Below are 72,089 nucleotides of genomic sequence, written 5' to 3'. Positions count from 1 at the left end.
TTTTTTGAGGAACATCACCTATCAAAATGAAAATAACGAAACGAGAATCCATTTATGTTGAGGATGTTAAATTTTCTGTCACGGTTGTTTCGTGGACTCCGAACACATCCTTAAACAATAAACACTTACTCATCTATTTTGAGTTTTTTAATTTTATAAGTCAATCGAAGTTTAATTTCGATCAAAAAGGTAAGGTTTAACCTAATCCAAAGAAAGGCTTTATAGATGCAGTCTTTGGCCCTTAGTAGTGTTTTAGTATTGAATCAAATCGTGTACTGCGAAGGGTTTACAAACTCTAGTTTAAATTGATATCGAGAGTTTTCATATGAAAATGTAAAACATTTGCAGATAAAAAAGTTAGGAAAAGAATGACCATTTATACATGTTGGGATTGCTTAATCAGACAATACATAAAATAAATGTTTTCCATCAAAATTCCAACGATCACTGCTAAAGCGATGTGGTCGGTCTATTTATCTGGTCTGACACATTGAATTGACAGGAATATATGTCAGAAATGCTTGCTTTTCACAAAGTTGTCGTGATTAATCCATTAACCGTGGAGCATGAATTTATAAACGAGTCTCTTTAATTAATAAGTTACGAAATAATACGTTAAAGGGTGAGATATTCGTTGAGTTGTGAGTACAGTGCCCCAAGTGATAAGGTTTGGGTGTGCGGAAGTCCAGCAAGCTGTACAATGAATGAATTAGGCGTCTTTTCATTCGGGATCTGATCGGCCCTCAGCAACGAGGCTTTCAACGCAAGAAACAAGAGGAGAGATCTTGAGCCAAGCACCATCAACAGATCATGTTGTCCCAAACCTTCTTTGTTCGATTTAATAACAGACGACATCGTCTTTACAAATGGGTCCTTTTTCACTCCGGGCTTTTATGTACGTCCGTTGGCAGTTGTAGCGCCATTCACATCGCTGAATAAAGAGATGGGTATATCAGTTGCACACGCTAAAGCCATTCCACAATGCTACTCACCCTATTTCTATAATAAGCCCGACGTCCATCATTTCGTCCACTGAACAATTTTCCAATTTTCAACGATACGGCCGCCAGGCTTTATTTTTCGCGCTAATTACCTATTCTGGTACTAATATAGATATATATGAACACAACACGGCCTTGGCAAGCGACAACACTGCCGCTACCGGCTGTCCAGCTCTATTCCTTTTATTTCTTACGACCAGCTTATTAACCAAAGACTTTGTTCATCGTAGCGATATAAAATCTTTTGAATTTCCGCTTTTGATAATTATCTTTAGAGACCTTCTGGGCAGAGAAGCAAGAAAACGGTCAAGCTCATATCAAAGCGGATTATGCTGTTTTGTGTAATCGCCTACACTACTTTGGTGTCTTTACAAGAAATGACTACATTATCAAACGTTGGCGGGATTTCTTCGAACAAACTTAATTCATCAAAGCTTTTCCCACACACTTTTGCACAATTTGTGGTAAAATCTGTTGACTTGTTTTAAGAAATATACTATATCAAAGCTTCACTAAATATTTCTCCATCTTATGGACAGTCCCAAGGAACAGATATTGGAGTAGGAAATTGTTTTCTCGCTTACTAATTTCACTGTTCCCTCTATTCGACCAGATATATAAAGATATGCACACTTTGTTCTTGACACTTACAAAGCGGACAACTTCAGATTTGAACACGTCTGTGTCCGTGTTAGTAGAATTTATGACCTATTTAATAACGACATTTTTAAAACAAGTAAATTTATAATAGACACGATTTTCACTTCTAAGATGTGAATGACAGCCTATTTTAACTAGCTGACATTTGGAGGAAGTTGCTTCATCCGTGGTATAGTTGTTATTCAGGGCGTTACATTCAGCCACGATGGTCATGTCTGGACTTTGACTTCAATCTGTGTGAGTGTCATAAACACTGTCTGTTTGTCTATCTGTACTTCTGAATCCTTTCCAAGAAAGTCTCTCTCTCTCTCTCTCTCTCTCTCTCTCTCTCTCTCTCTCTCTCTCTCTCTCTCTCTCTCTCTCTCTCTCTCTCTCTCTCTCTCTCTCTGACACTGTTTATGTCTGTCTGTCTGTCTGTCTGTTCTCTCTTCATCTCTCTATTTCTCTATTTACCAAACAATCCATCTATCTCACCATCTCCATCCACCCATCCATCCATCCATCTATCTGTCTATCTTCTATCTATCTATCTATCTATCTATCTATCTATCTATCTATCTATCTATCTATCTATCTATCTATCTATCTATCTATCTATCTATCTATCTATCTATCCATCCATCCATCCATCCATCCATCTATCTATCTATCTATCTATCTATCTATCTATCTATCTATCTATCTATCTATCTATCTATCTATCTATCTATCTATCTATCTATCTATCTATCTATCTATCTATCTATCTATCCGTCCATCCATCCATCCATCCATCCATCCATCCATCCATCCACCCATCCATCTCTATCTATCTATCTATCTATCTATGTAGCCGTACGTACATCCACCAACTAGCTAGCTTGCTGTTTGGCTGTCGTTATCTGTATGGCTGTCGACCCACTCACGCCTTCTTACCTTACCGATTAATCATGTACTTCATTGACTGACAAGGAATTAACGTTATCTATTGTTACTTGTTAGCCTTTGTGTATGTCTTCCGGTCAGTCCATCCAAAATGCATGTATCCGTCTTTTCGATCTGTCTCCGTGGTCGGGTCCAAATGAGAAATTGCTCTCACTAAATTTACAAGTCGTTCCTGAGAGCAACATCATTTGTTCCTGAAACCAAGTTTCCTTTCCTACTCTGGAACTAGATAAAACAGCGATCTCGGCATAGGCTCCGAGTCGCCAAAATTAGAATTATGCAATTTTCCAGATGTGGCATTCTAATTGATTAAACCATAGCTCAGCAAGCGGTTGCTCCCCTTGCTGGAGTATCATGGTAATTCATCGCTTTGAAGCTAGCTTAATAACTAGATCCCTAAAGAGTGTTTGCATATTTCTGCTCAAAACAAATTTTCTTAGCTGTGTTCTTAATTAGGCGCATTTAAAAGTGTAGTTCCGATCATTGTTATGAGTTCATGGGGCGTATTTGGTGTGTTTGCCGATTAGAGTAAGGGTTCTATTAATCTCCTTTGATAAAGAAAGAACACGTCCATGAATTTCACTTCTGTCAGTGGTTCACACTAGGTGGTCGGCGCATTCGTAAATAACTAGCGGTTGTATATATTTTGTTTCATTAGTTGTAATTAAAAGCCTAATTATTTCACGGCACAGGAACTATGGCAGATAATCTCATACTGTCTAAATTGACAGCTACGCCATCGTGTTTCTCCAGTCTCCATTACTTTTGCACGTCTTCAATACTCATTATTGACCACCTTGCTGCGATCGCAAAAAAAGTTACTTTGTATTTAACATAAATCAGTCGCGCCACAGCGACTGTTCGTAGGAACAAGAATTAAAGACTTAACATCGAGTGAATTTTAACACCTGCGCGTTGCGTTGCGGGGGTTGAATGCTGTCGAATATATCTGTGGTCACTGGCCTGCAACAGTTTTATCCGTTTTAACGACAGAACTATTATTATCGACCTATAAGAAAATAAAGTATGAGTTTACAAATTGATAGTTGTCAAAATTTCATATTTATGATAGCTTTTTTTACGCGCAAAACATACACGTTCGGATACTTTCCCATAAAATATTGCAAAGTTATATGGCTGGACAAATTGATGACCGCCAAAAGCTTCATAACATGATGGCGCCTGACCCAATTTGGAAAATAATTGTTTTCCGTTCAATAAAGTGTAATTCTTCAGAGAGTGACAATTGTCCGTTGTTACAACATAATAAAATGTGTAAACGAAACAGGTCATTATTCGGTTTTGTTCTCTTATTTTCTGATACGTTTGTGGTCACATTGTGTTTTCTGATGTAATTCAAATATTTGCAGAATGGGTCCGTTCCTCTCTCTGACAACAGTACGCTGACGGACCTGACTCTATCATTGACCTTTCCACTGGCCAGGAGATATATATCCGAGTGGTGTTCAAAAACGATGTGTCATAGACGCATATATCACTCCGAGCGCCGATTTTCAGCGGAACAGCCAACCAATTCCCCATATCGTAATGACAATAGCAGCATGCCCCAGCCAATGAAAACTTTTCCTTGGAAAATTTGATCGTTTATTCAAAGGTCTGTTCAAACTGCCTGATACGTTCACGAGTCCATCGTCACTGATTTATAATTTTAACACTTATTTTTCGTTGTTCAATTCGAATGAGTCAAATCTATTCCAACAAATATAAGAATGACATGATTGCTTTCAAACAAATCATTGCATCCATCCTGATGTTATTAATCCTGATGTTAGTCATTCTGGTACCCATTTGAAGTAAATTCAAAACTTGAACACATTAAATTACAGGTTCCATTTGCGCACAATCGAGATGGCACAAAAACATCAAGATATGGCGATGCAATTGTAAGTGACGTGGCTGTGAGTAATTCGACTGCCTGATAATTTTCAACAATAGGGCAAAAGTTAAAATAATAAAATCGACCATGTCTTCTTGATTAGTGTAATAAAAATGTCCATTTATCTACATGCATTCTACTTTAGACCAGTAGGCCTAATCTGTCCCTTCCTTATCTGTCTGTATCTGTTTGCTAATCTGTTCACAGACCTGTTGCTAATTTATCTGTATAACCGTCCCGTGACAAACATACCATTCGCTTTCACATTTTTAAATGAACTCGCTAGCTTCCATATATTTGCGATGTTATTGTACACGTAAAACTCTCTCCTCATCGCCTTTTCCAGTCTCCATAAATATGTTGAGCTAGACAAGTATTTGATAAACTTTATGTTCAATGCTACCACCAGCCAATGTTGACTTGAATGAAGGATGTAAACCCTGGTCATTCCCCTTGACGTTTTGTTAAAAGATCTCCTTCACGTCTGGCAGGTCCAGTTGCACCCTTGTATCTATTGTATTTTACGGCCTTGCACGCATATCTCCATCACCCATCGACGTGAATCACTTAATCCTTTCAAAACAACATACTTTATTCCTCCGTTTCACGGACATCCCGAGATGCTTAAAGCCATTCTAGTTGAATATGCCTCAATTTGGAAAGAGGTGCCCAGGGATCGTCCGACTGGAAAACCAAAGTTCAATAAAATGAAATCAGACATACGGAGCGCTAAATGCGTTGGACATTCACACAAAAGCCCGCCAAAATGCTAGTCTGTGGATAATTAGTCTGGATGCATTTAAAGATTAAGCGTTTTGTGAGATATTCATGAGACCAATGTATTCTTTTAATGTTGATTATTTTTAATTGATGAACGACGTTGCCAATTTTCAAGCCCTAGGCAGAGTTATCAACACCCCGCTTGGCTTCGGCGGAGGGAAAAGTGAGTGGCGGGCTTGATTAGCATTCGGTTCATTATAGTTTCACCATGAGATGATATGTTGTACCCGCTGAGGCGCCATTGTTACGGCGAAATGTTTAGAGGCTTCACCGTGCGCTGACGACTGGTTCCTGCAAGCCACTCATATTGTGTGTTAGGTCGCTACAAAGTCCATGTCCCATACGCTTGTTGACTGTAAACAATGCAATCGTGTATACGGTTGAGTGCTTCCTATGCAAAGACTGGTCCGGCACGACGTTGTATGTATGTCAGGCTTTTAATGCTCTTCTGAGAGAGAGAGAGAGAGAGAGAGAGAGAGAGAGAGAGAGAGAGAGAGAGAGAGAGAGAGGGGGGGGGGGTTGGTCACATACATTTTAACACCAGTCCTATGAATAATCAACATTTCGATCAAATTTTTAGTTTTCGTTTATCAGTTTGACCTTCCTATCAACAATAGTCGAAATACAAGAGGATTACTCAAGTGGCGTGGCATACCAGTAACTCATATGGGAATTGAACAGATTGGCTCTCGGGAGATAAACTTGTACAGAGACAAAGGGGAACGCTTACAGGGGAGAACCATAGTAATTTTTACAAAATTGAAGGTAGAACCACCAGTTTCTGACCCACGCAACGACCCCCTCCGTCCGAAAATACGTACCAAAATAAGTCCGTCATTTTAATGTTCTCCTATACATAATATTATTTGTTATCGATCTGTGTTGTTGTTTTTTTTAAAAGAAACACGAAGCAGTGAAGTGTGATAAAAGTTTTCATACAAATTGTTAGTCTGCTTTGAGTTTTAATTTGCCGGTGAGTAACTGCAGATCGTACAGGCTGATTTTCTTCTTTTATCTTTTAAACTAATGAACCATTCAATTTCTAAGCTACTTTTAAATTCAACATTGAAATCATAAACGGTATTCGTATAGATGCGAATTGATTCCCAAATTCCTCAGAAGGGTGTTTACTCTAGCATGGAACCTCCCCCCTTGGTTTGGGACACTATGCTACGCCGATCCAACCAAGCTTTGCGCACCGGATTAATCGCTGATTCTTGCCTCTTGTTCTAATACTAGTATTATCACCTCAGTACTTGTGTTGTCAATCGTTGCTACGTGCATACTTTACGAGAAGAGTTGATATAAATGTTCAACGAAAATGCAAACTATTTTTATTGTAGAATTCATCCAAGTATAGCAGTCTCTCTCTGCTGAGTCTCTCAATGATAATGGGAAAAAATTCTAAATTTCTATACTAAGCCTCGTAGTCTGCGTCATAATGATGTAAGCAACATATTATTGTTGTCATCGTAAATGAGGGAGGGGTGAAGCAATCGTAACGTTAGTGATAAAGAAATAAGATCACATCCATCCACACACACACCTTGTTTTCTCGTAACATCTCCTGATGAACGACAAAACATTCGCTTTTGGAACAACACCTGCAATTGGAAATGTATTGCACAGAGAATTCAACTCCCCGCTGTTCAGAGATTTCAGAGGTGTGTTTTGTATGCTTTATTATGGTTTGTATGCGTTCAGTGCTTAGCAAACGGAATATTTCCTGAATGCTGTACACGCCATGGCGATGGTCTCTACTGTAATGTCGTACTTAAAGTTTATTTTTGCGAAATTAAAGATTGCTTCTAATAATCATCTCACATTTCTCCTTGTCCATTCTTGTTTGTATTACAAGTGATTGACCTAAACATGTGGTGATCCTTTTGTTGTCACTGTTTGTTTACGCTGTATCTCTTCAATTGACCTATGCATGCTCTCTTTCTCATTGTCTGTTCGTATCTCTGTATCTCTGTCTGTACTCTGACATACATGTTATTACATACATACATACATACATACATACATACATACATACATACATACATACATACATACATACATACATACATACATACATACATACATACTGTAACTTAATACTTTTGTCGGGTAATGCAGTATTAGACTAATTTGTTACTGTTCTACTGAGTATAACAATTGCAGCAGTACATGTTGTCTGTCAGCGTGTATACCAATCCGCATTAGGGTTGCAGGTATGACATCATCGTGTTGTGGAAATATTTCTGAATTGTTTACAACAAGACAGTAGGTAAAATGTTTTCGGTTTTTAAAGATGAAGGAGAAGATGTGCTGCCTTAAACAACGAACAAGAATGCTATAGTAAAAATTTTTTCGAAAAATACGGGTACTCGAATAAGACACACCACAGGACGGCTATTTAAAAGGGGTACCTGTCCATGACAAGCCGCAAAATCATCGACAGATGGGTGAATCCAATCCTGGACAAAACCGCAGGAGTTGCCGCTATTTCCAGATTGTTGTTCCACAATTCCATATTATCTGACCCCAATACTGTACAATGACGCTTTCAAATCCATTACAATTTCAACCATATTTTATGATATCAAATTTTCGAGGTTTGTCTTATAATTTATATATTTCATAACTTGTCGACATTTCTTTTACATTTTCCGAAAGTTTCCATATATTAAACACGTGCATTTACAATGTGAGTCAATGTGTTAATCGAAAGTAAAAGATTACAAATAAAAATTACATTATTTTTTTAAATAACTACGATTCATCTACATCTTCTTTTCTTTCTGGTGTTCAATTCGCTAATATGTCTGCTGTTCTTTGTATCCGATATCTCTACCTATAGGTGGCTGTAATGTTTCCACCCCGAGGCGGTCGCTCCACAGAGGATTTCCAGCTCTTTTTCCCGCGGCCACGCCGACTAAGTGCCGCACACACGCGCGGAACACGCAATAATGAATTTGAACGCATTTATATTATAAGCTTATATCGGCGACAACAATAGAATAGCAAATACTAAACTGAGATTGCAAACTGGTATCTGAAGAGGAGCGACCTTTTCGCATCTTCCACGCTTCCTCTTCCAAAATGTGTAAATTTTCCGCGTCCGAAGCTTACTCAGACTTCTATACACATGAAATATGTTTTGCTCCGTACTATGGTCACACTTTCGCTCTTACTATCTACGTTTACTTCGAGCAAGAGGGAACATGATGTCAAAACTGCTTCTGTCTGACAACAAGGAACGCCAATGGTACTACATATTATCTCTGATGCAGGGGTCACCGTGAGAAGTAGTTCAAATTTATCTGGGAACAATATTTGTGACATCATACGTTAATGTAAACAGTGAAGGCGAAAAAAGACTCTGCTTTGGTTGGTCTATTTTCTATTGTTGTGATATTTTTGTAATTTTTTTTCTTTGTTGTGTAATTCATTTCCGCACGCCATTTATATTACGTCCGGTGTTGATGACTTTCGCCGACGTGTTAATGTATGTCAACATACTGTGCTCACTTGTATCCAATGTCGCGTTCTCATCGCAGAATTGAAGACTAAAGCTCAGAGATACTCCCTAGAGGTTGAACAGAATTTTTCACTGTGTTAGCAGTGATTACACTGGTCAACTGGTGTCAGTCTCGGATCCGTGTGAGTGACTGTGCCCATCTAATAGGCCACGTTCTCATAAGTTAGTTTCAATACACCCTATAGAATTGACAACAATACGGTAGTTAGCTTTGCCAATACAGCAACGGGGATTATGCTTCATTTATTTCATACCACAGTCGCTTACTCGCTAAGCTGAATCCTCATGTCGTCTGCTTTTGCAAAATGGCAATTTGGAAGTGTTTTATCCACGGACAGGCTTCCACTGGTGATGCGGTGCTTCACTATGGAATAAGCCCGCACGCACGGCAACCAGCTTGATTTGAGCTGCGTTTATGGGTTGACGCTCACATGACGCAACAGTTTCAGAGAGCCATGTCCTCTTCAAAGAGTGTGGGATGCGTGGACCAGTACGTAATTGTCTATTAATTGATGATCGGCCTTCTTCTCTTGCGCATCGCATCTTCGACACTTGTACTGCATACTATCATCTGTCAGTGGCACTTAGCACGTACAATTCTAAATCCTACGGAAAATCCGGAAATTCGGGTTTGATAAACTGGGAAGTTTGACAACGTTTAAACTTTATGTAAAGTATTCATACTTTGCAGGGTGAATCATCATTCTCAAATAATGTCAGGCTTTTGTCAAAGACGAAAACACGCGGAGTAAAGCATTAAAATATGTTTTATCATAATATAAACAACATATGCTTGCTAAATGAGCCCTGATGCTTGGAGATTAGCCTTGAATGTGAGCTTGTCTTGTGTACAAGATATAATGTGTAGTTTAGGACATATTAGGGCACAATCTACTAATATGTGAAGATGTATTAAGACAAAGAATCCCCTAATTAGCATGAATGCATAAGTAAAATGTACTTTCTCCGAGTCGCATGAAAAGTAAAACTTCCAGAAGGTGGTAATGGATCTTAAAGTGTTTTTGATCGGTTTTTCTTGTCCGAAGGCAGGAAAAGAGTTACTTCCTAACTGAGGTCAAAACCAGTAAATATCAAACAATTTGCAATTCTGCGTCTCACACAGTGGAAATGTAATTGATAAGGTGCACTTTTACTGTATCTTATTCCTGTGTTCACACATATCAATATATAGGGTGATTTCGAGCAATCGAGCGTTACCGACAATATGGTCTTTTTCCGAGATCAATGTTAAGTGTGTAAGTTTGTCTCACTTGACTGCTGTCAGCTAACTACTGTCTCCGGACCATTTCGTCAATTGAAGCACACCGATCAGCAAGCCTCAGCAAAATGTGATTCAATGAGCGTAAATGAAGGTGCCGGGAAAAATAGCATTTTTTCATTTTAAAAACTAATTGCGTCAGATTGCGATCATATCGTTTCAATTTGCTTGTTATCTTTTTAATGTACTTGTTTTCTTCTATTCAGTATGGACACCTATTTTGAGGAGGCAGTTTATTTGGACAACGATAATGGCAAAAATGCTTCATATCGTTCTCCTTATCTAGCTTTGCCATCACTTGTCCGCTTGGCTCATCGGCGTAACACACTTGGTGAGAAACAAGCTCGACTAAACGTTGTAATAAGTTAAAAGCATGTCTTCTTTGATAAATTGGGGTAATTTTCCCATGAAATTACAACTTTTCCCAAATCAAACACAGATTGACGATGCTTCGGTAACTCTTAATTGATTTGGTGCGCATGCGCGGCCAACACCTGTTAGCCTACAAAAGCGCGCGCTTTTGAAACTGCGGAAAGTTTCGCGAGCTGTGTATTCGCTTAGCTGGTACGTTCTTGCGAAATTTCCCCAACTTTTTCAACATATGGTGTCCCACCACGCCTTTCGGGCACGTGGCCTTTAATGCATCGACACGTGGGGATAAAATTCGACTCTCAGCTTGCTTTTGAGTGGAAACAACTCCATAGAACTCGCTCATAATAACCTAAGCAAGCAAAAATCGCCCGCTTTCTTGTGTGAAGCTTTTTCTACCAATCAAGTAAACGAGGCTTCAATTAGGTTGGGCAACTATGTTAAACAAAGACCATTAGCCCAGTAACAGCACCAAAGACAATACGGCACTCTCCTATTTGCTGCAAATACTGCACCATGAAAAAAGGTATAAGGAGCAAAACAAACGACTTCCCTTCCGCAATGCATGCTATTAAGAAGGAAGGCTGCGAGGAACGAGACAGGCTTATGCATCGCATCTGTCGCTACAAGGTTTTCCCGCCACCTAGCCAAAGGATACAGCGTAAAGACAAAGACAGCAAAACAGAGAACCCCCGCAATCCTTAGAAAAGAATATTTTTGAGAAAAAAATCTGTCAGCTTCTTTTGGTTAAAGTTTCTTTCGGTGTAACTGTGCCGACAGATTGAGATGTGTTGATGAAGCTCTCGTCCGTTGTCGCTTCTCTGTCAGAAACCTTGACAAGTGTTTTCCCTCTCGCGAGAGCAGATACCTAAAGTTGACGAATCGTCTTGATTGTTGACTTGGAAGAACAGTGCTTGTGAACGACTTCTGCAAAGTAGCTTTGGCTCTTCCTTCAAGCAATTTTGAAACAACTCGGACTTGAATATTTGTTGAAGTTGATCTCTCCCTGTACCAAGGCGACCAAAAGAGCGCACACTTGGTCCGTGTGGCAGCGACAGGCAATCGCCATAAATCCTTCCGCGTTTGACAGACTTCGCCGCCCAGCTCATTACCTGTGTCGAGGTTCAGAATTATGTCAGCAACCTACACCCTGCCTGTTCAATCGGCCGCGACCACCGCGCCCACTGCGTATCCACATCTAAACCCTGGGTACCCAATTCCACGGTCGTACACCACCATGGCCAATATTGGACCTCCGCCGACTTTACGAAACGTCCAAGGACCAGGTGAGTAACGCATACTTGACGCGAAAATCACAAACCCCAAATTCAACGCAAATATTGATTAATACTTTATTTTTTGGTATATGTACCTTGTTATTGGTGATATTGTCATCTATATATCATACCATGGCTAACTTATTATCGGTTGCATCATATTACCAAAAGACAATAGCAAAGACGGTAACGTCTGAGGTACAAAGCGAATTTCCGCCAAAATATAATCGACAGAAATTCTCGTCTGCCATACTTTTCGAATTGAAGTCAAACAGAACTTTGGTGGATCAAATGGCCATTCATTTACGTATCATTCTTTCTCACTAATGAAAAACAATGAAAACCGTTTGTTTGCAAGTGCAGTCTCGTCTACTCTTTCGTGACAAGTTTATCTGGTACAATGTTGCGAGATTCTTGAAGAGCGAGGCATACGCCCTTTGATCTTGAAACATCTTGTGTATCTGGTAATATCAAAATGAAACCCTTAGTACTCACATTGACATCGCTTTCTGGCTTACAGGTTACGTAGACATGTATGTTTATCAATGATAACATTTTATCTCAACCTTACTGTACAGAGTGTTGCTGTTTTTATCAACATGTTACTACAATGCCTTGCGTTGATACTTTGTGTTGAAAACGACTCTATACTTTCTCATTGACATCTTATCGAGGCATTGTCTTTAGAGTTCTATATTCGACCTCTATGTTAGTGTTTACGTCTTGATCTAAAATGGACGACAACTTGTCTTCATTCACGCTGTTCTATATTTCAATTGGCGGCGTTGTTATCAAACCAATAAGTCATGAGCAGTGAGGGGGAATTCATAGCGCTCAATTAATACGAGTCTTCGCTGGTCAACATTGATAAAATTGACCGACATCCCGTACTAACTCGTATATAAAGCGCTAATGTCTAAATAAAGTTACATCATTATGACAAGTTTTGTACTAATTGTAGTCGGACTAAGGATATGAATAATAAATTTTCACTCGCAAATTCTCCCTTTTCTCTGACATCGTATATGTGGGTATTTTTTCAATAATCTCCATGTCCGGAAAGACAATGACGTAAACGTAAACGTAAACCACCAGATTAAAATGACACCAAAGAAAACTAAAATGAATTCTGCAAGCAAAGCCTTTGTATATGTTATCCGGGATGGCCATGTATATACGAACTAAAACACATAACAGAAAGAAATGCAGCATCTGTTGGGTAAGCAGAGAGAGAGAGAGAGAGAGAGAGAGAGAGAGAGAGAGAGAGAGAGAGAGAGAGAGAGAGAGAGAGAGAGAGAGAGAGAGAGAGAGAGACAGACAGACAGACAGACAGACAGACAGACAGACAGACAGACAGACAGACAGACAGATAGAGGTGGGGGATTCCTGCTGTTGTACTTTATTTTATTGTGTATGTTAATTTTTTGTAGTAAATGATCCAATCACTCATTAACAAGTTAAATATCGCCTGAGAGACATTAACTCCAGGCCAATATAGTACAGTTTAGTTGTTTACTTATGCTAATTCTCTTTATACGCTGTGGACATTGTCAGTGATTTGGTGGCCCATGGGACATACAACTTCTCTCCGTGCCATTTCATCCCAATAACATGTCTTTTAGTCTCAAAACACGGAGCAAACGTTTGCCGTTATTGTCCTTAATTGGATAGATATATTAACCCAGTGTAAATGTTTGTTTGGAAAGCGATCTTTAAACACAAAAGTGTGTTGCATTGGGAAATGTAATCAATTCTGTTCGCCATTTTCCGTCTTCGTGACTTTGTGACCACGGCAACCTTAACGATAAGATTATATATATATATATATATATATATATATATATATATATATATATATATATATATATATATATATATATATATATATACACATACATACATAATTCAGTCTCTACATTTTCCATTCCCACGGCCCCACTCTCTCCTCTGAACCTATTTGTAATGTCTCTGTCAATTGGTCACATTTAGTGAAGAGAATATCTCGATCAATTTATTCGCTCCTAATTTACCGGTCAACAACCAAAGACGACGTGTAAAATAATGTGACATGCTCCCTGGTCAGCAAGACGCGCATTGATTGTGATCGTGATTTCATTGTAACTGTGTTCTTATCGATCTAACCCATTAATGAACTCGTCACATTAATGTAAAGATTCCTGTTTAATTTTCCTTACGCGCGGTATGAAATTCATGTGCAAGCTACCCCGAATTAGACGAAGGTGAGTATATGGAAGTTGTAAAATTGAATAAATCGATAGAAATTGTAAGAGGTGTAATAAGGAGATGAAACATTAAAATAGTGAAATCTAGAACAAAGCGTTTTCTTAAACAATTTGTAAGAGACGTTCGAATATCACACCCGAGAATGTGCATTAACGTAGAGAATGGACACTGATCGCGTGTTCTCATTTTCCTAAGTACTAACGAAGACATGTTTTAACGAAGTCGAAAGAAAGATGTTATAAATTTGAAAAGAAAACATTGCAATTTACTTTTGAGGAACTGAGCATACGAGGACTATAAGATATGAAACATAAGTATGCAGCTGACTCACCCACCTTAGTGGAGCAGCAAGTCAACGTTCAGATCACCATATAAACTTACGGTACGAGTCTGAGAGCAATACAGCGACAAATAACAAAACTATTCATTATTGGAGTGAATAGTCAAATGAAAGGAAATTGAAATATGGAATATAGATCAGGTTTCGATCTTAACCAATCTGAAAGTGTAATTAGACAATAAATTGCACTATTATACTCCTTAAAATGAAGCACACTAGATTACTGGATAAGCAAGATTTCTGCTGCACGGCAAAATTAAAGAATGCATTAAATAAGGCAGTACGTGCGTCATCTTTTACAAAGCCGTTGAAATGTTTTCGTTTGTTTACATTTGTTTTTTCTGTCGACTAATATTCAATTCATTTGATTGGTCGTCACGTGATTTTATCTCACTCGAAAATGAACTTAAAGCTAACAGAGTGTTGATTTTAGTTCGAGTAAGACCATTTGTCTTCACAAAAATTGCATGCTGTTCTTACAAAGTTGTGACAGGCAGGGATTCTGGGATAGAGATGGTGAAATCAGCGAACACTGAGACACGGAAGAACGCCAGACTATCTAATTTACAGTGAATATAATAAGATACCGTTTGCATAAAATGACGTTGTTATCCGGTGTTTAGCGCATGAATCTGAAATCTGCAATTAATTGATAATTGTATGTTTAGATTTTATTTTGAAAATCCAAACTTGATCATCTTTTACATAGAATTTCGAAATATTATTTGAAATGCCTGGCTGAAATTCAAATTTAGTTTGTCGTTTGAAATTCAGAACCTTGTTATTCACACTGTCGGTTGAAGTGGTTGGCCCATTTTTAGGAATATCGGCAACTTACTTTGTTCATTTAAGTTCGATCTTGTCACAGTGAAAGGAATCGGCAAGGAATGAAATGACTTTAAGACGTTAGTTAAGGTAGAACGCGCCTCGGGGACAGATATTCGGACTCTCAAATTTCTACAATTCTTTTCTGATCTGCCACTTTTGGGGGCTCATTTTAAAGCTCTTGGAGAAAGAAAAACTTTCACCGGCTTAGTTTTTCGAAAATCCAAAATTTAATTTTCGCCCATACAGGCATAGCGGCAATTTTGAATTTCAAATATCGCAAAATGTTGGGTAATGTGTTTCGCTACTTAAAAACTTTGCACGGTGACCCCGATTTTTATTGTTTATTTGGTAAGAGTATGGACGAAATTTTCATTCAGGAAAGTTTGAGCAAAAGTTTAAGTCTTCCCTTTTCGAGGCGCATACATCCTTAATGTCAATGCCTCTATGGATGATATGACAGAAGGGTTAAATTTATTCAATTCTATCTGTGGTACGTAGTGTATGTACCTTGCATGTTAAAGTACAATGCGATGAGATTTGAGGCACGAACCCTTCAAATCAAAACTGGCATACATTATTCATAAAAATCATTACTTTTAATAAAAATTGAATGGTCAGAGGTGGAGCATTTGATTTTCTTCTGGACTTGTCCATGTGGTTGAAATCTCTGATTTCACAAAAGAATATTTTGTCTCAGTCAGAATCACAGTGAATCGCCTTGGGTGCAGCTTGCAGTATTGTGTATTTCAAAGTCGTCTTTTAGTAATTACTGATTGGCAGGTCAGTCGATTCAACACTCGAATCCCAAAGTGCGACTTCCACTATCAAAGTGTGAAGCCCAATCTTTAATACCTTTAGTACCCTTTAGGTAGGTCACCATCACTGATTACTGATTGTCAACTTTCTTCAGTGGAAGGGTCGGGAGCAAGTCAACGCAACAAATAAGATACCTGAAGTTTTTCTCTATGTAAAGTCATATTTTAATGCACAGTGTAGTTTTTGATCCGAGTTTTTTACAGCTACTAAACGAAGAGAAAGCCTTTAGGCCGAAGGGCATACCTACATGTGAGTTGTACATTGCATTTCCTTGATTACAATGCTCTAGTCGCCCATCTCCAACGCTAAAACATTAATTAGCGTATTTTGAAGAGTGGTACCCACCCTTAAGGGATTGCATGTGTCAATGACCAGCCTTAGTAACGAGTAAATATTGTCTCTATAAGTTGCAAAGATAACCTTAGGGAAGCATATAATAACGTGGTGGTGAACGTGACTGATCCATCACCATACATACATCACAGACATACAGATCTTATTGTAGCGATCGATCAAGCAATCACTATATCTATGGTTAAGCTATAACGAAATAACTACTGTAAAACTGAGTACACGTCTTTCTGAACACAAGTGCAGGAAGATGTTTTTAGGCGAACAAGTTGATATGACAATACCAGAACACAGCAAAGCGCTCCGTATTTACAGAACACATCTGATAAAGGTTACAGATTTTGTCAGAAATCGTTTGAACCTCGATCACCTCGAAGGAAAAGAGTTTTTTGCCCAAAATAAAGCAACAGAAAAGAAGAAGCAATTCTATTTTATATCGAATTCAAACTGAAGTATTTTAAAGACATTTTTCATTCCATCCTCCAAAAACAGGCTGAAATTTGAACAAAACTTGTAGTCTTTCAATTTCGAGGGGCATACTAAATTAAATGAGAAATCTAATTTCCGTCATGTTATGGAATCAATATTGGACGTGTTCTGTCACTTTGTTCAGCCTGCGTCAGTTGTAATTTTGATGTGTTTCATATAGTTTTGTTCTGTTTGTGAAAACACTATTTGACATCGAAAAAACATTATATCTAAATGTTTAATGTTAAACTTGTCGACAAAACGTGAACAATATGTAATAATCCAAGTCATTGTTTACAATCAGAGTTTGGTCCGGACTAGAATTCATTTGCCAAAAGCTTATATTGTACACAGAGCGCGGTGTTGGAAATATTTTGTATTCCAACAAATTTTGGGAAGGAGTAGAACAAAATGGAATTGTTTAATGGAACAAAAATAATGAAAATCTTATTGAAAGTAATAGTTATTGTCCCTTCAAATGAATTAGCACTTTTCATAATTACTTTACAAAATGCTACTAGTGTACATTTTTGATTAAAATAACCATCTTTCCTGGTTTTCTCAAGGCTTTCAATACGGCTACAGATCACGTTCATTGACATTTCGGACATGGGCGTCGAACCTGTCATTGAGTAATGCCAATTGTGAAGTTTATTATTGCATATTTACAAGGCTTTACTATAAAACCCAGTGTGACAAATCGTTGCAGATGTCAAATTTGTTAAGCCAAATGTTCAGGAAATCTTACTTTTACTAAAAATGTCACTTGTAGCTAGCTCTCTGACTCTCTCTGTCTCTCTCTCTCTGTCCCTCTCTCGCTCTCTCTGTCCCTCTCTCTCTCTCTCTCTCTCTCTCTCTCTCTCTCTCTCTCTCTCTCTCTCGTGAAGATTTAAACATTATTGTGATAATGTATAGTTAATCGAGTTGTAAGGTAAGCCCCTATATCAGCAGAAGTGGCGGTTACACTGGAGAAGGCTGTTTTGTCTTCTTGTAATGACGAAGCAAAGAAAAATCACTTCCTCAATTTTTAAAGCTTCTTTTACGATGATCACACTATTTAGAAATTACGAGGAAAAAAATCAAAGTTCAAGTACAGACACTTTAGTGTGACACTTTTCCAAACGTAAGATTACACTTAGTGTGTTTAAAACACATACTAAGCGACAATTCCACGCTGATACACTGATGCAAAAAATATTTGAAAGGAAATTAAAGGCTATCGTTTGAGAAGAAATCAAGTCCATGGAATCAAAGCGAAAGTTGTGCATTTGAAGAAATGATGATTTAAACCATCCCGCGCTTTCAAAGAGTTCCAATAAATACTTTGAACATTTTCCGCTTCTCTTATTCGATTCGCGTTAAAGTATTATTTCCAAGTTTCATTGTCACGGTGTTATTGACCTTTCTGCTTAAAAGTATCGAGGCCCAGTAAGAAAGTTTATGGATTAATTATTCAACTGACGAATTATTGTCAATTTAACTATGCTTTCCGACCGTACTTTGTTTCTTACGTGCACCACGGTTTCAAACATCGTGACATTCGTCGATATTACTGTGCATTAGAATATAAAAAACACTATCTTTCCTAGAACAACAAATTTTTGGGTATTTGATTGATGTATTGGTACTCTTTTACAGCATGTTTCTAAATGAGGCTCATTTTAAATGTGGACGGTCACTGTGTAAAAAAAGATGTGCACAAACTGTGACGAAACATTGATTACTGAAACATAGAAAGATGAGACCCCAAAATATCTGTCGAAGCCCTGGTTTATAACGTCATTTGACAATATCCGGCAATCAGCATAACAAATAAAAAAGAATAATAAAATAAATTAAATACAAGTAAAAGTTAGTGCAGTCATAGTTTTAGCCTGTTAGCCACCCTACCTTTGCCATCATCATTGGCTGCTGTTCTATCCTCGGCGCGTCATCCAAGTATAGGTTTGCTGATCATTTAGCGCATTTAAATTTTGTTTCACGTCTAAACTGTTATTAACCCATACCTGGGTTTATCCTATGGTACTACCTTGGACGTGAATGACCCAAACCTATACACTAATGAATACAGATACCTTTTACAGATTTCTATCATGCCTTTCCTTGGCCATGCTGAAATGTTGGCCATATCACAGACAAATATAGACAGATTTGTAACGGGTATTGTTCAAGGCGTGAAGCGGTTACGTAACCCTTCCATGTTCGCCTCGCCTCAGGTTGCTCTCGCCTCTCTTTTCCGACCATGCATCCTTCGGTAATTTTCGGATTTTCGCAAATTGTTAAGCGAAAGTATGTTCGGCAAAGTTTGTGCTGTTGTTGTCGTGTGGTGCTTAGCGGAATTGGCGTACTGACGAAAACGGGAGTGTTTTGAGCTTCAGGAAAGTGAGTTTTACCGTTTTAAAAATTCCTCTCATATTTTCATGAATATATAATGAGTGTGTTTGAACCAGATGTCTTTTCGATACTGTCTGGTTTTACTCAATGGTTTACGGTCAGTCATACCGTCTTTCAGACGTTCATCAAGGAAGGACATGTTTATGAAACTGCTGGCGTGTTATGTTTTGATTGGCGTGAAGCAGTGTTTCTGCCCTGAGAGCTCACAAAGTAACTATGGTTGCTACACGACTGGCAGCACGATGCCATCTCGTCGTATTTTTCGCATAATCTCGTGCAATTATCAACCACAAACAAAGTCTCCAAAAAGTTTAACACCTTTGAAGCTCGTTTTAATATGAAAAGGCAATAGTTTACCGAGACGACCATGGAACAAAAGGCATGCCACGTTACAAGTCTGTCAATATTTGTCTGTGGCCATATTAAAAATGAAATGAGCCATGACCATGTCGTGGTTCCATTCTTGACGTTGACCTTGAGAAGACGGCATAAGTAAGACCATGGTTAAATTTCCAAGTTCATAAATGCAGAAAAGTTGACGCAAGTGTGTATAGCTTATTCCCGGTCAGGTTTGCTGTTCCTCTCGCAAGCATTTCCAATTCGAATTACGTCTTAAATACATCCTGATTGCCGGTCACCCCAAAACAAATCTCCTACCAGTACAAGTCTGGCAAATTATTACAGGGACACTTCAATAACTCTCCATTTTGGGTTTGGGATGTCTGAGTGTCATACGCCCACAAATATTTTTCAAAGTTAAGTAATAACATTTCATCATCACACTTGCAGCAAAACCTGGAACCGAGAGCTATCTCATATCATCAAAGTCACGCAGCCTATTATTCTGACAGGCAGTTTCTGTCAAATTGGCAAACTTTAATATCAGGGGAATTTGGAAGTCGATCTTCAAGAAAAGATTGGAAGATTCTTAACGAGAAAAAAGAACGTGTTTTACACATGACGTATTTGGATTAACAGTACCGTATTCATTGTAGTCGAATGGTCCTTTTATTTGAGCGTAAAATCTCGTTTGATATATAGAATCTTGAGTTTAAGTAACTACACAGATTTGTTAGTGTAATTTTTTGCTCATATTATTACCAGTGATTGGCGTTGACGTCATTGCCTACGTGGCGCTGTACGGATAAATGCTGACGTTAACCCGCAATCTGAAATAAGAAAAATGAAAGAAAAAGTCCTGTGTATGCGTGGACACTGTTATGTGCAACGACTTTGTAATGTAAATTCCTGCGCCGCTATTCGATGATTTCGGTACGGAAAAGCCATTGCAATGGTGATTAATATTGCCAACGTGAAATTAATTTCCAGATAAACTTCATAGTACAAGACGATTAGCATTGTAGAGTGCTGAAAAACGACCGTCAATATTGACACTCATTGACATTTTCAAAGTTTTTTAATACCTTGGGGTGAAAAACAAATATTCAGCCGGTCTAATAATTGGTAATATTTTTTAAAATTTATTTTCATTTTGGGTGTGTAAAATTCGTTCAATCATACTTTATTGTAATACATGTTTTTTGTTCTTACATTTCCATCTAAGAGCCAACCCAACCTTACCTTTAGTAAACATTAGACAAGAGTACACAAGGATATGGTTACAGCTTTTTATGTTTTGGAACTGAGACAATAAGTGTAAAATTAATTAAGACTCCAGCCAACGGACCATTCTTTCTCATAAAATTCATTTATTCCTTCGAACTATATTTGATCAATTGTATGATCATGCAAATATCCCGTACGTGATAAATCAATCCGTATTTCGTTTTCTTAACCGCTATGATCCTTTGCCATATTCAGTCTAGCTATCTCACACCACTTCAAGTCATTTACTCTCTCTGTTTGGATGCACCGAAAAGAATATTAAGGTCTGGAGTGGATAATAGATTTTCGCTAAAACCTGAGGGTTTCTTCAGTTAGTGCTTGGCATGTATGCGTGTTTTCGCCTGCTTTTGCTTTCGTGGCAGGTGTAGTTACCCATGTTTCGAGCCACAGCCAGCAGATCTCATCAACAAAATGAATTTCAAGTGGGTCTTATGCCAAGCTTGTTGTGAGCGCACATCAATCTTGTCGCTTTTAGAAAACTAACGTATCAATAGGCAGCATTAATAAATTTGAATTCCCGTTCTTTTTATTAGAGCCGAAAATATGTATCACAGTTGAACGAAAAATGCATACGCTTTTCAATTTGAAAAATCTATTGGCGATATTAATTTTCCGACACTCGCTCACAAAGTGTTAAGAATTGCGTGCCTTCTTCCTGTGAGGCTGTTACAATAACTTTTACATCTAAAATTCGGTGCAACATTAATGCAGTTTAATGTTCTCTCACTAGCTTCTATCGCACGCTAATATTTTGTGTTCAATGAATGCCATTCCGAAATGGGATTTTTAAAGTAATGCCTAAAAGATATTCACTACAAAAGATGTTGATAGCTTCCAGCGTTTCTCTGCGAAACGCTTTCCTTAGCATTGATGAGGTTGGTTATATTTTGTTCAAATTCACATTCATATATTTTCTGATGGTAGCGAACAAAACTTGTTCCAAAGTGGTCTCTCAAGCCTTTAGGTTCGCTTTTAACTACCGACTCTAAAGTAATTACACTAAGTTTTTCTAAGTTTCTCCCTCATATGCTATCGACTTTTACTCAGCATCATAGCGAGACGTGAATTGCTGGCGATGAATTATACTCCGCTTAATATTCAGTTTGGCTGAAAGACAAGATCAACATCAATTTCAAAGATCTACAAGAGATACTGTGGCAACACGACAATTCCTCTTTAAACTTCCTAAGGTCGTTTTGCGCAATACAGAATGCAAAGTTTTACCAGCCATCGCTGAATAGATAGCAGCCTCTATGCTTAACCTTATACACTACCGGTATAATTACTTTGAAGACAAATATTTCCGATCACTTGCCATCTCATAACTAGAGGTCCAAGAGATAAAGATTATGAAGTTAGTTTGGTGTTTTTCGTCACATCAGAAACAGTTACCTATAGTCATCCCCCGTTTAACGTAGACTCAATGTCAGCTTTACAATGACAGAGATTAACAAAACATACTTCCTGGAAGTGTGTCAATAGTGCAATATGAAGGAAGTAATGAGTGTATTAGTGAAGTTTTGCACCTTTCATGATTTCATATCGTGTTGTCATGGTAACATACACTTGAAGCCTCGCCTCGAGGTGATTTCATTCGAGATATTTCTGTGAAACTTCAACTCTCGGCAAAAAGTGGATGAAAAGACCACGGCATTGGCGTTTATATTCCCTGTGGCCAAAACGGAAATCGGATATGAAGGTCAGAACGCCATCAACTTTTGAATCCGATGCTAGTGCAGCCTTCATTCTGTGTTTTAAATTGAAAGCAGACCATACGAGATTGAGTAGCATCAATACCAATGGATGATAATTCCAAGTGGGTGAAGTTTGAATGTAGCTTTGTGACAACGACGAAAGTAGAGATTTAGACGGAAATTAAAGAGTAACAGAACGAAATCAAACATGAGCAGGTGACAGGTACACTGTACATATTTTCTTTGATATATTCTCTTCCTTTATAATGAAAATAAATAAATAAATAATAAAATAAATAAATAAATAGATATTTATATATTGCAATATTACTAAATCATAATATATCTATCTATCTATCTATCTACTATCTATCTATCTATCTATCTATCTATTAATATATATATATATATATATATATATATAATATATATATATATATATATATATATATATATATATATATACATATATTACAATATTATCAAATCGCATGAATATCACACTTGCAGTCCATGCATGGCTCTCCGCCTATTCACTCCTATATTTTTTGCATTTGTTCACTCATTAACTGTCTAAGGAGATCTTAAAAAGAATGCTCAGTCTGTAGCTGCACGGGAAGCGAATATAAAATTTGATTTTAAACTGCGACAAGACCAATTCGCCTTTAAAAATGACAATATTCTTCGCCATAATACTACATTATACTCATCTGCTGTGTTGCTAATCTGTCATAACAGCCAATCAGGAAAGCTCTATTAAGATGGAAATTGCGTTTAGTGCGATTATGTGATTAAGATGAAGAGAGTGGTCCCCCTTGGTGAGGGCGCTATTGATTATAAAAGGGGATTGGATGCTCCCCGTTTGACAAGACATAGCGGTTTGAGTATTACGCAGCAACAGTAATTAGTTTCGATTACCGAGAATTAATCGATCGTCCCCAGTGTCTGTTCAGACGCCGAAAGGAAGCGGAGGAGAAAATGCACGTTGAAAACGAAAGAAGGAACCAAAGCACAAGTAAGCAGTAGTTTTCAAACTCACTTTCAATTGGTCTATGAGACAAAATGGCAAATCAGGCGTAATTCAGAAATTTGCATTTCATGTGTCTTCGACACCATCGTTTGCAAAATTGTAACATTTTTGTTAAAAATTTAGGTGAAATCAATTGAATGCCTGTTGATATTAGTGTAAGCCGGTCGCTTTGTCGGCCTCATATGTACCCTGCAAAGCTAGGTCAACCAAAATGTAGTACTTATGATATTTACTGTGATGGTTGTCCGTGTGCAACTTTTCAAATCAAAACGATTTGTATATTCTGAGAGTTCAAAAATTAACGAAATTTTATTTATATTATTTTTTGTCCGTATTGTGACAAATCGGATCAGCCCGTGGCGCCCTTAGAACATTATACCCTGTCTCTTGCCACTTTTGTCAAATTCATGATTGCATGTCAAAAGTGCCGGTAATTTTCATTGACGAAAAACATATGTGATTGCTCGAAGTCACAAAGAAACCATAACACATTATGGAGTGCGAGGAAGTGAATATTGTCGTCATTGACTTTTCAGTCAGTCTCATAATGCACTGTTTGACTACCTTCCGCTTGTATTTTTTTTTTTTTTTTTGCAAATTCGTAGTGTAAATAACGCCTGGTAAGAATCTGAAGCAGTAATAGTGACATATTGACCCGCTGGAGTTACATTTATTTGTAATTTAAAGGGGCATAATTCTTGACGTAATACACCTATTATTATATGTGTGCATCTATCTCATTTACGGTTTGCAAGCCTTTGTTTCCCGTTTAAATTTAACTAAGTTAAAAAATTGCTTTCTCTTTAATCTGAATAATATAGACCTACAATCATACTTGTATATATATATATATATATATATATATATATATATATATATATATATATATATATGTCTAAAAATTGATCCATGAGATTAAAATTCTAAAATAGGCATTTCTTAAGCCTGTCCTAAGTTTTAAGAATAAAAGTATTATCGTTATAAGAAAATGCTACCAAGGGGTTATACTTACAGAGCCATGCAGCTACCCAAGGGCGTGTGTTCATCATCATATTCAAAACTGCAGTGTCGATGGAACACGAAAATATCAACACCTCTGTAATCATCACGTCGCCTAAAAGAAATTCAAATCTAGGACAAATACATAGCTTTAAATATAAATGTTTTTTGTGAAATCCCTGTAATCTGAATACATTTATCGGTGCGGGTATATTTCAGCTGTATTATTTCTCATCACAAAATAGTTTCCCTGTGTATTTCTGTCAGTATTTCATCTTCCAGGTTCTGGCCATGTGTTCGAGAAAACACGCAGCCTAATGTACACCTTCAGTTTCCCCATCAAATATTTCAATCGCAGTGAAAATGTCTCCGAATGCGTCGTGAGATTAACAAAATTCATTTAATTAGCAGACAAATGTGAATTTTCAAGATGAGTTCTATACAGACTCAAAGGCATCTTCACTCTGGAAGAAAATCACCAACGAAAATGTAATTACTTTCGCGGTAATGTTACTTTTACGGTCTGAAACGGGACAAATCGTCGAATCGAGTGTCAGCGTGTACGTATAGTGAATTTGCTTGATTAAGGTGAAATGTACACTCACTTCTATGAATCGGAACAATATGTCATTGAAATTAGACATACCGTTGTGAAATAGACATAATGGGTCCCATCACTTATTTTGCCGTTGCATATGTCCATTTAATTTCACCGAGGTCTTTCACTTCTTACACAGCAGAACATGACGCTTCGAGGCAGTCGTGATGAATTTTATCAAGCCTTCATACTTCCAACAAAATAACTACTTTCAGTACAACATGCTCGGATCTGTGTAGAGCGTTATAAACGCGAAAAAAAAATTGAGATTGATCTTGAAGGTTTGCCAACGGTAGCGAGTTCCGTACATATACCCTGATGATTTTGATCTCATTTTCAATAAATAATACTGATGCAGAGAGACATACTGTTGAAAGTCATGGTGTTTGATACAAAACCAGCTTCGTGCGTATCGAATAAAAGTGTGAAAAAATTGAAACAACTGAATGCGTTTATACTGTTTACAGCAATAAGTACAAGCCAGAATACCTTTAAAATTGACTAAATTCTGGCATCAAAAATAAACTTGAATATGAAGAATCGGGAATACAATTTCTGTGCACATCAAAATAAACTCGGTCAATTTTAAAGGCAAGCATTATTTCCTTGTCATTTACGATGTAATTAATAATTTCCAATCGAGGCAATGTTAAAATGTTTTTTTTCAATCAGAAATTAAAAACCTTATTAAACGAAACACCGACTAAAAAGCTTGCAGTTTCTTTTCAATTTGCATTATGTTGTTTATATTCTTAAATTTTAGATGTCTTTCCCATTCACGAAAAAATAGTAAGCAACAGATATCAGATGCACAGAAATAACAATTCGTTATTTATGTTACTCAACAATTCTCAGTTTTTCAATTCAGTATATTTTTGTGAGACTAGTGAGCGCATTTTTCGCTATGCCTCTGACAAGGAGTTTTATCGACCATACAAACACCGGCAGTTCACCGGGTGCACAAACTGGTTCTTTGGAGCCAATTCTGACCTTATTTTGGAAAGCGGAAACGAGAATATCTGTCGACTGTCTCATGAACAGAGCAAATGTCTGACAAAGTCTGATTTAACATCGGCACAACAAATGTAGAAATCGGCGTTTATATAGGACATATTTACATTTCCAAATTTGGGTTTCAACCATTTTGAAGGGATGTAGCAATCACATGATTGTTAATCAATTTAAGAATTGTTTTCAAATTGTTTTGCCGTTTACATGCTAAACACACACCTATGTCATGTGCCACACATCTCTTTCTGTAGACAGACCATATACATATGCAAAACAATAATTTTATAAAAATTTATGTTTTACCTGTGAAATCGCAATAGGCTTAAAGTGGCTTTCTTCACAATTACTGTTGGAGTTATAACGCTAATATGTTAGTGAACAAATAAAACATAATGTTAATGAATTTTTCGTTTATTTTTCCTTTAATATGCATTTTTACTCTAAATCCGACTTTTCAATCCCGGTCAGGTCGAATGAAATTTCAGGCAAGATGTCATTGTTATTATCGATCAGTTTATTCTAATTGATTTATTGGCTGTTCAAACCTCTAATAACATGAGGTCTGACAATAAACTTGTGAATGCTGTGAGTTTCAAAATATATGACCATTTACTGTTTCACAACCAAAAGAAGAAAAAGTAAATTGGAACACACTTCAGTAGTATCCCTTCAGCGAAGCGACCTACAGATATATTCGAAGAAAATACAAACAGTTTGCTTGGCTACAGGTATGTGAACGTAATCTATGGGGTTCCATAGCCGTTGATTCCTTCAACAATACTGTAAATCGGCCGCGTTGTACTTTCTTCCTCACTGGGGCATATGAATCGCCAACTGTGAGGGTACATGCACTGACATATTGTAATCTTAACTCGTTCGGGACTTCAGTCGTTTATAATTACATTTTAACGTGTATAGAGTATTTACTAGTATATCTCACAAGAATTGTGAAAGGTGTTCTCCGGCCAAGGAACGAGCGATGCGAGCCTTTGTCGAAAGTGTATTTATGAAGAGAAAACAAACGGAAATTCAAGGAAATATTACGAACAATTCAAAATGGCCTGGTTTTTCCGGTTTTCAAAAAAATCATGATCTGGTTTGTTTATCTAATGGAGTGACAATAATGCACATAAAAGCTTGGATCGCGCACGGCTTAAGAAAACATACAAGCACTTCAGAACACAATCTGTAGATTATCGTTTGATATGGGAATAATGGCATCTCACTAGGGCATTATCAAGATCACCAACGCTAGAGTTGTCTGCTGTGCACTGATTTGCACAATAAAAACGATTCTGTCAAATACGAACAATCTTTCAAACACTTCCACGGCGAGGACAACAGCTGCCATGTTCTGACACACTGTGCAGTTGCCTGGATACGGGATATGATCGCTGAGATTCACACGAAAACCGTTGTACCAGTAAATTGCATGTAGACACTGCATAGAAAAGATAACGGCGTGGACTAAGCAACATGGCCACTTGAATGAGCTAAAAACAAACGATGTAGTTAAATCTAAGTAAAACACACTTATTGATTTACTGTTCTTTGTTGATTTTTATATGTAAGTTGGTAGGTTCACGTGTTTGTCACGGTAGCAAGTAGTATGCTTAGAGTTTAATTCTTTTGACTATATCATTTAACGTAACAGTTCAATGTTATATTTTATGTTTAATCGATTGCTATGTTTCAAAGTACATAATCGTGACTTTGAATGAAGAAAAAACACAGTACGTAGCCATCAAATGTCTGTGAAATTTACTTCCTCCGAGAAATCAGATATTTCTCAGCATATGTTTTGCCTGCCGGGATGTATTTCTTTAAGAGAGATACGCAACATTGAGAATATTTACTGAGTGTTCTCCCCCCAAAATTGCATCTTCATTTTGATTAATCGACGAAATTCTGTTTATTTCCATTCCAATAACTCTAAGTAAAATGGACGCATATGAAAGGACTATTGTTATCGGTACCGCCAATTTGCCGGAACTCGTCAGGCAATGGTCGGAAGAACGATCGAGGAAATTAATAATCATTTCTCCCTTTTTGTTATTTTTGGTTGACTTTTTATCAAAAGAGTGTACTTCCGAAATGACAGATATGTATGTGTCACTCAGAAGAGACACATTATCAATACGATTTGAGTAGGAAAATGTTCAAGTATGCAGTTCCAATGGGAATCAAAGCATATGTTTCGAATCATAACTAAGTTTACTTAATTTCAAGGGAGAGCATAAATATATACGGAAATTAAGGTTAATGGTATATTACAACATCCATACGACCCCAAGGGAAGGGAACTACAACGCTCTGAATGTGCGCACACATGCGCAAATGTTACAGTGAATTAAGTCTATATTTCACCATTTCGGGTTGAACTATGTAAGGTCTGACTCTGAACTCACATTCGATTTTTCCAAACTGCTTTTTTACCTTTTTCGGAGACAAGTCGCATTTACCCGCCGTTGCATGAACACCGTACATGCGTTCGCATTTTGTTGCCTTTCCAGGAGTTAAAACAGTCTTTTTGTTTCCTCACATGCACAAACCGTAACGAGCTCTCAATAAGTGAATAATACATCTAGTTGACCACAATTTTAAATATCCATAAATTACAAGGCATTGAGAGGTGAACAACTTGACGTCACTGTCGCCTTCTACATGCTGTCAAATTCTGTCAAATTTGACGTCGATGGGGCTAATGATCGTGTGTCAACATCACCATTTTAACTCTACAAGATTTCCATTTATTGGGACCCAAATTTGAGACTGTCGATTTTCAAACGCTGAATATAACAGGACAGGTCTCAGTAATCTTTAGAAGAGTGGTCAAACACATATATACTGCTGGTTATTCAGGACTAAATACACATATTTTATGATTTTTATAAGCACTGACTATGATTGCCAAGACTTCATTCGTTATCTCTCGGCGTTATGCAAATCTAATAAATGACAAAACATTAAATCAAAGAAACTTTGTGACGGGCAAAAGCACCTATGTACTAGCAGTTTGTCTGCCTTGTGTGGACGGGCAAATTATTTTCGTATGTACAGTGCAAATGGCTTCATTTAACCAAACAGATGGTCCTGTCAACTCGTTTAAAAAGGGTTTGAATGCTGCCTTCAGAGAAAATATTGTCTGTGAATGAGTGTTGGGAACACGGTGAAAAAGCACAATAGGGTACCCTGCTGCGATGAACATAACTGGCTGATAATTTGAGCTTTGTCGTCGGCCTTTCCTCCGTTATTTATGATTTCCTGTGAGAGCCGCTCAGCCCTACTTTGGGTTTTACTTACTGTTCATAAAGTCGTTGTGAAAAGTGTGAATGACAAGGGTCTAACTATAGCAATGACGTCGTACTACCACCCTGTCTCCGCTTGCCTTCGTGCACGGTGCGTGATTTCTCCCTGTGTCTGGTGACACAATGACTTTTGTATATGCTAATGCGTAAAGTCAACTCAGTGTGGCATGCAAGACAAACAGGACTCTTTATTCAACAACAAATCGCCCCCAATCGATAAACGTCGCCCCTCCAGAAAACGGATAATTATTTCAGTCACGCTTGATTAGGATCGTACTTGATAAAGTTCGTTTCGTTTCCAAAATCATAAAATTTGAAGTGCATGGCTTTGTCACCCTTTGTTCAAGAGCATGCCTGTTTATCGCAATCAAATTGTGTAGATCCGCGAAAACACAATACTAGTACTGTTTGACAAATTGTAAAATTTTACAGAAGGAAATATTTGTCGAGTGAAAGTTCAAAAACGAGTCGGTGATTAAAGCCGCTAAATTCTCAAAGGTAACTTTACAGTGTTTTAAAAAAAACAGATGATATGTTACGTTTCTTGATAGACATTTCATCTATTACTAAATAAATCAGTATAATTTTAAAGACAACAAACATAGACAGAAATAGCACTTAATTCAATATAGCAACACCTGGCAAATAAAACAGGTGATCATTTTAAGGAATAGGAAGTTCATAACATTGCAGGTAGCAGAATGAACAAATGGACAGACATCCAGACAAGCTAGACCGGGGAGGGGGGCAGATGAATTCAGACAGAGAGCCATGTTGCAGTGTGGAAAGCATAACACCTTTGGTTGAACGCATTTGAATACATACGGGCTAAATGAATGTGCATCCATCCATCCATCCATCCATCCATCCATCCATCTAATATTCAATCGACTGGTATCTGCTAGGTTAACTTTTACGGGATGCGCTTGCGGGTTCCCATATAAATTCTAAACCCCAAAAGAATATTTTGCAGAACACTCACCAATTTGCCGTCTTGATTATACATGCAATTATACCATCATTGTGAACAAATCGCAATGTATTGCGTTTAATGTACAACGGTTGTAATATCCTACATAACGTGTAAATAATAGATAGATAGATAGATAGATAGATAGATAGATAGATAGATAGATAGATAGATAGATAGATAGATAGATAGCGATACATGATTATATCAATATAACATATTCTGTAATTCATTGATTGAAATTTCATCGACTAAATAATCGTTTGATTGATTAAATGACTGTATGTCTGTCTGTTTCTTTTTTTCATTCGATAAAATACGGATAGACAATTCGTAAGACAGCCTTAGTTGCTTGCTTGCTTGACGGGTAGGTTGATAAGTCACATTAAGTCAGTCAATATTTCACTTATGAAGATTACATTACTACATTTTGTTTCCATAATATTATTATTTATTGGTTGTTTGGTTCTTAATGTGATAAGTCTCTTTATCATTCGTCCGTGATCTTTTATTTGTAACATTGGATCACTAATATGATAGCATTGTCTTCTTATCTCTGCCACAATTCACATGATGTAAAACCTCAAAATAAATGCGCCCAGAATACACTACCTAATATTTTTGTCAGTATTTTGCTATCAAGATATTTCAGAAATACACTTTACGTGATATAACTGTTTGTCTGTATCGTTTGCGAAGTCGTCCAAGTCCAACACGGTGATTCGTTCAGTTAAATCAGTTCGTATATTTCAGCGGTGTCAACATGCCCATATCGACAACACATGTTCCATTCAGTGAAATCGACAATACGATTGAATACCGAAAGGGTTGGATGCAATTTACTTAATGGCTTGTTTCGTGTATGCTGCAATCGACAACAAATAGACTTACATAAAAATTCACTTTAACACGTGACGATCGCCTGTGATTATGCAAATAGCAAGACCATGTAATTGTCGTTCAATGTAACCTCGGCCGCTCACAGTGGAGTCTCAAGTTCATTCGAGTTCGCTGTCCGTCAAACTAATCGCTGTTAGAGGAAATTGCAGTGAACGTGGTCGAGGATTCGTCCTGGTCACTAAACCTTACTAGATATTGGTCGTATAAAACACGATTTTTGCTTTTTTCTAGTTTTTTTTTTTGTGGTTTGTTACGATGAATGTATAATTGCTCATGATCTGCATAATTGTTCGCGCCGTGTCTGAGCCGAAATGTAAACTGATGTATAACAGTAAAATAAATCAGGGTACACATCAACATCATTGAATCTATCACAAATCCAACAAATGCTATCTCGATATTTAGACGAAATAAAATGTTTGTCAGGAATTTAATGTCTACTTTAATCACGGTAAAATATTTTCCTAGTGATTTGTATTCTGGAGTAACAACAAAGTGTTTTTTTATCTTGTAAATTTGGTATATTTTAAAGATATTGAACGGCGAAAGTAAATTCACCGATTTTTCCCTGCTTTTAGGCTATGAATTACGCTATAAATTATAATTAAGCCAATAAGTTTCAATCTCGTCACAGTGAAAGCGGAAATAGTGCTATTGGTTGAACACAATCCTTTTCGTTGATTAACTCTTTCTATAAATGGTGAAGGGTGTTTTTAATCACTACCTTACCATCTTTCGTTTTGATTCATGCCACGAATAATTTGTAAGATACCAATTCTAATTTGAATTTTGGACCGCCACGATTGAAGCCAGCTAAAATTAACACAAACATCACAGGTAAGGGCAAACTGGTCCGTGAGTACCTGCGTGCTGATCGCTGAACGCTGATTATTGCCAGCGAAGCGTGGCGAATCGGTTATGAACGGTTTATTGTTACGCGAACGAATGAGATCGAGTGGTATCAGTCTATGGGCTCATCGGAAAGCAGATTAGTCGTTGGCGAGGTGCGCGATACAGTAAACGATTGGGCGGGCCTTTCACATCTTTTACTGGTGTTCATAAAAGACGGGTAAATTGCGACGGTACATAATACACCAACGAGTGTGCCCTGCGGCGAGTATTTGCACCCCGTTCGCGTTCAAACAAAAAACTCTACAGCGTGTTCGCAGATCAATTTGATGTAAATTTCCAAGTGTATGTGGAAAGACTTCACCCCATGTTCATTATGCCTGTTTTTACGCTTTTTCCCCCTTTTATTTTTCTTGTTCTTATTTTGATCCCGATATCCCTCGAGCTCAATAAACCTCATTACCATAAAAGGATCAACAGAACCTTACAAACTATTTTTCCTCGCACACACTTTTCAACGAAAGTGACTATAAGCTTAGAAATCGAACCGGCGCTTCAAAAGCTATTTATACACAATACGCCCTTGTCAACGCGTGACTTTAACAGGGTGGCTTATTTCATAGTAGCCTTCGCATTCATTTCCTAACAATATCCACCGACAAGAAACATACACTGCAGGTGAAATGAAAGAAATTTCCCTAATACCAAGCAAAATATCATAAATTAGCATGGAAATGTTCCCAATTGCTTTTTCTGAATATTTCTACTCTTTGTCGCATATAACTTTTATACCTCATAACTAGACTTAATCAACATTAGAAATGTTCCAGTAAGTGATTTCTACTGATAAAAAGATTTCACAACTACGGACGAAATTGACACAATCACTTTTCTGCAGATTCTTTACTGCTTTGTGAAATGTACAAATTTTACGTTAATCAACCTGCGTTGATTTCAACATGGTGGTCGACAGACACCCCCATTAGTCAAATTAAAAAGGCGTTGTCAGCGAATCATCATACTGATTTGTATTTCATACTTCCGATTTCGTTTATTAAATACACAAAATGTTAGGCATGTGTGCTTCTCGTCGAACTCTAAACTATTTCCATTACTTGAGTTTTTATCAAAACTGTATGCTCTGACTAAATCTATGTCATACATGAAACGCTCTGTAAAAACCCAAATGGACATATTCGGATTGTAAAGTATTTATTTTAAGAATGCGTACGTTTTAGATAACTGTTTCCCTTTATAAGATTAATTTTCATATTCGCTAAGCCAGCCGTATCACTGTCACTAAAAGTATTTCATTTTGATAAATATCAAAACAAAGTCACACTTTTTAAAATGATCCACTCTTCTACATGTCAATTTCAATGTTGTTCACTAAAGATACAATTTTATATATTTTATTCACGAAATATATTTGAAATCGATCAACAAAGCCCATATTTCAACTGGTGTTGCGATAAACGCGAGTCAACTTTTAACCTCAGGCCAGAAAAATGCAATGTTTCGGAAATTAATTTGATGTGTCATACGAAAAATCACCGAAACAAGTAGTGCTCACGAAAGAAGAATGCACGGAATATTTTGTCCTGCCGTTTAAAGCATTTTGCTATTGAACGTTTTGACTATCGGTATATTTACTGCTTTATGCTGCGCTGTAACTTCAATACACATTGTGTACATTGGATTTTTCGTAAAGAGTGTCTTCAAAGTCCCCTTAGAGTAAATCGGGACTGCCGTTGTCGCTGCGTATTTAGCTCAAGGGGCTGAAACACAAACAAAGGGAAACTTCTGGAGGAGTCAAAATTTGATCAAGATATTTGGTCAGTGTGTGTATTGGTGCGACTCCACGACTTAAATTCAAGTAAGGCGGCGCATTTTGCCTTTGATGTATAAATGCACACGTATATAGCGAGCGATAGAATTCTCTGAATATGGACTGAAGACATATGCTTTCATTAAGTACATGTTTCTCACAGCGATAAAACTCATTTCAACAAACGAGTCTACTGTATCTTCGCTCTTTTTAATCAAATATCTGTCGAGTTTATCACTTTTGATTAGCCCAAAAAATACCGCTTCCCGTGACCTTTTCTCAACAATTGAAGAGCTTTTACCGAAGGCGCCTCGTGATAGTGTCGTATTACTTTTTGGTTTAGTCAACTTTTATTTATCCTGTTAATAATTTTTTTTTCAGAAGTGAGCGAATCAAACCATGTGTTCGTTTTTTGGACATTTAATCAATTTTCCTGCCGACAATCTGCTTTGTTGCCATGCGTCTGAACACATGTGTCTCTCTAAAATTTCTATTTCAGAGTAACACGACTCCGACGCAAATTAGTTATATCTGTTTTCGTCTTTCGCTTGCTTTAGCTCTGGCTCACATCTGAGCTCGACGCTGACAAGACCGTTAGTCTATTAACCTCGCCGACCTTCCATCTAATAACGGTAAATATTATTTCAATAAGGGAATTTTTGCCTCTTAATCAAGTTGAAATTAGACATATTTTAGAACGAAGGAACGTTTATGGCAAAAATAAATTGGAAAAAAATCTTCTTTACTTCGCACATTTCGTCAGAAATTACAGTCGCCGCAATTATGTTCAAATAAAGGGTAACTTGTGTGAGGGCGATACCGATTAACAGAGCCTGATTTTACGTGATGACGTGAATGTGAAGATATTAGTCAAGAATTGATTCTATCTTATTTGATTTAGCTGGAAAGTTTGACCACCCTATATGGTATTGGGAGCGTCCATGCATTTTTAACTGCAAAGCTCTGACCATTTGATCGACTCACATTATCATGCTGTTTCGAACAAACCTTGGATAACGTATTTTTTCATCGTCAAAGAACGAACTTAGTGACAAACACTCATCAATATCTGTTCGATGAGATGTAATCAAAAGATCAGGGAGTAACTATCGAAAAACTAAAGATGTTTTATTATATGATGCTTATTTATCTTTTAATAGAAAGATCAACAGCATCTTGACAATTTGCTAATCATTCACAAGGGGTATTCTTTCAAAAATAACCGATTTGAAACCGAAGAGTTAATAACCGGAAAGCTGAAAAAATGGCGGATCCGCATGAGTATTGTCATCTATGAACTAGGAACAAGTATCAAATCATAACTGCAGAACATTTCAGACGTTTCGAAACAATGTTAGAGGAAAGATAAAATCGGAAGTAATTTATCAAAAATCGAGTAGGACAAACCAGTGACACAAGAATGTTCTCCTTTACGAAGAGTTTTACAGACCCCATGGAGTGATATTGGGAAGATATAGTATAATTACAAGAAATCTCTATATTTACTTGCAAATTTCGGCAGTAAAAGGAGACTGGGCTTCAATAAAATCAGAAGAAAATTCTAGTCCCGACTTAAAATTCAGTTTCAAACATAATCACTGCTGAACTTATTATATCAACAGTTTTAGTCAGAAAATTGAATACTTGACACCCAAATGTTCTTTTTTCCAAAAGTGAATTCCGAGTATACCAAGTATGACAATGCGTCGTTGTGATTGGACGAGAGCTCACGGCGGTTATGGTAAAATAGTATTATACCAATGCTCAACGGGCCCCTCAACAAGCATAGAAGGTTAATGCCGAAACAAAGAGCGTTTAGTACATAGCAGGAATATTCGGCATTAGAACTGAACAAACGTTTGAATACATGGAGATGATTACAGCGTAGTGTAAACGTTTAGAAAATTTACTTTTAGAAGTGTTTAAGACAGCATATGAAGCTTCGCCATACCGGTGCTGTCACTTTTTGTCGTCTGCGTCACTGACGTTCTATAGGGGAATACGAGTGCTACGTATCCCTGTCGTCAACGATGCTCGGTCGTCGGTGCTGAACTTCCGGTTGACGACGGTCGCCCAATTTTTTATTCTATTTTCTCCTTTTTGGGCGCAAAACCGATGGAGAAAAAAGATTTTGTAAATATCAGAAAGAGCAGGTGGTATATACATTCGATTTGGGTACAATTCTGTGCCTAAAATTACATATAAGGCAAGGTGTTTCGTAACTGTAATATTTGTTCTTCTTCGTAGAAAAATAATGAAACTCTTTTGACGTCATAAATCTGCCAGCCAACATGACAGTATCACATTTCCTGATGTAAATATCGTAGATATTTTAAATCCCTGATTTTTTCATAGATACCTTAAAGTCGAGTCGGTACCAATTTCCATTTCATTTACAAAAATACCATCCAATCTTCGGGGGCGGAGATGTTTTGGATATCCATGCCAAAATGTCACTATTTCAATCCTTGGTGATGGATTTGGTCTATTAAATTCGGGCATTTACAAATATATTTGCGGGGGCCAGATTTGATTTGCAATTCTAAAATAGTTTAGTTTCAAAATCTAATTTGTGTCAAAAATGCTATATGGTCACATATCAGTAAGCATTATTATATGTAACGTTTAATTTCAAACCATTTTAACCGAAAATGGTGAAAACAGATACAGCTAATCAGCTTTGGCGACAATGTGTGGATGAAAAACTGAGAAGAGAGACAGTGAAATGTGATAGATTCAATTCGCTGTGATAAATTGGACGAGATACGTTTTTGAAACATTGATTCTGTATTGGAAGCAAAGAAATTGTTGATGTCAAGACAAGTTTCAATTGCATCTATTCGATCGATTTTGCCGTCTGATTTGGGATGTAAAACCAAATAGTTACCTTTCCGTCCACAGAGACAATAATGCGAATTATAGTACTAGTCTCTGACACGTTTCAAGAACCTCATGGTAATGCTTACTCAATTAACTTGATCACAATGATCAACAGTGTGAGTGACAACCTTTTAATCGACAAGGAGAGTATGTAGAAAGACATGTCAACACTACTAAAACCATAGTTTTGCACATTTGGTATTATCTTTTAAAGTAAAGAATGCAGAACAGTTGCTTGTCGGAGATGGTTTTCAGTTCTCGTAATCAGTGCTAGGATTAACACTGTAACATTTTCAAATATACAACCCTTTGTGAAACAATTATGATAGTTATGCATACAATTTTGCAGCACAGATTACAAGACATCATTTGTCATATATACCCTAATAACGCTACAGACAGACGTCGACAGACTGACAGAAAGACAGACAGACAGACAGACAGACAGACAGACAGACAGATAGATAGATAGATAGATAGATAGATAGATAGATAGATAGATAGATAGATAGATATTAGATAGATAGACAGATAGATAGATAGATAGATAGATAGATAGATAGATAGATAGATAGATAGATAGATATTACACTATTAATTAGCGACCGATAGATAGAATGATATTTATTTATTTATTTATTTATTTATTATTTACACTTTTAATGAGCGACCGATTTACTGAAAATAAATAATATTTTTCGGTGTTCACGAATCTTACAGTACACAAAAGCTCTCAAAACTTAAAGTACACGAAATAAATACCAAGTAAATTGAAGTAAACCATGGAAAAAAAACAATAAAGAGATATTAATACATGTAAGATTCTGCCAAGATACACATATTTCTGAGAGTGACTTTTTGCCCTATTAAATATACCGACAAGAAAAAACATTATAACGGAATATTTTGTTCTGCTCTAATAGAAATTTAAAGCGCATTTCGTTTCTTGCAGATTTCATTTCTTTGAGTAACAAGATACAAACTTTTATTGCTCCGAGCGATAATGAAATCTTCGCATACATTTGACTGACAACATGGTTGATAAAAATTCTGTTGAAAGGCTGAACATGTCTGATAAGTGTTAACATGGCTTTGGGAACAAATACATTACTGAGATAGTAAGGGGCCTCATTTGTAGCGCATAAGTACACATGACTGCTAAGAAGTAGAAATTCTCTGTATAATTGATATAACACTAGATCGAGTAAATAGGCCTGCTGATGGGAAATCAAAAAATAAACACGTAATGCTCTCTTTTGCAAGGTATAAACTTTATCAATGTTATTATCAGTCGTGTTATCCCATACTGTACAGCAACAATCTAAGGCACTTCGTATCAAACCATGACACAATACGATTACCCATTGGATAAGGTGACGAAGTCTACGAATTAAAAAAGTTATTTTACTCAATGAACTTATCAACATGCATGTTCTTGGACTAAGTCTCATCAAGAGTAACGCCCAAAATGGAACCATACTGTGAACGGAAAATATTTGTACCAACAATATAAATAGAAAAAGGATCACAATTTTGTAAGGGTTCGTTACCAAAAGACTTTTAGGTTTAGATGCATTCATACGCATTCAATTTGTAGTGACCCAATTCGAAATTGGAAATGTCGTTGTTCATTGCTACATTTAGATCCTCGATACTTTTACCCCTTACAAGCAACCTTTGATCGCCTGCATACATACGTAAAGATAGAAAGACAGACAGACAGACAGACAGACACACAGACGGACGGACGGGTGGATAGATAGATAGATAGATAGATAGATAGATAGATAGATAGATAGATAGATAGATAGATAGATAGATAGATAGATAGATAGATAGATAGATAGATAGATAGATAGATAGATAGATAGATATAGATAGATAGACAGATAGACAGACAGATAGATAGATAGATAGATAGATAGATAGATAGATAGATAGATAGATAGATAGATAGATAGATAGATAGATAGATAGATAGATAGATATAGATAGATAGACAGATAGACAGACAGCACATAGATAGATAGATAGATAGATAGATAGATAGATAGATAGATAGATAGATAGATAGATAGATAGATAGATAGATAGAGATTGATTGATTGATTTGTTAATTGATAGACAGATCGACAGGTAGACAGAGATGATGAATATGTGTTAAGAAATATTTATCACGTGTACGGCATTAAAATTAATAAAGAAGCAAGGAACAACATGCAGGTGAAATACATTTCTTGTGAAGATTTGAAATACGTCATTATTCTTGAAATGTGGAAAGATATTTTGCTAAGTAATACGTCATTTTTTGTGAATTTGACATTTATTTTCTTCATTTTATTTTCTTAATAGCATCAATTGGTACCTCACTTGCTAACAGTCATCCACTAGTTGCACCAACGGCTCACCTTCCCACGCTGGGTGATGAAATACTGATGGACGAATTCATGTTCAATCGCAGACGACAGGTAATCTTATTTATTCGACATATCTGGCGTTATCAGTCATTATTCATGCTTTCATCATCGTCATCATCTCCTTAGTAATCGTCTTCGTCACAGTCATTATCATTGTCAGTTGTCGTCGACGGTACTTGATCGGTCACACAACTGCCGTCATGACAATTTTATTTTCGGAGCCTTATGGGTATTCTTCATGTTTCTGTCGGCATATTCGGCGCTTCAGAAAGTTTTCTTCCCAGAAACTGTTAAACTTCCCATTAGGTCCGCTGCGTATAACAATAAAACATATTCCCTGAATTTCACTTTGCACAATAACAGATCTCAGTCCCTGGAACGCTACTGTAAATGGAACATTTAGTAGTGTTTCCAAGTAAAATGTTGATGGCTCTCATACCTTGGGCAAGTCAGCTTCAAGTGAGTTTTGGAAGTGTGTTCTGTGCGCTGCAGTTGAAAAGTCTCCGGTGAAATTAATTTTCGCTGCTGACATCGATGTTAAAACGCGTGAATATCAACCAATTCAAAAGCATACTATAAGTAGAGTTTCAGGTTAAATGATCACTGCTTCAACATTCGCGATATTTGTCCTTTCCTAAATTACGGCTTAGATGATAACGGCAAACTGTAATAGTGTGTATTTTTACCTAAAAAACAAAATGGTGTTCTGTTTGATCGTACGCCTTGTAATAGATGCTTTTGAACCGAAATACAATTGTATATTTCAGTCGATGAGTCTGTTTCAACATCTTGTACAGTTCGTGAAATGAACATCTTTCACTGTGAATGCAGATTCATTTCAGGGGTTGCGTTACAGTGTCGGCTGCACACCCTCCAACGCCGTCACGAGCATCTCAGCAGTAGCTCGGAAACTTTGAAATTCTATCAAACAATCTCATTCATTTCACGGCAGTCGTGTTGAAAGTTAACCCAAAATGTCGACGTTTGTATGTGTACCCTACCGCCTTTCTAATGATTTCAATAGGTCAGACAGCGCTGTCGCTTTCAATACGCCATCGGCGCTTGTTATATATTTGATCCTTGAAATCTGAAACAATTTCAACGCGAAGAAGAGAGTGCTTCTTTTCACTGGAGCGAGTTTTCTGTGTTCACATCAAGGTCTCCCGTTAACTGGTTTTCCTTGTCTCTTTCTTGTTTGTCTAGAGGCGCAACCGAACTACTTTCACACCACAACAACTGAGCGAATTGGAGAACTTATTTCAAAAAACGCATTACCCAGACATCTTCGTTCGAGAAGACCTTGCTATGAGGATTAATTTGTCAGAAGCTAGAGTACAGGTATTGCTTTTTTCATAACTATTCACTAGAAAGGTCGGTTCTTTTCTTTCCATGCTTTTTATGAATGGGCAATTACAACCCGTAAGGTTGCACAGAAAGTGTTGATAGAATAGTTTTCCTATCGGCTCACCTCTGCACATAACAGTCCAAAATCATTTCATCGACCCTATGACCATAGGCTAGGTCTTTTATCACACTATCTGCACGTTCCCTAGAATAGTTGTTTCTTTCTCTGCCATGTTACTATTTCTAAGTCACTCACTATTACCTGCATTTTAATGTTACTCACTTTATGTTGTTACTGTGTCGGTTTGCTTGTCCACATAATATGCTTATTTCTTACTTTCCTTGTCCTTGATGTTTTGATACTGCTCCGCCACCATCCACCTCCCTCCATCCGTCTCTCTCTCTCTCTCTCTCTCTCTCTCTCTCTCTCTCTCTCTCTCTCTCTCTCTCTCTCTCTCTCTCTCTCTGTTGTATATCATCCGGCATTCAAGGATTCAAACTGCATTCAACGATACAAATAGTGGTATGACATGTCACTACACCGGAAATTTCTATTTTTGCTATCAGGTTTGGTTCCAAAACCGTCGGGCTAAGTGGCGAAAGGCTTGCAGAATGCGTTTTGGACGTGAAGCTTGGCGCGCTCGTCAGCTTGTGTACGCAACTGGGAGTCCCGCTGCAGCCGCCGCTGCAGCAGCAGTCAATCCTTGGCTCACCGCTGCGGGCGCTGCAGCTGCCGCAGCAGGAGTACACCCGTCAGCTGCTTCGTGTGGAGTGACAGCGTCAACGTCAGATCTGCTGTACAATGAGACCATGAGGGCAGCGGCAGCACAGAGCTGCCTTAGAGATCACGGGTATGGTAGCTCATATTAGATATATTGTTATGAGGACTACACAATAAAGGGCGATGTGAATACCGCCAAATACAAACATCAATAAATTAAATACCAACTTCAGTTGGGAATCTTCAAGGAAGTATCGTTTCTGTGAGGGGGGAATATACCTCAAGGAAAATGTTCAGACACTTACATTTTTGCAATACTACGCCTGCTTGCTGCTTGTATGGACTCATTTTGAAGCCTATGGGGTAAAAAAGTTCCATTCTCCCACTGTCTTGTTCCACTTACGGTAATTGAAAACCTCTGATTTGTCACGGTATAGAGTTAGCACAGGACAGAAGCTGTCAGATTTTAATTGATTTGCTTCTTTCATCAAAGCTCAGCAGTAACCCAAGTTTCTTATCCTATATTATGGAATAGAAATATGAAGCTTCTTTGTCGAAAAGTTTAAAACTTTCTGTTACAAAGCGCTTCTTAATTTCCTAATTCCAGTTTTATTTAGTGAAGTTTGCAATCCCTATGAGAGTAAAGTACGCCGCTTTTTTCATTCCTATATTTCGGTAAAGCGGTCGTTCGAATCTTTCCTATGTCTTTCTCAGTTTCATTTTTTGTAGAGAAGTCCCTCATCGATCTTAAAGTGTAAACATAGATGGTTTAATTTTACCTGTCGGTTGCGGCTCTCTATGTCATAGTTTATCATACACCGAACTTGATTACCCGCTGTGACATTTAAATTTTGCAAATATACTCAAATACTTTGAATAGTTGGAAAAATTATAAAAGGAAGATGGTGTATCGGTTCATTTATTAGAAGACTAGTTAGTTGTCAATTTTCTACTTTGATTTTAACTTTGTAAAATTTGATTTACATATTCCTTTTCAGTTTATCAGCGACGGGTTTATCGGGACGACCTGCAGCAGCAGGAATTCCCGGATGTGCTTGTCTCTTAACTGGCAAGGATCCAAAATTGCCTCTTCCAGCTGTGACGTCAGTGGCAACAAGTGGTTTCAACAGTCTCACCGTCCCAAACAGTATATTCGCTGCAGCCAAGCTTGCCCTGCCAAGTTCCCTCGGTTCAAGAAACGCTCTCCTCGGTCCTAGCGGCAGCTGCGGTACGTTCTCCGCTTGCAACGACCACTGCACGTCGAGCGTGGCCGCACTGAGACTCCGGGCGAAGGAGCATGTCCAGCGAGAGAGTTCGTCCAGGACTACGCTGTGGTCCCACCACCATGCTCCAAGTTCAAGCCAAAACGCACCGAGTAACGACTCGCTTTCTTCAGCGTCCAGCGTGTCCAGCAATGCAACGGAGAAGGGTGAAGACAACAAGTAAATCACTACAAACGTCATGTTACGTTCAGTGGAGAAACACAACTCAACATTTTATCCATATGACGAATACGGCAACTATACGCAGAAGCTTGTATCGGAGTACATGAAGTCGATCTTTTAAAAACAAAAATCAAACGAGTAACTTGTGTTCGAGATGAAAAATATTTCGTTTCGACAATAACGTTTAGACTTGATGACGTATAACGTCTTTCTGATCTAAACAAAATAGTATAATTATGAGCGTCTTCATGATTTTATAAAAAACGATCAGAATCAAAACAATTTTGCGCAGGAATTCGATTACAGACGGTGAGTCAATGACAGAAGTTGGGTTCATATAGGGGATCACAGAAAAGTTTGGCTTTTGACAAAAACAGCTGTAATATTAAGCGGAACAATTCTCTTAATAGTTGACATAGTACTGCATAGTAGAATAGGATAGAGACTTATACGTAACACACTCAAAGTGCACTATGATAATTATTAAAAATCACTATTTAGTATTCATCTATTGATTAAAGTTAATAAGCGTTCGGAGCCATCGCACGAAAGTCATAAGGAAAGCTAAGACAATGAGATTTACAGAGCTAATAATCAAAATAGTCGCCCTGACCTGGCAAAAATTACTGAAAAACGTATTATAGCATGGATTTACTTATAATATATTATGATTTTAACAGAATATAAAGTCTTTCCTGGTTACCTTATCATTTCATTTTTCCAGCAATTTTTCCTGAAAATTTTAACTGAGACGGAGGAATATTTAAAATTTTGTTGTCTATCATTTTTCACTCTGTGGAGACTTTCAAAATAAACATATTAGTGGTTCAGGAGAATCGTAAGAAATGATATATTCTTTTTACAAGAGAGGCAAACGGCGAAATTGATTACAGACAATAATGCCCTCCGCAACTTTGTGAATTATTGACTTGTTTCTTATTCAAATCGAGGGCCATTTACGTGGTCAAGTCAAACGTTTTAAACACATGACAAAAATGTACGTTTAACTTATCGGAGAACTTTATTCTTCATTCGAATATTCGAAATCAGGGTATCTATTTAGATAGATAATAAAGCGGTTATTTGAAACATTATATCGGATAGCAATTTTTGTGAATTTTCGGATTTTCAAGAGGTTTTCAACGTCATCGTTGGTGGCGCTCTCTAGCTCGAAATCATTATGTGGAGCCACTGATGCATCAGTATATTTTACTTTATTGGGTAGCTCAGCGCATTACTGCAGCTCGATGTGTTGTCTGGGTTGCCCATAACCAAAGGCAAAACTTATAGCTGCGGTACTACAGCTACTCATGGGGATGCCAGTAGCTTTTCTACAAGGCAGTCTGTAATTGGTCCATTCCCTTTACATTTCACCGATTGGCCAATGTGAATTTGCTGAACAGGTGCGTAGGTCTAAATCCTATTGAACAGATGGTATTACATCTTCATAGGAGTGTGGGTCTGCCCAACTCCATCCTTTACAACTCCAAACGATCCACCGCCAGCACACTGGCAGTCACAGGCGCTCGAAATTTCTAAAGTCTGTCATCAGTAAATTTAAAGAAAATGTTTTAATCGAGAAATGTGCAGAGAGAAATTACAGGCAGTCTCATAACGTAACAGACTCTGGGCACAGTGTATCATCACTAATTCGTGCGTTTATATAACATCGTAGACTCCACCTTGCACCAATCAAAAGCTTCCAACTGTTCTATCCAAATAATCATTACATGTAATCAAAATATTTTCCAAGAGTAACTTCTACAAACGACGGACTGAGAAACTTTCGATTGCCTGTACCAGAGACCACCTGAGAATGTGTGTGAAATCTGACCACCAGCACGAGTATTTGTATCAACCTACGGTTGAAATTCTCCTAGTGATGAATTTTCAACAAGATTGTAGTCACACAATTCATTGTTTGTCAATTTCACGTATTTTTCAAAACAGTTGAAAACTTAATAATAAATACATATCTCTTCATACATCTATTCGTCACTTGTTATTTAATTATAATTCTTTAATTAATTTCGATACTGTTGCTTGTACCCCTGGTTTGACAAATATTCTACAAGTATACAGCACTTGCCAAAGCCAAACAGCAATATGCAAACACCCATGGCGGCTGAGGCTATACGAAATAGCGCCCTCTTTAGTCTGTAATTGATAAAATTCAACTTGTCAAATGACTTGGACCGCCTGCCCACTGAGGGGCCGTCGCTTATAACAGTTGACGCTAGAGAAACGTAATTCCTTAGTTTAGAGGAGGGCGAAGGGTAAGACCCCAATTCGTTTTGCGTTCATAAAAATTGCGATAAGGATTCTGCTGTAACAAAAAATAAAAATAAAAAAATCAAACAAGACCGTGAAATACAGACACGGGGACACGTACACGAAAGCTTATTCATGTGCGGTTTTAAACGTTTGGACTTAACTAAGTGTGATAAGCTTACGGCTCCGACGCACTGAGAACTCAACGTTCATTGAAAAATTGGGACACATATTACAACAGCCTGCAATAAAAACAAAATGATTTTAACCCAGAAGAATACAGATTATTCGGAACGTTGAAAAAGTTTAAAAGTAAATGCAAGGGTTTTTCTTTACACGTGCCCGTGAAAGACAGGTTAGCTTTCTCCTTACTTTATCATCATCACAGTTTCTTGAACCCAATTTTGCATTGAGGAGTTTCGTTTTGTTGGGGGGGGGGGGGGGATTGACATCTAAAACAAGGAGTTATGTTTGAATTTCTAGGTTTTATGCTTATGCTTTGTATACCTTTTATGATCGACGACCCCTAAGATCGCGAGCTCTTGCATGAAGAATATTAATTGAAAAGAGGCTCAGAGGAGGATAGGCCGATTCCGTGGTCGATATCCTCATAATGCTACAATCAGTAAGAGGAGGAGAGAGAGCGTCAACCTGATAATTTCGATTTCATTTTTCAGATTTTTGACGCAAGTATAAAAACCGGTGCGGTGACCCCTACATTTTTCATTAATAATTGATTGACAGCTTACTTTATCATTCCTGATGATAATTTGCAGAATTTGAGAAGCATTTAATGTATACGCAAAAAACCATGGTTTCAAAAAATTGTCTGTTGCAACAAACCTTGGGAATTTTAAATTTCACTTTTTGTATGTGAAGGTTTTTATCTAAAAGCATGGGACATTTGCTTTGTTTGGATCCTTGCTCAGTTTTTCTTGGATGAAACTTCACCAATGTTTTGGGACTTTTCTGTGAAAAAAACCCTTCGTAGAGCACGCACCCGTGTACCTTTCTATGGGTGTACGTGTACCCTCGGGACAGAATACCAATATCACAAACACAAGCAGTCTGAGAATTAAAAAATGATAGATGACTACTGTCTGAGACGAGGTAGTCACGTGATAGATGACTGATAATTGTAATTATCGTCTGGCAGTAGATAATGATGACAAAACTTCAAAGCCCCAATAGCTGCGAATACGCAATTAAACTAATCTCAAAATATCCTCAGTTTTCCACGTGACAGAGAAAATAAAGATTAAAACAACAAAATGTTAGCCATCGTGTGTTGTGCGTTCAAGTAAATATGGCATCATGCTTGTTTCTTGGATGACCACAACGTGTATGTGCAGGAAATACTGCATTGTTGTACTTGTCCGTGGAGGGCGCTATTTTGTGTCGAAATCAGCGAGCAGTGATACCTACATGCATGTCCTTCATTAACAAATTTACACAAAACCAACTTTCGTTTGAAAATAAATTCATGAAAATAATGCATAAAATTCTCAGCTATTGTGACTCTAAGTGTAGATACTGGCAGTACACTGATGACTTCATGTAAATCAGAAGTATGGCACAATTCAGTTAGTGCATGAAACAAGGCTAAAATATGTTGATGTCAAACCTCTGAACCCTCAATAAAGCCTTTCAATAGTGATGCATTCAAACATAAGAACGACTGGAAAAAATGGAATGGAAGATGGATATTTTGAAATGTTTATTTGTCTTCAATTAGCTGTGAATAAAGATTACAAGATGGAATCTAAGAAGTTGAATTGTAGGATAGATATATAATCCCATTTTAATCCTCATTCTGCAATCCAAGGCTGGTTCTACTTTCTGTTGATACTGACTATTCACACAGAATTAGTTAAGTCATTAAAAGTTCTAAATTTTTCTGATAAAGCTGATAAGCAAAGTGCACCCTCTTTGCAAAATATCATCTCCCCACAGGTATTGTCAGCTCAACCATTTTGATAAAAATTGGGCTTTTGACGGAAGTCATTGTTTTTTGACCAAATATTAATATTTCTCAAGTAAATAATATTCTGATTCTATTGCTGAAATAATTTTCAAATACACATTTATTGCAAAATAAAAATGATGAGGTTGTGGACTACAAAATGGCAAAAAATACAAACACTTCGATTGCTCCGCAGACCCAACTTCTGGTATGTGTACACAACGGTGCCAGCATTCGTCTCTGTCAGAGGTAACTGGAAGGAAACTATTTTGGCAAAATTTCTGCAATTTTCCACACAGCAGTGCATCATTGACACAGCAGACGACACAAAACATGATCTGAGTTTGTTCGAAATACAAATTACACTTGCAAATTGGTAAATTCTTATTCTTCATTGACTAGAGGGGTCTTGCTTGCCTGGAATTACAAACCTGATGTAAAATTTAAAGGTGTTTTTGTATCAATCATTTGCTAGTTGAAATTATTTAAAGATACATATATTATGTGCTGTACAGTATTATCTAGGTTGCTAATTTTTTGTTAATTATAATAAAATATTTCAAACTTCTAGTTGAAATGTCCAATCTCAACAAAGTCTTGCTAAAACCTTTACATATCCTTCAAATGTTACTCGTTCCTCGCTACATTTTGTTTATTAAGTAGATGATGCCGCTTCAAAATGGTCTAAGAATACACAGAAAACTCATATATATCACTGTACACATTCTATACTGCCTAAACTTTTAAGATCATTCATTCTTTTGAATGGCACGTACTGCAAGCCTTCCTAGAAAAATGTATACTTCAGCAACAGACGTGCTTACCACACAAAGTATTTGAATCTGCTTTCAGCCTTTCCGATCCAAAAAATGTATCATCATGATTTATTTCGTGAAATTTTTGTTTGAAAACAAATCAAAATGTACACTTATTGAAAATACATTAAAAAAATCTGTGATTTTGTAATGTTTATATCGAGTTTCATGATTTCCTGACATTACCGCTTCAGAGTCTTTCACAGTCGAACCTTACCAGTTAACAATATTTCCTTTTCACTCATAAGTTAAAATTCCTAAACGCTGTCATTTTATTCCAGTTGGACTGGTATTGTTTTTGTTGGTGGAAACACTTCATGTTTGATTCTAGAGTTGGCATAAATGCCTGTTTCATCCTGCCATGTGTTACGTCCATATCTCCTGTAGTCCGCCGTGTCTGTGAATTGACTGTGGCACTTCCTGTATGCATTGGAGTTATCCGGGAAATCTGCTGGTTTCTCCTAAAGATGAAAAAACAAAAACAGACATGTGAAACTTTACATAAAGATACAAATTTAATAGCAGGTGTATTTGGAATACAACTTCATCAAATTTTGATTACAGATATATCAAGATGCGATGCATGCAAACTTTATTGTAAGAGTGATACAATCAGGATCATTGGTGCAATGTATTTTTCTTGTGTTGAAAAATTTGAAATTGATAGTTTAAAAGCCACACAGTCCTATAATACAAATTACAGACAGAAATGTAAATAATGTGACAATTTTGAGTGCCTCACTGGTCAAGGCATTTGAAAATTACTTTTCAAGAATGATGCTGAGATGCGTTGGTGATTTGACACATACTGGTTGACTGAGACAGAGAAGGGATCATCATTGAATCATTTCCATTAAAGATAGTCACTTAGGGTGGCACTTAAAATGGTTTTGGAATCATGATAGAGATTTGTATGTGTCAATTGTTCTGCTTCCTGCAACATGCTCAATAACGTGCGCTGTACATTCAGAACAATTTTCTCACTTTACCAAGTCAAAGAAATAAAGCATTTTCATGCCTGCGCTGCATTTATATGATCATACGCTTGCCTTAGGTGCATTGCCAGAAGATGTGGTAATTCAATTCAGCTTTTGAATTTTAGATTAGTGTTTCTGATGGTCATGCACTTCAATGTGACAGTGTGAGTGTCGTTGGATATATTTGTTGTTGGGTGTGTGTATGTGTGTGTCACATTATATATTTATATCAGAGTAAAAGTGTGAGGGCAGTATATATATATAGAGAGAGAGAGAGAGAGAGAGAGAGAGAGGAGAGAGAGAGAGAACACACCTCTGTTGGAGTGTATGGATATGGAGGTTTGTAGTCCACTCTATGTGTTGTTTCTAGATGCTGTTTATCATGTTCTGGATAATGTCTCGGCAACACTGCGCTGTATCCACTCTTTGGCAGTCCAGTATCTCTGTTTTCAAACAAAATAAAATCAGACAGTGATGTAAATAATAAGGAATAATAATTATTACAATTCACTGGCCATCAAAAAGTTTAGGATTCAGCCATGTTGCCAAATGATCAAGAAAGTAGGCATATACGATAGCATATACAGGTGTCAGTGGGCATTTGGATTGTATCTGTAACTCTACAATGTAAGACCTAAATACCTGAAATAGACTGGAGCAAAATTTGTGAGGTACAATACTGCCTTTGTTTACAATCACCATACCTTGGGGAAGTAAGGACTACCAGGTCAACAGTAACAGTTACAAGCTGGTGAACTAGGAAGTATTGGTAGGTATCTTAAACTCTGCACTGACACAAAGGTATGGCACATGGAAAGATGAAATATTTATAAAAGATACAAATGTGCATAGCAACATAACAAGGTTGCCAAGGAATTAAACATGTAAAGTAAAGGAATTAAACATGTACTTATTTTGAAAGAAAGACAAAATTTAGTGCAAAATCAGACTGACAACTTTGAACTACAAGTATACACTAAACAAAACATACTTTTGTGTTACCAATACTGTTGAACTTTGACCTACATGGAGAAGGTGGGGGGGGGGGAGCTGTCAAACCAATTACCGATGAAAGTAGAACAACACCAAGTCTGAACAAGGTAAATGATGTGAACCCTATACACATCCTTTTTGACATCAGATTTTTACTTCTTAGAATGCTGAAGTATCACAGCGGATTGGGAAAAGTAACACTACACATGACAAGGTGTCACTATTTCATGGTTCAAATTGCTGCCAAGTTCAACAGTAAATATTATAACCATGCAGTAGAGGGACAGTTGTCAAACTCACCTGTCAATATCAGCATCTCCAACTGTTTGTAGGTTGACCATTGGTTTTCTAGTTTCTTGTTCGTCAAAATCTTTCTTCAGAAAAATTTGTTCCATGGAATCTTGGTATGTTGTTTTGGGGTAAGACTGTAAAATTAAAATTTAATACAGGTAATAAAGTATTGTTTACTTAAAGCGATTGAGTCTGGAGCTTTGATAATGGAGACTATCATCTTGGTATACCCCAATTATCACCGCATGTACACTGCATGCCACATAGAAAATACTTTTACATTCAAATTGTGAAGACATTTGTTTTAAGATACCTTTGTCGTGGTTGCAAATGTAAGATTTGTGAGAAAAGAATACTACTTTTTCAATGATACCATGGTCATACATGCATTGCTACACTGTCTGACAAGATGTCACTATTTGAGAGTAGAAATTGCCAATATAGGCCCTCAACTGAGTTTACCCACAACAGAGTAAGCATCTACAAGTACTAAAAATCATTTTGCCAATCTGTAAAGTGATCCACTGACTACGCAGTGATTTATGAATCAAAAGGCAATTTCCTATTCTCCATTGTCTAAAGAACTACAAGTATTTGATGGAAATAGAGAAGTCTGAATGATAAAGGAATGGACAAATGAGAAGTGCCCATTGTCTGTAATACAGGATAATGATGCAACCCGTACAGACTAGATGCAGTTTTTGTAGACTACCCGCATCTTTTTTATTTTATTTTTTTTTTTTATTTAAACTTTATTTAAAGAGGGTAAACATCCTTAACAGGAAACCTGGTTAGCGTAAATGCTAATCTTCCCCAGGGCCCTCTATCTAGCTCATGCACACCTCTTTACCAAACAATTAGCTGTGAATAGGCAGTGCAGTGGTGCTGTGGTGTATCAACCTTAGCAGGATTGATACACCACAGTATCGCTGCAGATTCATAGCTACCAAACAATCTGGGTCCACAAAAGCCATATCTAGACCATTTCACATAGGAAACTATTTACAGAAAACATTAAGAAAAGTTGCAGTCCATATTTTATACTTTATTGTCATTATTTCCACACAACTTCTTACTATTTGTCAAGTGGATGTATTATGGAAATTCAAAGCTGACGTACACATCCCCTCACATACCTCATCATGACATAATATATTCCACCAGGTCAATAAAGTATTGGATAAAAGTCTGATTCACAAATCCTTGCATAATTGGCATGAATACCGAGTTGTATATTGTATGTAATACCAATTGCTGTAGAGGCAGGACATCCATCTTGCTTTGATTACTGTCAATGACTTCACTTTGATATACTCACCCCATCTGTGACATCACCGATGCGGTTGTAAGTTGCATTGTGTAGATTTCTCTTGGGTGGTTCTTTGTTTATTTCATAGTCTTTAGGTTCAGCTTCTCGTGCTTGATGCCTTAAAAGAAAATACAAGGGAAAAATCATCATTATCTGCTGTTATACTTTAGATGATTAACAATGCACTAACTTATACCATTTGACCATATGTATTTAACACAATAGCCTAAAAAGACTCACTTGAATAGAATGGTTAAATTTGTACAAAGCTAATAATTTTTGAAAGTCCTACACAACAGGACAAGAATCATGTCTAAAGTATTGGTATCTTTAGAGCCAATTTCATTTTTATTTAATAGAAGTGTAATGAGCCATCTTACTATTTTGATACCCAACACCTCACAATTCTATTAGCTGTACAAAAAGACACATAATTCAGTGTAAGCAAGCATGCTCCAAGACACAGGCATGCGACATGTCGCTTCACGATCAGTACCGATTCACAGCATGGAGCTAAATAGCTCCATGTTCACAGAAAACAGAGAAAGCTTTCTGCATTTACTGTGAGTCAGTATACTGATCGTGATGCGACGTGCTGCATGCCTGTGCTCCAAACAACATCTTTCCAGAACTTTCAGATCAATCCGGATACAGTTATGGTAGTCCAGACACCATAAATCTAATACATGATAAGGTGAGAAACTCTGACCAGAGAGGGAAAGGTAGGAGGGAATGCCAATTCAATCTTGCATAATATTTCACTTTGTCATAAGTCAGGTAACGTAAATTCTTGGCTTATTAATGTAGTGGTACATGGTGCATTAGTCACTCATTCCTACCTCCATGCTCATTCCAAATCAAAAGTTTCTACCTCTAATGTCTATATAATTTAATAATCCTGACCTACATGTTTTTATGGGCTGCATTTTAATGAAATGAAAAGCGCCCAACAATAAATTGCAGCAATGGCCCATTAAAAAAGAAACAAACAAATATTTCGCATTAATTACCATGGAGGCTAGTTCCTCTATAGTATAGAGGTATTTACCTCCATGGTATGACTGAGTGGACACTGTCACACACACGTTCTGAATTTCAATAAGTGGTGGAAAACCAACAGTGCTAATTGTTACGCTGTGTTTTCACGCTCAGTGAATGTAATGATACGGTACGTTTATCACTGCTTACTGTAAAGCCACTTTTTGTTACCGAAAATACCGCCTAAGGAGAAAGTTTGTCACGTCCACTGGAGACAATCAATCCATATCCATATAGTCAGCTGATCAACAATCAACTATGCGGGTCCGGCTAAACTTTACTAGTACTAGTAATGGCATTCTGAGGAACATCAGCGGGGAAATGGAGTGCGATTTTGATAATTGAATAAATCGGAATACGGGCTTTGGCTTAATTTTGCCAATTGCAATATTTCGAATGAGTATGTGCAAGTACACATGTAGGTGATGATAGAGCAGTATTGCTCAAAACGTGGAGCACTGTGGAGAACAACTCACCAATTTGAGTTCAATGTCGGTCTGCCATAGTTCATGTGGTCTGATCGCAGATAAAGGGATCCTTTCCTCTCGACGAAATCTGGTAGCGCATTGTAATATGCCATGATGGCAAACTAAACTCTGTCTAATACCAATAAATGTTTCCGTTTCTGTGTGATTCTGGCTGGGGACTGTACTGAAGAACCTCGATCACTAATCTCTGTGACAAGCTTTGTTGTGGAGATCGACAGACGAAGCACCACAGACGGAAGTGAGAACACTTCGCCGTGACGAAAATAGTTCCAGTAGTTATTCTGCATTCAGCGTAAAAGAGTAACAATTTAGACAGAAGCGAAGGTGTTTAAAAATTTGATATATAATTTTTGATCTATTAAAGCCACTAATTTGAACTTTTAGTGAATAGATAGAAAACTACATTCAAACCTTCGTCAGATATATCAATCCACGCCTTGGTGTTGTTGACTTCAGTTGCATAGTTACAAGGCCACGCTTAACCTTTAACCTCCGAATCATTCAGAGACAAAATGTCGAGAAATTGTCTAAAAAGCAAGAGCTGCTTTCAAATATTTAGTTTTGCGAAAGGTTCCATACAAAGTTTACACTTTTTCACATTTCAAGAAAAAAATGTAGAAATAAATATATCCGTAATTTCCCATGATTCCATTGTGTCATATGACTGATAACAGCCATGGTGGACAGTCATCCCCTGTGAGTGTCTTACTCATGCATTTCAGAGCAAAGAGACACAAGACTCACTTTCGAAGCAGCGACAGTGCCTTCGAATTCTTCCACAATTGTCTGGTAGGTTGTCCCATATTTATTGTCGTTGTATCCAGACCGCTTGTTGGTGAACGTAATGTCACGCCTCTCGATAAATGTCGAAAAGCAAAATACGGAAGTGACCAGCTAGCTCGGTCGTTCGCTTGCCCGGCGGGTCAAGAAGTGGACAAAAAAATGTTGCATACGAACAAGACAGTTATCCTTTGAGCCTCTGGTTACGACTGTAGCCCTATCCTAAAGCCCAACGACTCCTAATGCATTAGTGATCAATACGAAGTGCTTTGTGTGTCCGCACAGTGAACTTAACTCATGCCGAGTAGCTCTGTATCTGTGTAGCTAGCTATATCGCTCAGCGCGGTTTCTGTGCCCGCATAGAGAATTCTCCGATAGTGGCAATGCAGCCGGGTCGCCACACCCCCTTTCATGCCTTCATACGCAGGTAAACCGTAACGAAACCATGAGCCTACTGCGTAGGTTCATGGTACTAACCGAGTAAGGTCCTGGTCGCGTCAGTCATGAAACTGTTGAAACAAAGACGATATAGGTAGATTGAATATATTTGTTGTTTGCCCAGCCTCAGAGGAAGACCTTGAAGAGTTGCCATATTCCGACCGGAACTGTAATATACAACAACTCTGACGAATTGCATTGACTCAAATAAAAAGTATTTTATTGTACGTTAAATAATATTTATGTTTTGATTTATCTGTCCACTTCTTCGCATCTGCAGCTGTAGTAGGCACACAGAAGATGTTTGTTGTCTCTTCTTTCCTTTGAGCGGGTGCAAGTTGAACTTTTAGTCCACCATAAATACATGTAGTTACTTGATGAACTTACTGTTAATACGTGTTATGTATTAGTTTCAGTCTGCCCTAAAATTTCACTATTTCAGAATGAAATATGAAAATTATGTATGTAACTACAGGTATATAAGCTTGGCATTTAAGATACTTTGGTGTCTTTGAGATAACCATGTGTTCAAGAAAATTATGCTCAGCCAAAGAGGATTAAATTTAAATTCATAGAGCATTTCAGACCCTGTTTGTATTGCTTTACTTCTTCATTTGCCATTGGAAATTTTTTATATATGGAAATGCTCATCTTGCAGCGTTTAATACCTTGAGAATAGAGAACCTTTAAAACTTTTATTCCAAAATGCAATTCATAGTCTTCCTCTGAAAGGAACAAATACAGGTCTCGGCAGGTGATCCAAAACAGACATTTTCCCAGACTGTTGTCAACATTGACAGTTTTGTTTTGCAAATTTTGTTCCATAATATCACCAAACAAAGTCATCTTGTAGTTTCATGCAGTTCTGCAGTGTACACTCTATTGTACAATATTTCTTTACTCCATGAATCAGAATCAGTATTGGAATCTCCAGGAATTTCTGTGCACAAGCCCCATTCCAGTATGCAGAATATGAACTGTCAATGGATTGTCTACTGCGCAGCTGAAGTAATGGTCACTCTCAGTGTAGATTGTCTGCAACACAGCTATTGTATGGAATATAATGCATTTTGAAAATATTTTTTTCAGATAAATTTTTTCAGGAAAGACAATGCTCACTTTGTCACAATCTGTTATTGTTAAGAATGAAACTGAAATTTGGTGAAAAAGAAAACAAAATAAAACAAAGTGACTCAGTTATAACCTGTCTTCTTTTTTCTTCCAATTTCAGTTTCCTAAACAGGAAGATTGGTATCTGTCTCTGTGACAGGGTACGAATAAGGTAGAGAGACAAACATTTACACTAACTGTACTCTGAAGTAGATGCAGTAACCAACTTTGAAGGATGAACAAAGGAGAGTTTGGATCATACGGTGCAATAGGGGATAGCAGGGGTTTTGACAGAGAGCCAGGATTTGGCATTACAGGTGGTGGATATGGACAACCTGGATACCAAGGCTCAGGTGAGAGTTGTATGACTGGAGAAGGGTGATTGTTGGTGAGAATGGAGAGTGTGGCAGTTGTAAAGCAATATTATATCTTGGTGTTTACCGTAAAACATCACCACTGATATTTCATAATAGCTTTGTCAATACCAATGAAGTTTTTGATGTCATCCCACCAGATTATTACTGATAATGTATTCGATTATCAAGCGTTGTTTTCTACTTCTACAAATTCACTGGCATTGCCAAAACTATAAAATAATAGCAATAATGTACCCCCTTCCGGCCCACAATGGACTCCAGCAAACTTTGCACTCCATAACATTCTCGGCTTCGCCTTTTACATTTTGATGTGCATTGTTCAAGTTAATCCATTATGGGCCTGGAGGGGGTACATTATTGCTAAAAGTAAATATCACCAGGACTAAATGATAGCGGCATGGGTATTAAAGATTGGTGTTTTCCTCAAAAATGAAAAGTTGGTATGTATACTCATTGTATAGCTGCAGGTGTCTATTTCATAACTTTTGGAAGTTATGTTTGAACGTAGAAGTAACATATTATGATATGAAAAATTTGCAGGAAAATAAGTTGCTCATGACTGCTCATACATGAACCAGTTGTCGTCGTGGGAATCTTGTTTTAAAAATGGAGGAAACTGATAATCTTAGATGTTACCACAGTTGTGCCTGCCTTGAAATCAAAGATACATATGGTTCTATCGTTGGTAAGGCATCACAGAAAATCGTTGTCTGCCGCAAAAGCTTTCCTTCATCTTTTCATGTACATTGCTTTCAGGGACCAGTGAAATCTCAGAAACAGTGGAGCAATGCACGAATAATATCATTAAAATTAATTCAAATTGTAAGTATGACCATTACTTTGATACTTGCCATATTTACTTTTTGATGGTGATGCAATAATACTTGCAATATGCAGGGGTTTCGTTAAAAGCCGGCCACCGGCCATATGGCCGGCTGTAAGGCAATTATGGTCCTCCTGTTATTACCTGAAAATCATGTAATTGTTGTGCCGCTTACAGGAATGAATAGATGGTAAACAAACAGCATATCGGCAAAAGTTTACAATGTTCTGTATCCTTAATGCTGAATTTACTTGTTTTCAACACTTTTGCGGGATTTTCAGTGAAATTTTGTGTTCGTTCGCTCGCATTTGTCGATCACGCGATACCTCGCTAAGCTTACAGATGTAGGTACCGGTACAGCACGGAACACGTCTATACAACGTACACAGGTTGGTGGAGGTTTGGGGTCATTGAGCGTGTGCAGTAACGCAACATTGCGTCGGCCATGAGATGTGGGTTAAGTGACTCAGTTGGGTCGAAATGGAGAAATACAGACTGGTTGATGAGGAAAGGTACAGCCGATGGCAATTTCTGAGATCATATTGATGCTCATGAATATTTTGAATAGTTGAATATTTATCGGGAGATGTTCTTCTGAATGCATCAGCAATCGCCTACCGCGATCCATGGCCATGGGTTGTAAAATGTAAACAACACCTTGCCATTGTACTATTGGTAGTCAACGTTCATTCTCTGATTTTAATGATTGTGTTTACGTTTGACTTGCCTTAACTCTGTGGGCACATAAATATCAAAACTGAATAATTGAAGGTGTAGACTTTAGCAGACTGTGACGTTTTGCGGTAGGCTGTAGCACAGTCCGTCATACACGGCAATGCAGGAAGTTGGGAAATGGAATAATCGGCCATGGTCGCTAGGCCTGCACATATCGCTAAAGTTTGAAGACGGCTTTTCCACTCCAAAAGCAACAATAATTCATTCAATAAACCAGCATCGATGGCTTCTGTATATGTAAATTGCATAAACAAAAGGCAGTGGTATTCAAAATGATTACTTTCCTTTAAAACACACAGCTTTTTACAGTTATTTAAATATTCAGTAACAAATCTATCCTGCTATACAGAAATAAAAAAAGTGTTTGTTTGATGCAAGTGTTCACTTTTTGGAAACCACACTCAAAAATGCATCATCTTCAACACAAAAAGCATAGAAGATATGAATTCAGAGATGTATTAGAAGCCAAATATCGATGGCTTCTAATACATCTCTGAATTCATATCTTCTATGCTTTTTAGTCCCCACGGACACCGTCCGGGGGGACTTATAGGTTTGGTCATGTCCGTGCGTGCGTGCGTGCGTGCGTGCGTGCATGCGTGTGTGCGTCCGTCCGTCCGTGCGTCCGTCCGTTCACGCAGATATCTCAGAGATGCCTGGAGCGATTTCATTCAAACTTGGTACAAGGATTACTTTATATGTCATACAGATGCACGTCGATTTGTTTCGTGATACGATCCAATATGGCTGCCAGGCGTCCATTTTATTACGATTTTTTCATGTACAGAGCAATAACTCAGGCAAGTTTCAACTGATTTTATTCAAAGTTGATACAAGGACATTGACCAATGTAATAGATATGCACTTCAATTTTTTTGGTGATACGATCCAATATGGCCGCCGTGCGGCCATTTTGTTACGATTTTTTCATGTACAGAGCCATAACTCAGGCGTATCTTAATCGATTTTATTCAAAGTTGGTACAAGGACATTGACCTATGTCATACATATGCACGTCAATTATTTTGCGATACAATCCAATATGGCCGCCAGGCGGCCATTTTATTATGATTTTTTCATATGCAGAGCCATTACTCAGGCATGTTTCAACAGATTTTATTCAAAGTTGGTACAAGGACATTGACCAATGGCACTCATAGCTATGCACATCAATTTGTTTTGTGATACGATCCAATATGGCCGCTGTGCGGCCATTTTGTTACGATTTTTTCATGTACAGAGCCATAACTCAGGCATATCTCAACCGATTTTATTCAAACTTGGTACAAGGACATTGACCTATGTCATACACATGCACATTGATTTGTTTTGTAATACAATCCAATATGGCCGCCGTGTGGCCATTTTATTGCGTTTTTTCATGTCCAGAACCATAACTCAGACATGTATCAAGCGATTGAATTCAAAGTTGGTAAAAGGACATTGACCAATGTCATACATATGCACGTTAATTTGTTTTGTGATACGATTCAATATAGCTGCTGTGCGGCCATTTTGTTATGATTTTTTCATGTCCTGAACTCAGACATGTATCAAGCGAATTTATTCAAAAGTATTTTTATCACAGTATTTTTATCACAGACCTAATGAAGAGGACTCTATCCTCTCTGAGGACCTGTAAACAAAGTACCCATTAACAAGTGGGGACTGTGTCATCAACGATGACTTGTTGTGTTGAAGATGATGCATCCATGCATTCATCTTTCAAAATATCATGATCAATGGAGCTTTATAGGTAATTCTAGTATAATTCTAATTTATTCTTTGTTGTATGTACTCGTTTGTCACACTTATGATAGCGTGCGTCTGTGCGGCAGTAGTATTTCAGAAATTCAAATTATAAAAAAATTTTCTGGTCTGCTCTCTGTATGGACTTTGGAGAGTGTGTGAGTAAATGAAGGTTTTACAAGCTTCAATTTCTTGTGAAAATTGAAGATTTTGTTTTTCCTGATAGAGCTAACAAGGATAAAGTGAGCATTTAAAATTTCATAATATCAGTAATTTATGTTTTCTCCGTAGGGTTAACAAGCGCAAAGTGCCAATGTTGAATTTCAAAATCAATAAATTTTACTTACTTTGTTTCTCTTATCCCAAACTATGACTACCAACTTCTGACTTTCATTTTTGATTTTTTAATAAACAAGAATGGTGTAAAATTTCTTTAGGCAAAATTTGGGCAAAAAATTTAATAGTTCAGTTTCAAGGCCCATAATATTTTAATGGCAAACTAGTCAGGGATATGCTTCAGTATGCTGTAATGTTTGCAAATGTAATGACTTTCACTGTTCAGTGAACATAAACTACCCTGGAGTAATTGTACAGTGAATTTTGAAATCTTATTTTGATGATGAACCCCTTTCAGAAAATTGTCTAATATTCTTTACCACAGCATCAGCACTTGAGAAGACATTGAGACAGATTGGGACAAGTTCTGATACTCCTGCTTTGAGAACAAGAATGTAAGTAATAAAGTCTATTTTTTACAAATATGATAAGCAAATAGACTTGTACAGTATACAGTGTCTATGCTAGCACTCTCTACCATTGATACCAAAGCTACAGTATGGTGAAAAAATGGGGTCTATTTGCCAAGTATGTAGAAGGCAGATATGACCTTCTTTTCTAATAACAATAATAATATTTATTTTAAAAAAAAGCCTTTCATGTAAAAAGACTTCTCAAGGTGTTGAAAAGCACTAACACAAATGTGAAATTAAACAGAGTTTCTGATGATCTTAGCGTCAGATTTTCTATTGTGATCACTGTACAAAGTCCATAGTCTGCTACATTGCACTCTGAGTCAATACATTGTGTATATATGACCAGAAACAGACTGCTGCACAGGAAGAATGTTAGCATGGTGTTGGTCTCTCTACATTACCCTGTAGTGACATCACCCCTTTGCCGTTAACATTTGACAAAGCTGTGTCAGCTTGCCATTTTGAAATAGCTAGCACAAACCTAAACATAACAATTTACTGGTTATGTCATGTACTATTTTGTGATTTTATGTCTGTCTGTACTCTTATGGTAAAAAAATCTATTTTCCATTTTCTTTTAATGATATATCAAAGATGTCAACATTACACCTATAATGACAGTGTACTGGTGCAGTAGCTGACCACAAACTTTTCTGAAACACAAGAGAGCAAAGCCAAGTCAGCTAGTAACAAAGTTAGCCATAAAGTACACTTTAACGGCAAACATGAACTACCAGTATATCCCAACTTTACCGTCAGTAAAAGTTGTAATGCTGTTGAAGTGTCTCACAATTACCAGTAATTTCATAATTACCATTGCGTCTCCATGCATATTTCATTAATATGTTAGTAACACAGACAGCTAGCAGATCTGCCCTGCATGACTTGAAAGATTCCAACTCAAAAAAAACCAAAATTTTATTGAACATTCTGAAAAATTTTGCAGTATTCCAACAATGGCTGCTCTCATAATACTTTCATTTATCCCATTATCCCATTATCCTATTCCAAGTTTCCTACTGACCAACTTGTGTCACAATGCAAAATGCATATCATACTGCCAATTTTCAACTGGCTAAGGTTTACTGCCTTGACAATTGCTTACTTCACAGCATGCAGACTTTCAGTACAACCTTATTGCATTCTTGAAAAATGTACATCTACTTTTGGAGATATTAGTTGTCTTATTGTCTCAGATTATTTTGGATTAAATTTCGAAGTATTTTGTAAACACCAAGGTCAAGTGATATACATGGATTTGTCATTGACACCGTATATTTTCAGTGACTTATGTTGATAAGTTATGGAGTTGACTGCAATAAGCATGGTTGTGGCTTTTACTGTTGTATTAGGCCAAATTCCTTAAAATATACTCTACAAATAACATGTATTGTAAGTATATTTATAGGAATCATATCACCTTCCAGGGACCGTTTAGGCAGTGTAAGATTGAATAAAAGATGTGTACAGTAGTACTGATGTCACCAATGTCTAAATCACAGGTTTTCTGAGTCCTTTATTTTAGCCTGAAGTTTAACCCTTGATTAACCATGGTTTGGCCCACACCCATTGTGAGAAATGGTGATTGTGGACCTGTTTATAGGGAATTGGGGTGAAACAGGTTTAATACACATTTTTGTACATAACACTTTGGTCTCTTTTGTGGAAAAGGAGAACAAGTCACAATTTTGATAGCCTTGGAATGAGACAGCAGCAAATGTGATATTTTAACTGTGAAATATTGCTAGAGTGTACTAGATCTACCTCTCAAACATCATTCAGACAAATGTTAATCAATAAACCTATGGCAAGGTCAAGTGTTTTAAATGAGTGGTACAGTAGCAATGCAATGCAACAGCCTGACAGTTGGCTCATCACAATATCTTCTTTATTATTGAAGTCTGAGGTTATGATTACATAATTTCTTTTGTTTTGCCATGTTTTCTCCTAACAATGTCAGGTTTTGTATAGCTGACAGACTTCAGACTATTTTTATATTTAACAAAACATGTTGTATGTAGTGTGGTAGCTTTAGCAGAAACATCAAAGGAGAGTTATTAACAGTTAAAGAGGGATTTATAAGCACTTGAATGTGGACAGTACTGAAGAATTCTGGGCCTACCCCTAGCAGTTTCACAAGTCAACATAGGGAGTCAAGCAGCTTCACAAAGCTATGGCATGGCCCCCAAGGGAAACCTGATTGATTTCATAACAAAGATTTTGGCTAGTGTTCTACAGATTAACGTATTGTAACAATGGTGCTAGAATGTGTTTTTTTTATTGAATTTTCATTGCAGACACAACACTCAGCAAGCAACCAATAGTATTGTTAACAAGACAGCACGATTTATGAAGGACCTTGCAAACATGGCCAGGGGAGCCACCAGGGTATGACACTTCTTTCTCTCATGAAGATGGAGGCCATGTCATTGCAAAATGTTCTGTAGTCCATGTGATTGAAAAAATGAATGATTTGAACTTGAATATATGCATCAGGATGGTACAAAACGCAATTCGCTGACAGTTACTCTTGAAGTGAATCACAGTCCAGTCAGACGGAGCTTCACTTAAAATGAATATTGAAAGTGGTTATTATCATGAATGAGAGAAATAAATCTGCTTGTAATGGATGGTGTTATGCAACCACAGTTATGTCATTACTCACATTTATAGAATAGTCATTTTCTTCAGTAGTGCACTGTGTTTTGCGAAGTAACCATACTATTGAAATATATTTATTCCCTTTCCAGCAACAAAAATTCCAGGTAGACAGACTTAAGAGTGATTTTGAAAGCACAGTTAAAGGATACAGCTCAGTACAAAAGGTATGAAGCAGTATTCAGTCTTAATTCAACATAACTTGTCAATCATGGACATATAACTCTATGAAAATAGAGTTTTTGATTTTCAAAAATCTAAGATCGTGAAACACTTTCTTACACCAAGAGCTTCAAAATAAGCCCCATAAGTGATAGATCAGAAAAGAATTGTAAAAGTTTGAGAGTCTGGATATCTGTCTCCGAGGGGTACCAATTTCAAAGTAACTCAGTGTTCAGAAATATTTTATGTCAGGGGAGATGACTATGAAGCAGCAACATTGATTTTGTAATAACTCACTGTTCTGAAATAGAAAGTTTTTCAAAGAAATATTGCAATGTGTCTGTATAAGAAAATAACCTTGTTGTTATATTTTTCATGAAAGCTCACATCACAACATAGTTTTACTTCATGTGCATATTATGCACAAAAGTTATAATTGATTGTTTTACAGTAAATATCTTCTGCTAGTGATATATATTACAGACCAGGCAAAGTTTGTTGTTTTCAACCACAATCAAACATGATTGAATGATATAATGCAGTGAAACCTGTCTAAACCGAACCCTGTCTAAACCGAACCCTGTCTAAACCCTGTCTAAACTATATTACACAGGCAAAGTTTGTTGTTTTCAACCACAATCAAACATGATGGAATGATGTAATGCAGTGAAACCTGTCTAAACTGAACCCTTTTCTCAGTCTTATTCTAATAGAACTCTATGTTAAAATGACCTCTATAAACCGAACTCCTCTCTAAACCAAACAATTTTCTCACGCCCTGTGGGGTTCGGTTTAGACAGGTTTTGCTGTATTTGGAAATTTCTGCTTTGAAACCATTATGTTGGATCTTTTAACCCTGAACATGCAAGTTATTACACTGTAGCTAATACACTGTATGTTTGATAAGTGATTACGTTGTATTTCAGAAAGTAGCTGATAATTAAAGTCAACTCCAGCACCTGTTCAACAAGAGAGGCGACCACCAGAGGGATACGCTCCAGTAAGTATGGTGCTCTGAATTCATCCTCAATCATAACTTTCATGGAAATACCTCACAGTATTCTAGATTTCCCAGAATTCATTATGCTTTGTATCCTCGGAGATACCTGAGTGAAGTCTATCATATCTCCCATGTGTAGACAAATTCACAGACTACTTATCAAAATTTTGAAAACGTACTTTTATGCACACCATTCTTCTCAATTCTCATTTTAAATAATTTGGAAAATTATGCATAATTGAGAGAGGAGATAGCATTTTTGTGAAATTTGCCACAGATTGTGTCCTCAGCCATACAGAATAATGTGATGGAAAGTAGGGAGACTAGTTGCACCTGTTTTATGAAACAAAAGGATATTGATTTTTTGCAATGGAAGTGACAAAAGAAATTTGCATGCTAAGTTTTCTCAGAGAATGACCCCTTCAGTTCGTCATAACTTGCTGCCTAAAAAGTATGACATTTAGTGGTTACTTTGAATTTTTCACTGAAATATCTAAACGTACTTTTACTAGATATTATTTAAAAATTATTCTGATGCTGCACACTAGTGCTTACATGCAGAAATGAAAAAGATTTTAGAAAAGTAACCTTCAACGATACAAATCATAGAGAATTGTGGGTAATTTATTGTACTGTGCACCTGATCTACCCTGTGATGTAGCTGGTGTTGCCTGAAAGATTTTGTACTCATGATTTGCACCATTTTTCTCTGTTTGTCTTACACTAGTCAGATCCTTATGAAAGCGATGACAGGACTCCATTCATGGAGGATGAACAAAGACGACAAGAGCTGGCTCAGCTTCAAGAACAGGAGCAAGTTATTGATTTTGATCAAGCTTTGATGGAAGAGAGAGAGGAACACATTAGGAAAATAGAGGTGAGTGGACACACATGTCCATGAATTACACAATACTGGTACAGTGTAGTGTTGATCATCAATGTGTGTCAGTAGACATCTTCTGGTTTGTTACTTCAGGAGTTCTTTTTACCATATGAAATTGAGGGAAGGGATAGCTTTGCTAAGGTAATATATGCCTTGAAATTTAAAGACTTCAATTTTTGCTCATACTTCTGTCAAGGAAATTTTCAAGCATTCTCTTTCAAAATCAAGACTAAAAATTGTTGGTCCCTGTGCTGATTTTGGTTCTGTGAAAACAATGTAGCTCAGATTACTTATATTTGATTTCCAAAGTGGCAGACATCCCTGCCTTAAGTCCACAGGAAAAATTTCAATTATCCGTTTTCACGAAAAAACGTAGTGCTAACTTTATTCACTCCAAGAACTTCAAAATGAGCCAAAACAAGCTGTAACAATGTAGGGTGTGTATATCTGTCCCCAAGGTGCCTTCTGCCTGAAATGGATTTCACAAGAATACAATGAACGTAGTTGATGCAAGGTGGCAACCAAGTCAAACAAATAACAGAACATTTTAAATGGTTAGAGGACAAAACAAACGTCCGCAGGATACTCTAAATAGAAATAATAGACAAAAGCCCTCAAAAGTGTGGTGCAAGTTTATTGAAATATGTGAAATTTTGAAGTGAAGTTATCTGCCATTTTTTTGCTTTTAATTTTTGCAAATCTCAAGGTCTGCATATACCGCTTTCCACTTGCCATACATCATATTAAATGTCATACCATAGTATATCTTTAATAGTGTACATAGTTATGCAACGATCAACCTGTCAGAAATGTATGGTAGATATGTTTTTTAAGTCCCCTCACTGTGTTTTTATAGGCAGACATATTGGATGTGAATCAAATATTCCGGGACTTGGCTACCATGGTGTATGAGCAGGGAGATGTGATAGATACGATCGAGGCCAATGTAGAAAAGGCTTCAGATAATGTTGAGGCAGGAAATGTACAACTAGTAACAGCCAGTAGGTACCAGGTAAGTAACGCTCTGAAATACATCAGGAACTATTCGTGTACCATAACTATATAGAGACTATACATTCACAGTCCACCTGTGATGTAGGGACTGTTGTACAAGCCATCTTTCCCCAGAGTTTGGTATTGGCCCATCATTTTTAATTGGTTTGGTTGATTTATACACAGGGGATTAGGGTGAAAAAACCAATGTGCCTGTGAAAACTTAGTCATATAATTAGCAGTCAGTATCTTCAAAGGGCATTCAGTTATGTAAAGTATAAATGTACCTGTACCGTTACATTATAGAAAGTGGAGTGTCTTTTGCCCCACTTTCTATAGATGTTGCAATTTCCATATGCAATCTAAGGTCTTTTTCATTCCACTCCGTGTTTCTACCATGCCTTTCCCTTCTCTCCCGATGGTGGCGCTCTCTTCAAAAGTACAGTACCAGAATCACATAACTTGTAGCTTTTACCGCGCTGTTGGCCTACCTGCTGGTGCGGTAACTTCGCGGTAACACCTCTTTTGTTAGCTGTTGATTTTCTTTGTCCTCGATTGCCGTAAATGCGGTAAGTGAACAATAGTTCCCGCAGCAGTTGCGACAAGTACAACAAAAGAACGTGCGGTATTGCGGCAATTGACGAGGTGTTAATGACCCCAAGTTGGTTGCCGCACAGACCTTTTGTGAAGGTTTGCTTTTGCCCCGCCCTCTGAGTTTACGATCACGATCACAAGTTTTCACCATAGCGATCTCGGCAAAGTTGGGTACCTGAAAGCATTTCTTGCATTTTTTTCCTTTGTACTCTTTGTAAGTGTACGGTAATGTACAGTATACAGCAAAACTTGCATTCAGACTCGGCTGGTTTTTGATAGCATTTAGACGCGTTCAAGACGCATCCGAGACGCGTCCGAGACGCGTCGAAAACACGACCCTTGCAGCTCATCTCACAATGGAAAGATTGTCAAAAGTGCCCTTTGTAATGTACATACAATACTCCTATTACCTCGCGTTTTTGTCACGTTCTTGACGCTCCAATTATTCCTTTCGTCTACTATCATAAAATGTAGCAACTTTTTGCCCAGTCAATGTTTAATAGTGCAAACATTTGGAGAAAAGAACGATTGATTATATGTTGTTGCTCCAAAACTGCCCAGCTAAACTCATTGCATTATCGATATCGAGTTGACCATGCGTTGTTCACTGTGCATGTCCACGAGAAAATCATTATCGAATGGTCTGGCCCGATGCCACGAAGTAATTGCTAATACCGGAAGTAGCATGTACAGTCGTGGTATTGTTGACAAAATGAACAGAAACACTGTTCATTCATGTATCTGCGAGCTTTCAGTTTGACAACAATATGTTTTATTACACTGTATGCATATGTATTATTGCCCGATTACTGTATTACTGTTTAACCCTTGCGTCCTTTTTACATAGGCATAGGATTAAAAAACACCACGAAACGACAGCTCTCATAGGAAATAAAATTTACTACGAAAACCCAGATCTTTTATTTTTCGTCTTTTCCTTTTTTCATGATGTTCTGAGGTTGCGTCATGCGTTAGATGAACGCTACACAATAAAACAGAGTGATTAGTTGATGAGTACGTTGTTACGAAAAACTCATGTCTACGCAGTTGTAAGTGTTTCTCGTTCGTGGCATAGATGTCAAGCAGATGATGGTCAAGGGGCCGAATCGATACTAAATACGGTCTCACGTTTATCCCGCACCGTTCGGAGAGGTTACTGTATCAGCTATTGTTAAAAAACGTAACGATTTAATTCCCATTTGAGTACAATAACCGGACAGGTATAAATGGAATTCATGTTTGAATCCAATCGAAATTTACCTCTGCTCTGGCGGAAATCAACCATAGGCAGGCTTTACCCAGCTTTCCTGCAATTTCGATGAGCATGTCATGTCCGCAAACGACATTTTACGTCTTCTTTATCATTGATTGCAATAACAACGAAATGTTTAAAGGGAACTTCCAAACATAGAGGGAATGGCTCGGCAATTTCAGAGTTGCGTTGTTAATTCTGAATGAAATCACAAATGCGAGTTCGAAGTCTGGCAACAAACTTTTATTAAAAACATTATTATTCGATCACTGTATTATTGTTTTAACCACTTTCGTCCTTTTTACACAGGCATATAATGAAAAGACCAAGAATAACAGCTATCAGGGAATAAAATCAATTACGAAAACCCAGATCTTGTATTTTTCGTCTTTCCTTTCTTTATAATCATTCGACGTTGCGTTATGCCTCAGATAAACACCCCACGATAAAACGGAGTGATTAGTTGATGAGTTCGTTTTACGATAAAAACCCATATCTACGCAGTTGTAAGTTGTTACTCGTTCGCGGCTTAATTGTCGAGCAAATGATTGTCAAGGGGCCGAATCGATACTAAATACGGTCTCACAGTCACATTTATTCCGCACCATATGGAGAGAGGTAGCACGTAGCGGCTACGGTATTGTTAAAAACCCAACGATTTCATTCTCATTCGAGTAAATAACGCGATAGTTGTAAATGCAATGCATGTCATATGGTTAGGTCCACGGTCCCTCCACGTGGAGGGACCGTGTTAGGTCGAAAACATTGGCGAGAAGTAAGATAAATAACCCGCGAAATTATCGAGAAAGTGTAGATCGCATCGTCATTGCAAAAGCATGGCCCCATGACCTTTGGACTCTGCATGACCTTGATCACATAACGTTGTCATAAAAGTGGCAATATCGTCGATTAAAGCACGGTCCCTCCACAACTTGTGGAGGACCGTGATTAAAGTAATTTCGAAAATAACTGCAGTGATAAATATTTCTTCTAAAATGAATCCGCTAAAAATGACTCACCAAAAGAGGTTTAAATCTTCTTCCTTTTCCCTTGTTTGAGATCATGACAGAAGCATTTCATTGTAATGTGAACGGTAACGAAATTTACCTTTGGCGGAATCAACCATAGGTAGGTTTTACGCCACTTTGCTGTTCGATTTTAACCAAGGCAATTTCGATGGATATGTAATCTCGTGTTGGCTGTCAACAACGCTTTCAGTGGTGACGCAACATACTCTGAATTTTGTAGAGGAATGTATTCTGAAAAGGTTGCCTTGTCAGTTGCTTGACATGTATCATGTCATTGTCACTTTACAGTACGTGACAATGACATAGTGCTCTTACACTCGGACGGAGATAACTTATCCTTGTCACTGTCGGCAAACGTTACAGCGACAATGTCGTAATTCTACTGGTAATGCAGTATTGTACATGCTGTTAAACAATTTGATTGGGGAGGACACCGCGACATTGCACTTTTATATGATATCCTATATTTATGGCTGCTAGACTATACAATATCGAAGTTAGATTGGCTTAGCTAGATCTATAAAGGGCTTAAATCTCCGATATCTATCGGATATTTACTTGCGATTTGACAGAATCTAGTATCGTCTAGTATCGAAGCTAGAGTCAGTCTTTGGAAGTCGGGTTTGGCCAGAACTGTGAGGTGGTGAAATCTCACCGCAGTCCTGAAAACGTCGATATGTCAAACTTTGGTACTAGATTGTAAATATCCGATATTTAAAAATTGTGCAAAGTCGCGCCTTCATGTGATTGGGAGAACAATGTTCATGTACTTTTATAAGTGCACATTCATGAGCTGCCTCGGACATTCATGACCATGCATATTCCATTCCCGACTTTGATAATTCCCGAAACGAATACACAAAAATCATGTACAACGTAACAATGCACACAACGACGCAATCGTACATACTTCAGGGGCGCAATTAATCTTAGATTTATTTCTGGAGCTTGCTCAGTATAGGTCTTTAAAAACATCACTGCACATCGCATCGATATGACTTTCTCACACCAGAATTTCTTTACTTTGAACTAATATTGACATACCGTCCCTTCACGAACACATGGAGAGAGACGCAACGGTGCTTCGTAATATAATAGAGGTGTACCTCGATTGTAATATTAAAACTGTCGTATCTCGTGATCTTTCCCCGGTCGGATAGAATCACCTTACGGCAGCACGATCATACACCTGCCTCCGTTTGCCGAAGCCCATAATTGTATTTTACACTGCTGCGTCTTGCGTAGCGGCAACGAAATACCGGTAGACCCAAGCTAATAAGCTTACTTCTGAGCGTAGCAGCCATGTTTGCTTCTATAAATGCCCGATCTGACAGGTTGCGTAGTTGATGACGGTATCAATACTTCCGCAATATTGCTCATTTTCGGAACTGGATTTTTCAACATAATGACATGTCGGTTGTTAAATTTAATTATTTAGTTTTTTGTTCCACACAGAGAATGAATATCCAGCGTTTTAGTGACCAGTTTAGTCCCACTGTGTAATACTTCTCTGAACACAGTGCATGCGTGAGCGCTCAGATAATTTTAAAAACGGACACTGGACAGACAAGCTTGGCCTTCGCGCCTCGGTAAGATAGTACGCCAATTCGGCTACCTCGGAAACATCAAGTCAGATCTTTTCACAGACAAATAAAACGGAATTATAAGCAAAATCAGTTCGCCGATGAAATCACTTGCAATTTTCTACAACATTGTTACCGTTGACTTAGCTGGTACGGACTCATATAACCACAGTCCCTCCACCCGTGATATAAGATATAAACTAGCGTACTATCACGTTGACATAGGAGCAAAGTCGTACGTGAAAAAAGTAAAGGAAAACATGCAAGTTCTAGGTTTTCAAACAAATTTTATTGAGATGTAAGTTGATTCTCATTTCCTTGTCGCTGGCGCTCCCGTTCAAGAACTGAGTAGAAAGGACACGTGGTTTAAAATGTAATAAATTGACGGGCACCATTCTCTTGGATTTATTTGGTGCTCACTGTTTATTTTTTTACCCAAATTTGTAATTTTTTCTAACAGAACATAAAACCAATGGAGAGCACAGTGTCTGTTGCTGGTAGTTTTATTTGTTTTGTATTTTAAATTTTACTACATTTGATCTGCGAGGTATAATCATCTCAGAACGAGTTAGTTTTACCCGGGAAGACAACTTTTTCAAGTTACCTGTCCTGGCGGGTGGTTGCAATGCCCACGAATTTCGAACACTGGCTTTTATAAGTTTTCAAAACTAGTAAAATATCCGTGACAGACTCGAAGAGGATGTCTCCTTGTGAATGTCCTTGAACCCATGACCGCGAGCGTCGTTTTTTTCTATGCGTTCTCTTTGTATAATGATCGATACACGTGCATATAGCGTTGGATGGGTGATACCATTTTCACGAAGTGGTAAAAAGCAGGGGTATGCAAAAATGTCGTTGCCAAGTCGCAAAGAAATTCAACCGCAAATCGCAGTGACAATGCAATTCATAGGATTTTGATCAGTTCTAAACTAAAACTTGAAAAGACCAGACCTTGTCCATATTTTTTCATTCTTTAATTATTATTATGAGATAAAGTGAACGTCCCCTCCTGAAAGATAGTCAGGGCCGGATGCTTTGCAACAAGTATGGTACGTGAGTTGTTCACTTACGTAACATGTACATAGCGATGTGTAATCGGCGACCCGACCGCTCTGAAACAATTTCGAAAAGACTATGACTGTAAAATCTTGTCTTTCCTTGTTCACTGTAATAAGCAGCGTGGCATGAATGTCCCACGTAGATTTCTAAGTGCCATGCCCACACGATGTTTCCATAAACATGCCAGACTGGGCCTGTAGCTACTTCGTCAAATCGCCATATCCCCATTCTCCGCGAGCCACAGCATAATTTCTGCTCCGCTGACCTACGCCAAAACGGGTAGCGCTGAGCTACTGCCGTAAAGAGGCACATTTATTACGACGATGAATATCCCCAGCCGGTTCCCTATGTGTGCAAAGACTACTTTTTAGGAAACATGCAAGTCAACTTCCCAGGCGCGTTTTATCGAGCGGCTGGTCGCGATGTGGACATGTCACTTATCGCATGTAATCCCGGCCACTTTGACAGTGATTTTCACATGAGTAAGTCCGACTTGTTTGAGTACTTTACATGTATTAGTGATATACAGCATTGAACAGCTTAGGAGTGAACTTTTGACGATGTCGGGACCCTAGAAAATTTCACAATCTACCTGTGCTTTGAAGCAGTCTCCAAGCAGCAAACTGTCTCGCGTGAATTGTCTTCCATAAAATCGATCAGTAATTTAGTAAATTATTTTTGCTGTGTTATTTCCTATTAATTCTACGAGGGATAATAAATGGTTTCTACAGAGCTTCCGTTAGGATATTCAAACCTGCGTAAGGCTGTACGCAAATGTTTTTATTATTCGCGTAAAATGTATCAAAATGCGTACATGTAAGCACTTATAAAACAGCTGTATACGCCATATCGAAAACTAGTTCAAAAGTCAATGAATAAAGTGTTCAATAAACATCAGCAGTGACAATTTTTTGGACGAGTTTTACAATCTTTAATACTCTTCTGTGTATATTCTCTGACGACGGTATTCGTTTCTGACTAATTACATTTAGATTACAACTTCCGACGATCTCTTTGCTGCCTGAACTCTATCGTCGCTGCTCTGAAGTCAAATGCGTAAAGTTTTGGGCCTTCCATGGTTATAACTATCAGATCATTTACGGCATCTTCACTCAGATAATTACGTTTCGATGTTTTTAATCGTGTTTTGGGTACTGAACCCCCATTCACACGGGACAGATGAGACTGGAATCA

General features: G+C 37.5%; 3 protein-coding genes across 3 annotated transcripts; 2 read left to right on the top strand and 1 right to left on the bottom strand.

The window, feature by feature from the left end:
• The first annotated feature begins 23,362 nt into the window (after positions 1–23,362).
• On the top strand, positions 23,363–43,945 carry LOC139132472 (dorsal root ganglia homeobox protein-like). Its single transcript, XM_070698802.1, has 5 exons — positions 23,363–23,489; positions 39,200–39,315; positions 40,468–40,602; positions 41,176–41,459; positions 42,328–43,945. The coding sequence occupies exons 1-5, from the start codon at positions 23,453–23,455 to the stop codon at positions 42,773–42,775; spliced, it is 1,020 nt and encodes a 339-aa protein (XP_070554903.1). The 5' UTR covers positions 23,363–23,452; the 3' UTR covers positions 42,776–43,945.
• A 2,793-nt stretch (positions 43,946–46,738) lies between these two features.
• On the bottom strand, positions 46,739–53,200 carry LOC139132956 (cilia- and flagella-associated protein 95-like). Its single transcript, XM_070699294.1, has 5 exons — positions 52,908–53,200; positions 51,403–51,511; positions 50,094–50,218; positions 49,114–49,243; positions 46,739–48,284 (listed from the first exon to the last, which is right to left on the bottom strand). Exons 1-5 carry the CDS (start codon positions 53,009–53,011, stop codon positions 48,096–48,098), a joined length of 657 nt encoding a protein of 218 aa, XP_070555395.1. The 5' UTR covers positions 53,012–53,200; the 3' UTR covers positions 46,739–48,095.
• Positions 53,201–53,563: 363 nt separating this feature from the next.
• LOC139132957 (t-SNARE domain-containing protein 1-like) lies at positions 53,564–65,398 on the top strand. The gene is made up of 9 exons (XM_070699295.1): positions 53,564–53,708; positions 55,369–55,600; positions 56,381–56,446; positions 59,593–59,662; positions 61,981–62,071; positions 62,434–62,508; positions 63,430–63,503; positions 64,231–64,380; positions 65,243–65,398. Exons 2-7 carry the CDS (start codon positions 55,483–55,485, stop codon positions 63,445–63,447), a joined length of 438 nt encoding a protein of 145 aa, XP_070555396.1. The 5' UTR covers positions 53,564–53,708; positions 55,369–55,482; the 3' UTR covers positions 63,448–63,503; positions 64,231–64,380; positions 65,243–65,398.
• Positions 65,399–72,089: the final 6,691 nt, after the last annotated feature.

This window comes from Ptychodera flava, chromosome 5, assembly GCF_041260155.1.
Source record: "Ptychodera flava strain L36383 chromosome 5, AS_Pfla_20210202, whole genome shotgun sequence".
Classification (NCBI taxonomy): Eukaryota; Metazoa; Hemichordata; class Enteropneusta; family Ptychoderidae; genus Ptychodera; species Ptychodera flava.
Note: the sequence above shows the minus strand (reverse complement) of the source record. Positions and strands in the feature narration are given on the sequence as shown.

Excerpts from the sequence above, each read along its gene's own strand:
- LOC139132957 (XM_070699295.1), top strand. The coding sequence starts at position 55,483 with ATGAACAAAGGAGAGTTTGGATCATACGGTGCAATAGGGGATAGCAGG. Across the intron at positions 56,447-59,592 it reads CATTAAAATTAATTCAAATT|CATCAGCACTTGAGAAGACA; the intron begins GTAAGTATGACC and ends TCTTTACCACAG. Across the intron at positions 59,663-61,980 it reads CCTGCTTTGAGAACAAGAAT|ACACAACACTCAGCAAGCAA; the intron begins GTAAGTAATAAA and ends TTTTCATTGCAG.
- LOC139132956 (XM_070699294.1), bottom strand. The coding sequence starts at position 53,011 with ATGGCATATTACAATGCGCTACCAGATTTCGTCGAGAGGAAAGGATCC. Across the intron at positions 51,512-52,907 it reads CCGACATTGAACTCAAATTG|GCATCAAGCACGAGAAGCTG; the intron begins GTGAGTTGTTCT and ends TTTTCTTTTAAG. Across the intron at positions 49,244-50,093 it reads GGAGATGCTGATATTGACAG|AGATACTGGACTGCCAAAGA; the intron begins GTGAGTTTGACA and ends GTTTGAAAACAG.
- LOC139132472 (XM_070698802.1), top strand. The coding sequence starts at position 23,453 with ATGCACGTTGAAAACGAAAGAAGGAACCAAAGCACAA. Across the intron at positions 23,490-39,199 it reads AAGAAGGAACCAAAGCACAA|CATCAATTGGTACCTCACTT; the intron begins GTAAGCAGTAGT and ends TTTTCTTAATAG. Across the intron at positions 39,316-40,467 it reads TGTTCAATCGCAGACGACAG|AGGCGCAACCGAACTACTTT; the intron begins GTAATCTTATTT and ends TTGTTTGTCTAG.